The sequence below is a fragment of the Apium graveolens genome, chromosome 1 (genome assembly GCF_009905375.1).
Source record: "Apium graveolens cultivar Ventura chromosome 1, ASM990537v1, whole genome shotgun sequence".
NCBI classification, from domain to species: Eukaryota; Viridiplantae; Streptophyta; class Magnoliopsida; order Apiales; family Apiaceae; genus Apium; species Apium graveolens.
In genome coordinates, this window is record NC_133647.1 from 160,177,735 (window position 1) to 160,249,823 (window position 72,089).

The following is a 72,089-nucleotide window of genomic DNA, read 5'->3' on the forward strand; positions in this document are numbered from 1 at the left end:
TTAAAATAATTTGTGAAGGAACTGAGGAGGTTAGGTCAAATCAAAGAAGGATATTGATTTCTCAGTATGAGGGTTTTATGGCTAAACCAAATGAGGGTATTACTGATGTGTTCGAAAGGTTTAATAAACTGATAAATGACTTGCAGCTTCATGATAAATTTTATGATGTTGAAGAAGTGAATTTGAAGTTCTTTCTCACTCTCCCTGACCATTTGGAACAAAAGATCTCTGCAATCAGAGAAGGAAGGGATCTGAGTAGAATCACACTGGAAGTGCTCTATGGGGTTCTGAAAACTTATGAACTTGAAATGATTCAAAAGAAGTCATTAAGGTCTAGTCAAGGATATGTAATGATGGCTCAAATCCACTGATTGTGAATGATGGTCAGACTTCTAATGATGAGCAAAGATCCCCAACTCCGGAAATTTCTACAAATGAGAAAAGAGTCAATGACACTAAAGAGCAAGTCATACTGGAATTGGATGAAGAAGATGAGTTCTACACTCTTGATGAGCTTGATGAGCTAGACAAATCAATGGCTTACTTGGCTAGAAAATTCTCTAATATTAGAGTAAAGAAACCAAGATTTTTCAAGAGCAAAGGACAGTTCTTCAACAAAGATAACAGCTGGAAAGGAAAAGGGAAGTACACTCCTGATAGCAAAACTGGCTACAAAACTGGATCTGTTGATAGATCAAAAATAAGATGTTTTAACTGTGATGAGTTGGGCCATTTTGCTACAGAATGTAGGAAACCTAAGAAAGCAAAGAAAGACAAATCCTATCTTGAATTGGAAGCAAAGTATGATGCTCTTCTAAAGAAGCAACAAGGGCAAGCTTATATTGCTGAGGGCAAGTGCTGGGATGATTCAGATAATGATGAAGATGAAGAAGTTGGAAACTATGCACTCATGGCCTTGGAGTAAGGAGACTCTTCATCATCTAAATCACAAGTACCAACTCTCACCATAATTGATTTAAATGTAATTCAAAATAAGGAAACCGTTGAAAAGATGAGCACAGAAATGTTCCACATTCATACAAGCATGGTTGCTGCAAATGAGGAAGTTAGCAGATTGAAAAAGATCAATGAAAAACTTGAGAGTGAAAAACAAGATGTTGAATTGTTGCTGGTTGAGCTTGATGCTGCTAAACAAGAAATTGCATACTTAAAGAATAAATTAAAGTGTGCAATTGAAATTGAAGCAGTGTTGAGAGAAAGGCTGGAGAAGAATGAAGTGAAGCTGAAATCCTTCAAAAATGCTTCTGAGTTGATTGGACAATATCATGAAAAGAACAAGCCTTGTGCAAACATTGCCATTGGTCTTGACTATGAGGGTTTGAACAACAAAAAGAAGTCTGTCATTGATAAAGAAAAATCAACTGAAGCTGAGAATGTTCCAATAATGTTGAAGAAAGTTGAATCACCTTTGTTCAAGGCATGTGAGGTGAATTTCAGTGAAGAAGAGTTGATCATCAAACAAGAGATAGCTGATGAGGACAAGCAAAAGAAAAATAGTGAGACAACTCAGTCTTCCATCCCTGTTGAAACACCAAAAGTCAATCAAGAAACTAAGGAGCTTGTGAAGGAGATTAAAGCTGAAGAGGTCAAAAAGAAAAAGAAGAATAGAAATGGAAAGATTGGGATAAACAAAAGCAATAATTTTGCTTATGTTGCAGATGCTCCTAGAAAGAGGTGTGAGAAATGTGGATCAATGAATCACCTAACTCATCTTTGTAAAAAGGTTGTTAGCAATCCACCTGAAGGAGTCTGCAAGTACAATAAAGCTAATGTTAATGATCCCTATTCATTCTGTGACAAGTTTGTCTGCATTCCCTGCAACATGAAAGTGATGAAGAGTTGCCACAAATTGAGAATTGATCTCATGGAATCAAAAATTGATTCTGTATCTGAAAGGGAAAATGCTCAACAGTCTATGAATTCCATTTTATCTCAAAATTCTCATTCTACTTCTGCAAAATCAGTTAACAAGAAGAAAGTACCCAACACAGCTTGGGTAGCTAAACACACGTAATCCTCATTGTGTGCAGGGCAAAGGAAAGAAGGTCATATGGATCATTGATAGTGGATGCTCCAGGCATATGACAGGTGATAAGGCCCTGCTATCACAATTTGGGGAGATGGCTGGCCCTTTGGTAACCTTTGGAGACAACAGCAAAGGATTCACAATGGGATATGGCAAGATTGTTTCTAAAAATGTTGTCATTGAAGATGTAGCACTAGTTGCTGGATTAGAAGTAAATCTCCTAAGTGTTAGTCAATTTGCAGACAGAGGTTTTCAAGTTGTTTTCAACAAAGAAGATTGTGCTTTTATTAACAAAAAGACTGGTGAAATTGCTCTTAAGGGAGTAAGAAAGGGAAGCTTGTTTGTTGCAGACTTAGACTCAACAAATAAGGATGGAATGTGTTGTTTCTACACCAAGGCATCAGAAGAGCAAAGCAAATTATGGCATAAAAAAACTATCTCACTTGAATTTCAAAGCAATCAACACCCTAGTCAAGAAGGAACTTGTGAGAGACATGCCCAATCTGGAATTTGCTCAACTGGAAGTTTGTGGAGCTTGTCAGAAAGGAAAAATGAAAAGATCAAGTCACAAGTCAAAATCTGTGAATTCTATAAGTGCACCTCTACAACTTATTCACATGGACTTGTTTGGGCCAGTAAATGTCTTGTCCATTTCAAGGAACAAATATGCTCTTGTCATGGTTGATGATTTTTCAAGATACACTTGGGTTGAGTTCATGTACTCTAAAGATGAAACTCCAAACATCATAATTGAGCACATCAAGAAAATTGATAAGCAAGCTGAAGGAAAATTTAGTGTGAAAAGATTGAGAAGTGATAATGGAACAGAATTCAGAAACTCAACATTAAGTGAATTCTGCAAAAGCAAAGGCATTGTTCAAGAATTTTCAACAGCTAGAACACCTCAACAGAATGGAGTAGTTGAGAGGAAAAATAGAACATTGGTTGAAGCTGCTAGAACTTTGCTACAAGATGCTCAGTTTCCAACTAGTTTTTGGGAAGAGGCTGTTAATACTGCATGCTACACTCAAAACAGAGATCTCATCAACAAAGCTCATGGCAAATCACCCTACTCAATCATGTCTAACAAGAAGCCTACAGTGAAGCATCTACATGTGTTTGGAAGCAAGTGTTATATTCTAAAAGACAACTCTGAATATGTGGGAAAATTTGACTCTAAAGTTTTTGAAGCAATTTTTCTGGGATATTCATTGGAAAGAACAGCCTATAAAGTTTATGTGATTGATCAAAAGAAAATTATGGAAAGCACAGATGTAACTTTTGATGATGACAAGTGTCCAGGCTTGGAATGCCTTGATGTAAATGATGCTGAAGCCCTTGCATTTGGAAATCTAACCATTGATAGTGATTCTGATGAGGAAGATGAAGTTGTGACACAACAAGTAACAAATGAAGAGATCTCTGAACAAAATCATGGAAATGAAAGCTCTCTTTAGACACCTGAATTTGATGGCACAAACTCAGGGGAGAATGAGAGAATGGAAATGACAGTCATGGTAATACTGAAGAAAATGATGAAGGCACTAGTCAACAGACACACACCAGAAAATGGGATAGGAGTCATACAGTAGAAGCTATTATTGGTGATCCCTCAGCTGGTGTGAGAACTAGAAGTGCAACTGCTACTGAATGCCTACATGCATGATTTCTGTCTCAAGTAGAGCCCAAGAAAACTGAGGAAGCGCTATTGGATCCTGACTGGATATGTGCCATGCAGGAGGAGTTGGATCAGTTTGAGAGAAATAAATTTTGGAAATTAGTCCCTGCACCAAAGAACAGAAGCATAATTGGAACTAAGTGGGTGTACAGGAACAAAATGGATGAAAATGGAATTGTTACTAGAAACAAAGCAAGGTTGGTTGCTAAAGGCTACTCACAAGAAGAGGAAATTGACTATGATGAGACTTTTGCTCCTGTTGCAAGACTAGAAGCAATAAGAATTTTTCTGGCATTTGTTGCACACTCAAATTTTAAGGTGTATCAAATGGATGTCAATAGTGCTTTTCTTAATGGTGAACTAGAAGAAGAAGTTTATGTGCAACAACCACCTGGCTTTGAAGATCCGGATTTTCCTAACTTTGTTTACAAATTACTCAAGACTCTATATGGACTGAAACAGGCACCTAGAGCCTGGTATGACACATTGTCAGAATTTCTACTCAAATATGGTTTTACCAGAGGTACAATTGATAAGACTCTCTTCTATAAGAAGCATGATGAAGATATGATCCTAGTTCAAATCTATGTGGATGATATCATCTTTGGATCTACAAATGAAAAGCTTTGTCAAAGATTATCTAGGCTAATGCAGAGTGAGTATGAAATGAGCATGATGGGAGAATTAAGTTACTTCCTTGGCCTTCAAGTTAGTCAAATAAGTGATGGTATATTCATCAGCCAAACCAAATATGTGAATGACTTATTGAAGAAATTTGGTATGGTGGATAGCTCACCTGCATCTACACCAATGTCTACTGCAACCAAGTTGGATGAAGACAAGAAAGGAAAGAGTGTGGATATTTCAAGCTACAGAGGAATGATTGGATCATTGCTGAATTTGATTGCTATTAGACCAGACATCATGTTTGCTACTTGTCTATGTGCCAGATTTCAAGCCAATCCAAAGGAATCACACTTGATGGTTGTCAAAAGGATTTTCAGATACTTAAAGGGAACTCCAAACTTGGGACTATGGTATCCTAAGGAAACTGGTTTTGAAGCTGTTAGATACACAGATGCAGATTTTGTTGGATGCAAGGTTGATAGGAAAAGTACTAGTGGAAGCTGTCAATTTCTTGGTCAAAGACTTGTGTCCTGGTATAGTAAGAAACAACAATATGTGTCAACTTCCACAGCTGAGGCTGAATATATAGTTGCTGGAAGTTGTTGTGCTCAAGTGCTTTGGATTAGAAATCAGTTAATGGACTATGGTCTAGTGTTACATAAAATTCCTATTATGTGTGATAATACTAGTGCCATATCTATAGTAGCTAATCCAGTTAATCATTCTAGAACAAAGCACATTGATGTTAGGTACCATTTTATCAGGGAACATGCTGCAAATGGTACCATTGAGCTCATTTTTGTTCCAACAGAAAAACAATTAGCTGACATTTTTACTAAACCTTTGGATGAAGCAAACTTCACTAGACTTGTGAGTGAAATTGGAATGCTCAATTCTTCATCCTAAGGCAAGAAAGAACTCAGCTAATGTTTTGTAGCAGATTAATCTCTAATAAATCAACCTAGTTTGATTTAATTGGAAAGTAACTGAAATATAAATTATAAATATTTCAGAATCTCTGTATATCTATTTTTCTTTAAAAACTCAAAATTTTAATTAACTTAGAATATTTCAAATTCTAAGTAAACTGCTTAGTTAATTACATCTTTAATGTGTAAAATTAACACAAGGCAGAAAAACAGCACTCAAAAGTATAGAGAACTGAGTTCTCGATAAGTCAAAATGACTTATCGACAAGTCATTTTAGAGTACTCGAGTGAGTCCTCGATAAGTCTATTTACAGACTTCTCGAATGACTTCTCGATAAGCTCTATTATGACTTATCGATAAGACCATGTAGAGTTCTCTAATAGTGTTAACTCACAGAGTTCTCGACAAGAATATTTTGAGACTTATCAATAACTCAGAACTAAAATAATTTGATTCAATGAATTATTTTAGACAAATACTTTTGGAAAAGTTATTCTGATTTTAATTTGATTCAATTCAAATAAATTAGAATCACTTCAGTCCTTTTTGGACAAACTGGGCATTTATCAGAGTTTTCGATAAGTCACTTGACTTCTCGAATGTACTGTTTTCATATTCAAAATTACTTCTCGATAAGTTTAATATCAAATGTTTATTTGACTTCTCGATAAGTATTTTAATTTCTCTATAAATACCCAGATTTCTCCATTAATATTAACTTGGAATTTCTCAAAGCTCTAAGTAAACTGAATATTTATTACGTCATATCTTCATTATGTGAACTTAATAAATAACAGATCAAAAGAAGCAAAAAGTATGAAAAACTGAACAAATTTAATTCATAAATTATGTTCATAAAAATACTTTTGACATACTTAGTCTCTAATTTTCTCTGACTTATTGACACATTTACATGCTTATATGATTTCTTGCTTATGTGGAAATATGTTAGTCTAATGTTAGCAGACTAGTACTTTATTTGTGTTGTTTTGCGTATGCTGATAGTGATAATCATATCTGATTACTTGCTGATAGGGAGAGTTACTTTTTGTGTAGGAAGTACACGCTTATTTGCATGGGGAATAGTTATTTTTAAAATAAACTAATATTCTTGAGTACTTGCATGGGGAATAGTCACTAGTCATTTCTAGCTGTCTAGTAGGCTTATGTGATTATTACTCCTATTATCCGGGCAACTCAAGAGTCTCTTAGTTTCTATCTTTACTTCCTCTATAAATTAAAACGCTTCACTCTTTATCACTCATCACTCTCCTACTCTCAACAAAATCATCAAATTTCAAACTCGCCTTCTGTTCATCTCTCTTTCTCTCATTCAAATGGATGCCCCAGTCTTCTACATACTTGTTAATGGAGCTTATCTACCGGTTCATCATTTGGATGATGATTTGGTGTATTTTGATCCTTTCGGACTTCGTGTCCGCATCAAGGGGTAGTATTCAGCCCCTTTGATGTTCCACTTGCGGTCTTTTACAGACTCTCGTGGAATGATCAAATTGACATTCTTTTCTTTGAGATGGAAGCCTCATTCGAGCAGGAGAGGCGTGCAAGGGAGGCTGGGCAGCAACGCCTTGCTGCTTTGGAGTTACAGGAGAGGATCATCTCTCTTGCACACTCCATGTCCAGGGCAAGGAGGTTGGAGGCTGAGAAGAAGAAGTCTAAATTAGAGTAGTTAGGATTAGGATTTACTTTATGTAATCTACATCTTAATGTACTCTATGTTTAATATCATTGAAATTATCTTCTTCTTTATCAATTTGTTTTTGTTGCTTGATTGTTTATGTCATGATTGCCTTGTGTTTACAAATTAATTGATTATCAGTTTTCCTGTCATAATGCTTGCAACTGCATGTCTCAGTGGTTATGCCTAATCAATACAGATAAATATGTTCAATACATTACAGGTTCAACACAATCCACTCAGACAATAACAGGAGATTCAAGTTTCAATCAACAGGTATTTGTGTTAAACTGCAGCTAAAATATTTCAAAACCAAACTGCGGTTTACCCAGACACAGCAACACAAACACAAACTAGAACTTTCAGACAAGAATCAGAACTTTCATTAAATATGGAACAACAACAGCAACACAAACACAAACTCAAACACAATCCCACTCAGGTGACTCTCAAAAGCCACCTGTTTTATAAAAGGACAACAATGTCTTGATGACCTTCAGATTGATTCAGTTGTTTGAGAAAAGATTCCATCAAACATGAAAGTTTATCAGTTTACAGCATATTTCATGAATGTTTCTCATGCACCTTCATGTGCAAAACAGTCTTAACAGACTGATAGGTTTGAGGGTAGTACTCCTGAGGGGGAGCTATCTAAATCCTCTCCAATTCAATTGGAGGTTCCTTAAGAAGGAACAACTCCCCTCATAACTCTAGCAGAAGTTGTCTCAGCATTCAAAGCTAGAAGAACAATTGCCTATGACAATGTCATAAAAAGGGCAATCTTATCACATTTATGTGACAGTGTTCTGCAAGGTGCACAAAGGTTTGAGGTTGGTGTACATGACAGTAACCCAGTCAAATCCTCTCCAATTCCAATGGAGGTTCTCACTACAAGTGGAGGACAACACACTGTCACAACCACAGAGCAATCTGTGAGTCAAACTGTGACCTCGGTTATAGAGGCTTATGCACTCATTTTTCTGGAGAAATGAGTATGATTAGCCCTATATGGTTTTCCTCTAATCATATGATCACAGATTACCTCCTCTCAACCACCTCTTATTTCTGTAAGTCAAACAATATTTGAGCCTTTCATGTGAGAATAAGAGAAAAGATTGAATGTAAAACAAAGAATAAGAGAGGCAGGATCCTTCCTGGCAAAAGGAGAGGTAGATGAATGTATGGATTTAGTAATCCTTGTGAGGGAACTCTGACTCTCAAAAGTCATGAGTCTAGTGCAGTGAGATTTGGTGAGACCACTTATTCAAAAGAACAGAGAGCTTATGACTTTTATCACTAACTGATTTTTTCTGCAGATCTAAGTGAAACTTCTATTGTTTAAAACTTATCACCATGAATCTTAATGAAGCTCGAAGCTGCAGACAGTGTTCCAAATGGACAATAACAACAGCTTGAACAATGTGCATTTAGCTGGATTTTACTTCCTGGAGATAATGTCAAAAAGGGGGAGAATATATCTAAATACCAAAATAGCTAATGGATGTTGAATAAATCTAAATGCAACTAAAAAAAAAAAGACCTGATGGGAAGACTGGTTTTGGTTTCTGCATTTAGTTAAAGTTTTGACATCATCAATTAGAACTTGTGCATAATTTCATAATGAACAAGTTGGGGGAGATTGTAATATATAACAGATGATGTCAAAGAATTATGCCTCAGAAGAATGTCAAAGATTACTGGAGGTAATAATATCATCAACAGCAGGCAAGAGCAGAATATCAAAGGATGGAAGATTTCTGAATATAAAAGCGGGTTCTTTGTCAAGTTACAGGATAGGGATGTTAGCTAGATATCCTAAGCCAGATTTGCTGAAACTAATAGAGGCTCTAGTCGACACCCCCATCCTAGAAGAATTGGAAATACTTGTGCAAATTAAGAACATAATTGAGAAAGAATCAGACAACTCAGTCTTTACTTAATTATTGTAAACTGTCCAATGTACAAGTGTTGTATCAACTTTTGTATCATTTTATTTTCATTCTTTAACTTGGGGTTAGTCTTGTTAACATGCATGAATTTGTGATAAGCAATCTTCTCACAAATTGGGGGAGATTGTTGTGCAAGACATGCCTGTATCATAACAAGACTAAGTCATACTGACAACCCTAAGATTAGTTGTATTGTAACCTTAATCTGTAATTCATACTTGTAACACTTAATGTCTGTAAAATGTAAATGGAGCAGACTGAAGCATTTTTCTCTAAACAGTGTCAAGCCTAAGAATTCTATCTGGAAGAAGATCAAGAAGATCATGCCTCAGAAGAATTATGAAGAAGCTTGGAGTTGAATAAATCTGTTTGGTGTAAAACATTCTAAGTCAAGATCTCTACAAGTCACAGAATTAGTGTTATAGAGAAATCATTCGAGAACTCCGGAATGACTTATCGAGAAGTCATTTAAACTCCAGAGAGTACCGACGGATGAATAACATCTACCCGACGGATGAGCAATATCTACTCGACGGATGAGGAATGTCTACTCGACGGATAAACCATCATTACTCGACGGATAAGCAACATCCACCGGGTGTAGAGAACTCAGGAATTGTCTATCGAGAACTCAGAGATATCGACAAGTATACATTCATTAGAGAACTCTGAGTTATCGATAAGCCAAAGTCCATTAGAGAACTCTGAGTTATCGATAAACCAAAATTCACTAGAGAACTCAGAGTTGTCAATAAGTCTAGGCAACAATGAAGTTTCAGAGATATCGACAAGCCAACATGCCTATCGAGATGTCGAGTTCTCTACAACTTAACTGGAGATCTCGAAGTGAAGAAATTTCTCTAAGTACAGAATTACAGAACAGTTCAATATCCAAGGTTGCAAATCAACAAACAATTCACACAGCTGGATTGACAAGTCTACAAAAAGCAGATTGAGAGATGTGCAAGATCAACGACAAAGATTAACTGACAGAGAAGATTAAAGTAATCACGAAATGCTAAAGATATGCTAAGCCAGAAATGGAAGATTTGCTTTTCTATAAATAGAAATGACAAGTGACAGTTTAGAAAAGCTAATAGCATATTTATTATCCACTGTGTAAACCAGCAGTTAACTGAGTTATAAAGTTAACACTGGTCATCTAGTTAAGTTAAGAAGAACAATCAGATTAGAAAAATTATGTGTTCTCTCTCAAAAAAGAAGCTAAGTTCTAAAACAAGAACTTAGCTTCTTTCTTGAGAGGGAACACATAATTTTTCTAATGCTAAGTTCTAAAACAAGAACTTAGAGATTTTGTAGCAAAACACTGCTTGATTTTTAATATAAAATTAAGTGAGTTTTGAAGATCTTTGTTTTACATATTTGCACAGCTATTTATGTTTAACATCTATTCTACTAAATCATTAACATCAACCAACTGCTATAGCCTAAGTCGATCGAAAATCAAATATTTAAGCCAAAACACATTCACCCCCCCTCTGTGTTGTATTCACACCTAACAAATGACATATCGATATGTATTTAGTTTCTCAATATGACTTCTCGATTAGAAAATTCCAAACATTTATCGTGAGTTCTCGATTACCCGGACATCTTGACATACACCTCTTCACGCTTTTGAGATCTCTAAGTGACCTAAGTTTTCTAATTCTTCATCATTCTCTCTCGTTTCAAACTTTTTCTCTCTACTTTTTCTTACCCACTCAAATTCAGACTATTTCAATGGCCTCAAACACAGTTATACCTTTCATTCCAAAGGAGGGCACCAATTACCTGGCTTTTACTGATGCAAACTAGGCTTCTGATACTTTCAAGAGTTTTGTGAAGTTTCTCTCTGAAACTTATTTTCCAGGTGCTTTAACAGCTAATCCAGTCTTGTACTTGGATGTTCTAGGGGATTTATGGAATATAGTTGTGATAAGGACGGTAGGGCATGAGAACCATTATACTTCCATGGTGGTTAACTGCTCTATCAAGGGTCAACAAGTGGAATTTTCTGAAATGAATATTAACATGGCCTTGGGGATTTCTACTGAAAATCTGATGGAGGTTCCAACTCAAGATGAATTAGCTGAATTCATGGACTTCATCAACTATAGTAAAAGGATCAACTTGGCCAGTCTCAACAAGAAGAATCCGAGGAAGGAGTTGTCATTCTTGTTTGACTCCATTGTGAGAGCATTCACATGTAGGAAGACAGGGTATGATAACATTTCTAGTATAGTTCAGAAGCTGGTATTCTCCATGGCTCACAACAGACAAATCAATGTGGGGATACTAATTCTGCAGGAGCTCAACACAAGGCTAATTATGTCTTTTCCTTCAGGAGGTAAGGAAAATTTCTTTCCTAGGTTTGTAATGTCTACTTTAATTCATAAAGTTGCAGACATTCATTTACTTAATGGTATAGATAGGACAAAAATAGGAAATTGTAAGCAAGTGTCCAAAATTTTAGTTGGTTCACTTACTACAAAGAACAAGGTAAATGTGAGTCTTAAAATCACTCCATTTATGTTGGAGAGATTTAAGACTTACCCTTACCCTATGCTGACATGATATCCAATATTGAACCTAGTACATCTATGGCTTCTGTCTCTGTGGAAACACAAATACAGGATAACCAACATGGGCCTTCCCAAGCTGAGACCAACCACTTTATGCTCTCAAAAGGGTGAAGTGAGTAAAAAGAAGAGAAAGCAGGCAAACTTGTCAATCATAAATGAGAGTGGTGAGGAACAAACCTGAGTCACCCTTGGTCAAAAAGACAAAGAAGGCTATACAAACTGAGTTGACCACTCAAACCACCTTTGCATCCTCTCAAAAGGGTGTAGTTGAAAAAGAGGGACAAAAACAGACTCTAGGGGCATCTTCTCAACAGGGTGTCTCTATTGAAAAGAGTACTCTCCCTAGTTCATCCTGTACAGAGTCTGCACAAATACTTGAACAAGTTCAAGTGTATGGAAGGAGAAATAAAGATGGCACGCACAAGGAGAGCACATATTTTGAAGCTCCCTCATTCACACAGGGGGGCTGCCAAAACTCAATTCTGACATCCAAAATCTTATTTCTAAAATTTCTTTTTACTACAATGAAACTCTTGAATCTGGTTCTCAAGAGTTGCCAATATCAAGTGACATGGTTCAAGAAATTATGTTCACCACCCAAGAACCACATTTAGTTGGTGAGAGGCTACATGCTGGGGTAGACCTTGATGACACCAACACAAAACTAAAGACCCCGTGATAGATACAAATGCACCTTCATGTGCAAATCAACCTTCATAGGTTGTTAGGTTTGAGGGTAGTACTCCTGAGGATGAGCTATCTACATCCTCTCCAATTCAATTGGAGGTTCCTCTTGTGGGAACAATTCCCCTCACAACCCTAGCTGATATTGCTCTCATAATTGAAGCTAGGAGTTCAATTGCCAATGATCCTGCTATAGGGGAGGCAAGTTTAGCACATTCAAGTGCAAGCTCACTATAAAATGAGCAAGGGTCTGAGGCTAGAGTACATGACAGTAACCTAGCTAAGTCCCCTCCAATCCCAATGGAGGTTCCCACCACAAGTGAGGAACAACAAAATGTCAAAACTACTGAGCAATCTGTGAGTCAAACTGTGACTTCAGTCACAGGTAGTTCCAACCCAACATACCAACCCTCTACTTCTCAACCACAAAAACCACACCTCATCTCCCAATGGTTAATCTGAAACCCAACCAAGTACTGTAGATGATCTTCTAGTTGATCAGCTGTCTGGACTTGCTCAAATCTCTCAACAACTGCTAACTTCAGATATATCCAACCAGGATTATCAGGCCATAATGCTCACATATCAGACAGAGGTCCAAGAACAACAAGCTAAAATTGTTAATGAAGCTGAACAAGATGGCAACTGTGATGTTTGGCTGAACAAAGACTACAGTCTTGAGATGTGTGTTGTTTTGGCCAAATTCAGGGAATAATATTTGACCATACTGGGAAGCAATTCAAAAGCCTTAACTCCTGAGGAAGTCTATGGTGCAGTTAATGAGGTTCACACGGCTCAACTCAAAAACTTTTCACCTATTTGGTAAAGCTCTAGAATTAACATTGACCGATCATCAAGATAAGATCAGAAAGCATGTAAGAGAGAAGATGGATGAGATTATTCCTTCTCAAATCAAGATCACTTCTAAATTCCAACATTTTGTTGGCCAAATGGAAAGATTTGATCTGAATTCTGTGTAAAAAGATGTTAAAAATCTCAGAAAATCTTTTATAGCTTTGCATGAGGTGGTTCAACAGCATATTGCAAGTTCCAATGATACAAAACTCAAGTTGAATCAGCTCCACCAAAGCAGATATGAGCCTTCAGCACTTCTCATGTAAGGTATCAAACAGGCTGTACAAGACACCTTTGGTACCTCTCTTCCTTCAAGTTCTCAACAACCCATCTCTATATCAACAAACTTACAGATTCAAGCTCTCCAAAGTCAAGTTTCTACTCTTCAGTCAGCAAATGAGTCTTTAACATCTCAAGTCTCCCAACTCACATAAATGATAGCAAGTCAACAAGCTGATATCCAGACCTTGATGGACTCTCACAAGCACTTACAAATACAGAATTTGTGGCTTTGGGAGCCATCATGGGAAAACTCTACATTCTATTGCATGCACATCCTGAGGCTGTGAGGCCAGAAATACCAACTCCCCTACTCATGCATGTCAACAAGACTAAGGGGGAGATAGAAGTTAGGATTCAACAATCCAATGACGCTGGTAAATCAAAGGAGCCTAGCAAATTGACATCAACTCACACTTACACTGGTCAAAGCTTTTCAAAAGCTCAATTATCTAAAGATGTTGGGAAAGACAGACTTCTAAAAGCTGCACAAGGACCTTGTCAAGATCAAGAATTTAATGAACTTCTGTTAGTCTTAAGAGTATCTCTTCACAATAACTATGTAATCTACAAAAGAGCATTGGCCAACAACATCAACTTTATCAGAGTGGTGATCGTCAAAGTTGATAATTCTCTTGAGAAAAGGATTGTTGCAAATATGAATGAGTGGACTGGACAGATGTCTACATGTGACTCTCTCCAATTTTCAAAAATTGAGAGCATCTGAGCTGGATGTAATGATTGATAAAGTACATGTAGTGATTCCAGAGGACACCCAACTGCTAAAGGAACTAAAAATTACTCAGATAACTGCTTTTCCTGAAGCCTATCTTTATCCAAGTAAGGGGATTGCCTACATCTATTCACAATCCAGAAAATGCAGATTCTTCACAGTTCCAAAGAATTGTGTAAGAAACAATAAGAGATTGATAATGACCCTTGAATCTGATCTCAAGACCAAGATAAACAGGAAACTTGAAGATGAGGAAATGATCAGAATCTTGGGGAGATATCTTCAAAATGTAGAGACCATGTTTCCAACTTCAGGTTTCAACCTAAAGGATGACAAGATGATGATGAGCAGAAGCAAGATGATCAACCACCTTCTGGCTCAAATCCAAGTCAAACTTCTAGAGCAACTGGTAGCAAAGAGAAGAAAGAAGATGGGAAGAAGGGAGATGATAAGAAGAAGAGTGAAGAGAGAAGAAGGAAGAAAAAGGAAGATGGTTCAGAACCGCAAAAGAAAACCCTACAAATCCAAATCAATCAAACTCAATCCTCCAAGCCAACAAATTCAAACATTATACCACCTCAAACCTCTAAGCCCAAATCTCTGTACAAACAAACTGCTAACACCTTACTAAAAATACCAATCACCTCAAGCCAAACCTTTCTAAAGAAAATCTCAAACCTACCTTCTTTTAAGCCACCAACCAAAACTCATTACAAATCCGTTGGAAGAAAATCAAAGAAAATGCAAGTTACTGAGAGGGCCGTCTGGAACTGCTTTAATCAAAAAGATTCTATACCCTTGAACTGGTGCATCACAGATGAAGAACACTTTCAACAATTAGCTAAAGAAATGGTTAAAGTTTGGGTTGTGTCATTAAGGAAAGTAAGAATCTACTATCAAGATGGATCCTACACATTACCTGGCAGAGGTTTAATGGATATATTTTCAACCATAGAGATAAAGAGGGTGATAAACTTACTGAATGATACGGATATCGGTACACAGGCATGAAGGTCTGTATTGGCTGTATGGTTGGTAGTAAGGGAAAAAAGAAGATCAAGAGAAAAGGCTGAAAGAGAGGAGAGGAAAATAAAGTATATTAAGGAGATAAAAAGGTTTATACAAAGATATGAAGAATTCAAGGCAAAGGGGATGAGCAGAATTATCAAGGATGGACAATTCCTAAACATCAAGGTTGGAAGATTCTCAAGATATAGGGGTTTATTGAATGGTTATCCATTAGATGATAAGCTCAACCTTGTAGAAGCTCTAAGAGGGAAACCAATCATAGAAGAACCAGAAGTACTTGTAAAATTAAAGGACCTCATTAGAGAAGAAACATGAGATGAGAAATTTGTCTAATGAATGTACCTATCTAACTCTTGTAATCATTCAATGTATAAAATATGTACTTCTGTCAATTTTTTTTAATGTTTTATTGTTCATTGTAACTTGGGGTTAGTCTTGTTACTAGACATGAATTTGTGATAAGCAATCTTCTTACAAATTGGGGGAGATTGTTGTATAAGACATGCATGTACTATAACAAAACTAAGTCAAATTGACAGCCCTAAGAATTAGTTGTATGGTAATCTAAATTTGTATTTTGTACTGTATTACTTAAGTCTGTAAGAATGTCAAAGATTAGACTGGAGTATTTTTCTGTAAACAGTCTCAAGCTTAAGAATAAACTCTGAAAGAAGATCAAGAAGATCATGCCTCAGAGAAATTGTGAAGAAGCTTGGAGTTGAATAAATCTGTTTTGAGAAAAATATTCTAAGTCAAGATATCTACAAGTCACAGATCAAGTCATATAAAGAAGTCATTCGAGAACTCCAGAATAACTTATCGAGAAGTCCAAAATAGCTTATTGAGAAGTCTTGGAGATATCAACAAGCCAAATGAAGACATGAAGATTGGAGATATCGACAAGTCATTTTTGCATTAGAGAACTCAGAGATATCGACAAACAAAATGAAGACATGAAGATTGAAGATATCAACAAGTCAAATTCTCATTAGAGATCTCATAGATATCAACAAGTCAAAATGCTCATAGAGATCTCAGAGATATCGAAAAGTCATTTCCACATGTAGAAATTTGGAGATCTCGACAAGCCAAGTTCACTTATAGAGAACTCAGAGACCTCGACAAGCCAAAACACTTATAGAGAACTAAGAGATCTCGATAAACCTTTATACTTATCGAGATGTCAGTTCTCTATAGTTCAAACTAGAGATCTCGATATAAACCTCAAGTACAAAATGCAGACCAGTTAAAGATCCAAGATTATCAATCAACAAACAAATCAATCATTGATTTGAAAAGTCTACAAAAGCAGCTTGAAGATTACAAGATCAAAGGCCAAGATTAACTGACAAAGGAAAGTCACAAACATGCACGATTTGCAAAGATACACTAAGCCATAAATGAAAAGCTTTATTGCATGCTGTGTAAAACCTGTATTTACTGATCTATAAAGTAAACACTAGTTCTTTGTTTTTGAAAGTAACAAACAGATCTAGCATTATTCTTGTAACTCTCTCAAGAAAGAAGTTGAGTTCTTTATCAACAAAGAAACCATAAATTTGTAGCAAAACATACTTGATTTTAATATAAAATTAAGTGAGTTTTGAAGATACTGTGTTTATGTGCATGTTTATTAATTATGTTTTAAACACTATATCTTTAAAACTTAAACTGCTTCGTTCACCATATCCAAAATAGTTTAAAAAACTTAAAAATATCCAAAAACACATTCACCCCCTCTGTGTTATATTCATTACCTAACATGTTTTTATATATTCCGAAACATAATCAATACTCTTGTACAAAGGAAGAAGACATAGTGTGTAGTTGGTTCCCCCATCTCGATAAATTTTCTAGTTATCTTGAGGTTTTGAATTAATAAATATTAAAAATCACAATTATAATATATTCTTCCTAAAATTTATTTTCAACTCAAATTAGCATATTAATATTTTCAATTAACAAATTGCATTTACAATAATTTTTTCTATTATTTTTAACCTAAACTGCCATCTTAATGTTCTTCTATTTTTTTTACTAGTCAAATTACCACATTAAATTTATCTTAAACTTCAAAAATACTTTAATTACATTTTGTGATATTATAAAATTGATTATTGTTAATTGGTGATATAATTTTTTGAAAATAGTAAGAAACAACTCATTTAAAGTAAACATGTTAATTTTTTGATAAAAGGGCGGTTATTTAGGATATGTTTATTATACGAAAGAAAGTTTTAAAATCTCAATTTTAAAAATCCCTCTCATATTTTATATATTTGTTTTTCAATTATATATATATAATATGAAATTTTGAAGTATTTAAATAAAATCAACAAAACTTTATTTACTCCATATGATTTCATATTTAAAATTTCAAATTCTACCTATAATTAAAATCAACAATAATTTTTAAAAATCAGTCAATAATTATACGTTTGTTAATATATATTTTAAAGGATTAGAATACACTCGCTAAATAAAATTTCTGACTATCGCTATTCATTAATCCGAAAATAAATAAGTTTAAATTTTAGTGTGGTAAAATATTTTATCATTACTTCTGTTTTATCCATTTTTTGCACTTTGCTTTTGTGGACATCTTTCTCAATTTTTTATATTTTTTAAATAACAAACTTTTATTATATAAAATCAACCACATCTAAAAAAACTCTAAGGGGCCGCTCTCTTATTCTTTCCGCTCTTATTCTCTCCAAACCCCCTCCTCCATTCTTAATATAGCCGACGGGTCTTTTGAACCGGTAAAAAATCTCAAATATTTTTTTTTGTTTATTCAATAATCTTACTTTTTGGGGAAGGAATTATACCCATTTAATTTATTTTGATTTATTTTTTAAAGATCTAAATCATTGGAGTTACATAAATTTTTGTCTTCGATTCAAGAGAACCTTATTATATTCGAGAGGTCGATTATCTCTTAATATGATTCACTTTTTATATCTAAGAATTTTATTTAAATTTTCAATTTTGAATGGCTCTCCTTGATGAAAGGTTGTTTGTTCTTTTATTGTGAGAGTTGGTTTTGATTTAATGATAAATATTTACATGAGATTGTAGTTATAGTCGATAGTCCAAATGGGTTCTAACGAAGCGACTCGATCATTTTTGTGGATGATGTACGGTTGAACCTCGGGGAAATAATAATCAATAAAATAATAACTTTACTAAAATAATATTTTTCTTCGATCCCAACATAATGCACACAATGTATATTTACTCCCGATAAAATAATAAACTCGCTGAAATAATATTTTTTCTTGGTTCCAACCATATTACTTTAAAAATGTTTAACCGTATAATTTTTTGTTATTGAATTATCTTCATTTTTCTTATAAAAACTACATTCACTACTTTTCAATAATACCCTTACTTCATATATCAATAAATATTAATTTATCTAGCCACTTTACTTACTATTTTCCTACTTTTCTCCTCTAACATATACTATTTTTTTTATTAATCTCCGTTATAAACTCGATATAACAATTCAGTTAAACGAAAGTAATAAATATAATTGAAGCACAATAAAAATAAAAATGAAAAAAAAGGCGGACACAGAAGTAGATAACTCGTAGTTAAAGACTGAAGTTGCCTGATCACGAGAGCGCTCCTAGTCAAAAAATGTCAACGATATCATCAGAACCGTACATTGACTTTAATCCAACGGCCCAAAATTAATGATTCAACAGATAATAGTACAACTACAACTGCTCTTCTTGGCTTGCCTTAAATTCTTTACTTTAAAAAATCCTAAATTTTAATTCATCTCTCTCTCTCTCTCTCTCTCTCTCTCTCTCTCTCTCTCTCTCTCCAGACCTAAATTTACTATACATATTTATGTGTTTGTATGTATTTATTTTACTGTGATTTCACTTGCTAGTAAGCTGAATTTCAAGATTTAGCAGTGAATTTACTTGTTTCAAGTTACTGTGTGAAGCTAGGGTTTCTTTGCTTGATTTGACTTTTTGGTGCTTAATTTGTGTAAATTTAGGGTTCTTGATCTGAGGAGTTGCAATTAGGGCTATAAAGTTTTGATTTTTAGTTGTTTGAAGTTGTTAAGTTTTGATTTTTATGATTTGGGTGTTTAAATATGTGTTGTTTAAGTTCATATAGTTGTCCTGATTGAATAAAGTTTGAATCTTGATAAACATGGAGTAATTTGGGGAAGTTTATGTTTGTGGGGTTTGATTTTGTTTGTTAAAGATTGGTGAAAGTTGGGGTATTTTAGGTGAAATTTAGTGTATTTTAGGTGAAAAGATTTGGGGGTTTAGTTGGTAGAGGAAAGATTGTGAAGAAATGTTTTATTCCCAGTTTATTTTGGCCAAGAAGGGGCCTTTGGGTACTATTTGGATTGCTGCACATTTGGAGCGAAAACTTCGAAAGAATCAGGTGGCTGATACAGATATTGGTGTCTCTGTAGGTAAGTTATCGAATTTCTCTATATATTTGAAGTATAATTTAGAATTAGGGAACTTGAGTGAAAGTTATTTCTTTTGTTATGGTAATTTGTATGTTAAGAATTACTATTTGTGGCTTTTTAGGAAGTTGAAGTAAATTTTACTAGATTCTTGTGATTAAAACGGTGATAAGAAAGGAGTAACATAAATTATGTAATTAGTCACTGAGCTTAATGAAGGAATTTCAACATACTTGCATTTATTGTCTAAAAAGGAGTGAAGCTTGTTTATTTTCTGTTAGTGCTAGTAGGTAGAGATCAAATTGTCTTATATTTTATTTCCACTTATTGTAAATTTCAGTGTTTATCATAGTGATAGAGGTCTATGATGATTTTAGTTGCACTGAAGTTACTCTATCAGCAAAATATTTGTAACTTTTTTTGGTAAATGGTCAATTAAGGTTGTCATGTAACTATGCAAAAAATCAAACTAGAAAAATGAAATGTCCCATCTCAACATGGCAGTCTGATAGTGAGTTTTTTGAAGACAAGAACTGCAATCAGAATGACTGATATATGGTATGCATGCAAGTGGGCAGATATAATATAAGCCTATTAGGTTGGTCAGTGGTTGGAGGTAATCATGGCACCAAAAGAGGCTTAACATTCTAATTTTAGAAGCCTGAGATTAATTTCACCAATAATGCTTGATGAAATTTGGTCATCCAAACCTAACGTAAGATACTGATTTGACCTGAGCTGAAGAAGACATGTTGGTGTATATAGCTAAATTTCTGTACCAGTTCTAATGTGCTTGATAGCATAAATAACTAAACTCATTAAAAAAGTTTTGAGTCCCTTGATATATTGTAGGCACTGTTAATTTGTAAGTTCGTCTGGTGGGATTGTTATGAGTGCTAATGTGTCAATATTTTGGTTTCTCCCCTATGTATCTACACCCATAGACAAAGGACTTGCATCGTTGTTGGGGTAGAGCCAGCCTAAAGATATACTATGTAAAGGGATTGGAAGAAACCCAAATTACGTGTTATTATATTTTTGAAGGATGAATATACATGTACAAGTTTGCTAGTTTTCTTCTAAAATGTGTGATATGGCGTCTTTGCAATATTTGGTTTCTTTTCCATTTTCAGACTCGATCCTCTCTCCTGATGTACCAATTGCCCTCCGTCTGTCAAGCCATCTTTTGGTTGGTGTGGTGAGGATATATTCAAGAAAAGTGAATTACCTATTCGATGATTGCAGTGAAGCACTGCTAAAGATAAAACAAGCATTCAGATCGACTGCAGTGGATTTGCCACCTGAGGAATCAACTGCACCATACCATTCTATTACCTTGCCAGAAACATTTGATCTTGATGATTTTGAGCTGCCTGATAATGATATATTACAAGGGTACTTCAGACATAACTTGGTCTTGGTTATTTATTTATTTGTTTATATTCAGTTTTCCCCGTTTCGATCACCTTATCATTATTTTAGTGCTTACTGCTTATAGCATGTTTATTCTAAGAAATTTAATGATGTAATTAATAGTAATTGACCTAACCTGTGATGAGATTATCTTGTTGAAAGGTTCATATAATAGTGATTCTATTAGTTGTTTATATCAGTTTTTATTTTTAATATGATTTGAGTGAAAATAACATGGTCGTAATTTCGTATAGACTATGTATATTATCCACAAGTTTGAAAGCATTTGTTAAGTAGTCCTATAGGGTCCATTAGGACAAATAATCAAGTAAAACCATCACTTATTTTTCTTGTAAATTTATTTTCACTTCGTTTAAGTTCTCCTGTCTTCATTTGTACTCATTTTCTTACTACATGCTCTTGCAGTAATTATGTTGATCATCACATTAGTTCAAAGGAGCAAATTACACTCCAAGATACCATGGACGGTGTGGCTTACTCTACATCACAGTTTGGTTTAGACGGTTAGTCCTACTTTTAGCAGGAAATTATATTCGGTGACATTTTGTATGTGATATGCATGATATGCTAAAACCCTTTTTTTTCTTCTTTTAGAAAGGTTTGGTGATGGTGACACTTCTGGACTAGACCTTGATGAGGTAATATGCTGTTTATTGCATCAATTCACATAATCTTTTAATAGTTACTTTGAGAAAAATAATATACCAACAGAGATAACTTTGAGTTGGTAATATTACATTGAACATAATATGTGATTGAGTTTAAAATATCTTTGCAATTTGTTTGTTAGACTACAATAGCAAGACACTACATGCTATAATAACCGAATTGTGTATAATACGTTACACGGATCTTAAATGGGGTTTCTAGATACTGCCAAAGGTCCCCACAACTGCTCTAAAAGCTACAGCTGACGTAAATTTTGAAAACCGTTTAGTCATCCCTTATGACATTATTCATTAGAGCAGAATTGTTAAGTGGGGTTTCAGAAATGATTCTTTGGGAATTGAGGTAGTTTAATATTTAAACAGAAAAACTCACCTTTTATGCTCTTTTTAAAGATAATGTGGTGCACACTTCTTTGTTTATCATAGATTTTCAAATATATATATAGATGGTCAGACAGCATGTATTCTTTGGCAGACTTAGTACTGAAATGTAGCTAGTAAAACATCTTCCAGTAGTAATATCATGTTACTGTTGGTAGTCAATATATTTTTTTACCACCTGATGCTATAGTGTGGGCTGCTACCTTTTGCTTAATTGTTGTGATGAAGCTTTAGTTGGTAAATTGGACATAAAAGATGACAAGTGTGATCTCTTTTCAGGAGATGTTACCCTGTTAGATTCTAGGTATTGTTTCTCTATTTAGTGGAAGAGATAATAGTTTCGTGGTTTTGGTAGTGCAAATGTGTTCTAGACTTCCAGTACTGGACTTGCATGAGCTGTGGTCTTCCCAAACAGTTAAGTAGTGATTTTACTAAAGGTTCGGAAAAAATCCCGGGATTATGACATCAATTAAGCATAATCAGTTTTTCTCTGTTTCTCTTTACAGTCCTATATCTCTTTTTAAGATAAACAATTTCTATGTAATACCTCTTCTCTCTGTACTTGATGTCTAGATCCACCGAGTAGTAGGTGTCATGGTGATTCGTAAACTGTATATGGCCGTAGCCACACTGACAATTGGTCCATTAAAACTGACATATACTTGATGCAAATTTTAGCATTGGATTACTTTTTTAAGAGACTGTAGTATAAGAATCTTTTTGGTCCACACAAACAGTATACCCCTTTCTATAGACATTAAGAAGCTGTTTGGATGATAAGATTTAAAGTTTGAACCCATTTTAGTTGTAATGGGAATGAGATTTTTACTGCAAAATTGTGTTAGGAAGTTGCATGATACATATAGATGTTAGCCTAATTTTGGAGTCCTGTTAATCTTTGGTTGGTTTGCAACAGGAATTGTTTCTGAGCAAGGTTGCTGCTGCCGGACATGATGATCTCATGTTCAATTCTGGGTATGTGTTCTGGCTTCAATGTTTTCTACAGTATATATTTTTATGCACAATTTTGTGTTGAACTGCTCATGATTATCTGTAACAATTGTTCGCAATGGTTTCACAGAATATGTATATATGGGACACAATTTTTTTATATATATGTTTAAGGCTAAATGAAGTTTTTGGCTTGGAAGTTCACAATTTTGAAGGAAAAAACTTTTAGTTTGAAGTCGTGCGATTAGGACCCCAGTAGCTCTGAAGGCACATGTTAACTAGTTATTTTTTAAGTTCTAAAATAAAATGTATAATATTTAATGATTAAGATTTCATGTGTACAAACATGAACATGTTATGGTACGAAATGTCATCAAGTCTACTTTGAGTTTGTTGTTTGTAATCTCAGCTTTCGTCCTCTCTGTTACTGATATGCAAAATGTTAGCACTTTGCAGAATGAAAGCGAATTTATTTATTTGATTAAATTTTAAAGCTGCATTGTAAAAATTATATTTTTCTCAGCAATCTGTACACTGCTATCCAGCTGAATGAAGGCGAAATTGAAACACATGCACAGTAACTAGACAATATGATTTTTTTTGTAATTTGATATATTTTCTGTTCTATCAGAAAAATTGAAATTAAGATTCATGTGTACCGTCGAGTTAGATTCTCAGCCACATCAGCTTGTTTACATATCAATGTCGCAGTTATTATGTTTGTAGAGACACCTTTTGTATTTATAGCAGCATATTTAGGAATTTCACTATATAAGAGGGACTTCAATTTGATATTCAGATTCTTGTTAAATTCTATAAGTATGACTTCAGAGCACTAGATACAACTGTGGATTATTTAATAATAAAAATAAAGAATGATTCACTTCTAAAAAGTGCTCTTTCTGATATGGGTTTGTACATGCAAACATGTATAACTCGCAGACTTTCGTCTTCAACCATTCGTCTACAAGATAAGCCTCTGGGTTACTAGTAAATTACACCTGATAATGCAGATGATGTCAGTCTGCTCCTTGCTTCTCGGTGTAGCTACCTCATTTAGAAGCCGTTATGTGATCGTCTGCTGTAAAAAAACTATGAAATTCTAAACAGTTATCCTCTTATTACAGCACTGATCCTCAGTCATCTGTCCAGCCAATGACATCTTTCAATCATGAGGAAGCTAATGAGATGACTAACTCAGATATCTTGATAAGTTCCGCCAATGTAAGTTGCATAGTGCTAAATGTTAATATCAGTATTGAATGGTTAAGTTATTTCATTTTAATTAATTAATTATTGATTTTCTTCTCTCATTTACATTTTTTCAAAAGGAACTTGAAGAAATTGATGATGGTAGCAATCACATGGAGTATGATCAGGCTCCATGCACTCCTGGATTGCTGGAAGAGCCAAATTTGTCCAACATTCAAGAGACCTCTGCATGCGATGATCATCTGGAATTTGAACATCAAAATTCAACTGAATTTGCAGTGAAGGAGAACATGAAGAATGCTTCTAGTAATTCTAATCTATATCTTGTGAATGGTTCATTGTGCAGTGGAGTGGGTCCTGTTCCAGTTCATCCCAATTCGGACAAGGATAATAGCTTCCTCGCCAATGGCCTAGAATCCGGTCAAATAACCAGAGAGTTATCAACTGTGGAATCCGTACTTTTAGCTAAACCTGATTCAATATCTATAATATCACCTGCTTCAGCTAATCAAGTTGGAGAGATATCTATGAATAATGATTCATTTGATAAAATATGCATGGCTCCTAGTATTCCAAATGGGGATAAAGATATGCAGAATGGAACCATCAGCAACAATAAACCCCACATTAGCTTTGATGATAAAACATCTGAAGATCGTCTAGATATCCAAGGAGTTGGGCCGGGTGAAATTAATACGAGTACATGTGATTTAAATAACACCAGCCAATCAGTCTCAGAAGATGCTTTGAAGAGTAATGGAACATCTTATCATACGGAGTTATCTAATAATGTGGATATTGCTGGAGATCTTGTGCAATCATCTCTCCATGACAATACATTCAAATCAAATGCAGGATCCACCACCACATCTGAGCTTGAGAAATCAGAAACTCAGGGTACTGAAGCATTAAAAACAATGTTGGAACCAGACAATTCTGTTCATGAAAATGTGGCGCGCACTGAGGATAAAAAACAAATTGTGGCATCTGTTTCTCCCAATCTACTGGAAAGAGAGGATGATCCTGTATCTGCTAAATGCCCTGTAGTCCAAGGTTAGTCAAAACAGTTTTAAGTTTTTTTTTTAATTTCATTACAAGTCTTAACATATTTATATTCCAGGTGAAGAACTTCATAAAGATAATGGTTCCAACCAAGTCGTAGAGTTGGTTTCATGTGGCAATTTAAATGGTCAAGCGGAGAATGTTAATGCAGTAGACAGTCATGTAGAAATCATAAATAGTTCCGTTTCCGAGTTCCCAGCCCCTGAAAAGTTGCTGTCTGCACCAGAGATGGAAACACATAACAGCTTGTCAATAGGGGCTACTCCAGGCCAATTAGCTCAGACTGAGGGGGGTAATGACACCGATGCAACTGTTACAGGGAAGAAACGAAGTTTTGCTGAAAGTCAATTAACAATGCAGAGCCTGAATTCAGTTAATTCTTCAGCCATAGTACATCGCAGAACAACTCCAGAGTCTGTGCCTGATGATGATGATCTGTTGTCTTCCATCTTAGGTACAATAAAAGTCTATTTATTACACTTGATTTGAAGCATTATTGCTGAAAAATGAGGGTAGTTTGCCTTGGTTTTTCTAGAAATCATGACATCATTTTAATAGGCTGTTCAAAAATTGCCCTTTGCTTTCGGTTCTTTAATAGGTCGTTGTTTTCTGTTTTTGTAGTTGGAAGAAAATCTTTAGCTTTGAAAGTAAAGGAAACTCCACAACAGAGCCTTCCGTATCTAAAACGTCACAAAACGGCGCCTCGGGCTAGTGCTTCCAAGAGAAAGGTGCTAATGGATGAACAGATGGTTTTGCACGGCGAGTATGTTTCTTTCTTACTTTTTTGAAATCATGATTAAATACATGTTTGCCAGAAGACATTAGGTTAAAAGGAGAAAGTGGGTAAGATCATATACATGATACCTGGTGCGCCATTTGTCAACATTTCTACATTTGGTGGTTCATAATGTTTCACTTGTTAAGTTTCTTTCTTATCTTATGCAGGGCAAGAATCTTATGTTTCTCTGGCAGTTGGACATTCTATTGTGTTGTCATAAATCATAATGTCATGTAGCTACAACTGTTTCATATTACATTGACTCTTGATTGTAGCCAACCATGTTTAGAATTACAACTTGTTGTAATACATTAAATTATTATATGATTCTAATAACTCTCTCTCCCCCCCCCCCCCTCTCTCAGCATGATACGACAACAATTGACATATACAGAAGATATACGCCGATTACGAAAGAAAGCTCCTTGTACTAGGCCTGAAATATCCATGATTCAGAAACAGTCCTTGGAGGATGATATGTTCAGTGAACCTATTTTTACGGGTGAGCTTTTGTTCTTAAATTTTATACTTCGAAACATCCATTTTTAGTGAATGTTATGCAATTTATTAAATGGTAATGTACAAGTCTGCAGCGGAGCACTCAAGGCATCACCATGACTCCTACTTTAGTATCATTTCTGTCCTGGAAACGTATGTTTGTAATATAGGAACAACGAATGTCATAAATGTGCAAAATTCTCCTAAAAACGGTGTTTCCACGGGTTTAAATTTAAAATCCTACTGTAAGGTTTTAACTTATTAAGCATAGTTTGTGTGACATCTTTACGCAGAACTCCATGATACCAGATGCGCTAGTAATAAATAACTGCTGTTCCTATTTTTTTTAGAAGGTGGTGTCATCAACCTACGAGTTGATGTTGCACTTCTCTTAGAACGTTTGAGAACTAGAAAAGTCATCCGTACCCTATATTTGTTAATTCATGGTTCATGTAATACGTATTTCTGCATGGGTTTACACCATTAAGAAGTAACATTAATTTTAATGGTTTGTTATATCAGGTGGGTCCTTATATTTGGCCTCACTGCACAATAAAGCATATGATCTCAGTGAAACCAGAATCTGCTTAGATGATGTAACTATAAATAATGCTTCTTCCTTAGAAGAAAAAGCTGGTACTGTTTTCGAAGCAACCAAGGGTATGGATCTATACGAAGAGTTCGATTCCAGAGTAGCTGGAATAGGTGGGGGAAGTGACATTTTGGATGGTAGAGTCAACCATAAAGCTCATCCTTCTGAGGCTCCTGTGCTTGTGGAGAGCCACCAGCATGATGGGCAATCAGTAAGGCTGGATCCAACTTTTGATGTATCAGAGGTCCACATTTTACAGGATTTGCGTCCAGAAACAATTGAAATGGATTTAGATGCAGTAAATCCTGATGCAACTGGCCTAGTTTATTCATCATCCACGGTTGATGGTATGAGAAATGGTACGGACGACCAAACAGCCAGTGTCCTCCAGTTGGCTGCTGGATTTACCAATGAGGTGGATGTTACGCCGCAGACTGAGGCATTAGTTAAGATGACAGATCAACAGCCTGATGTGCTTTCTGTTGAGATTGATATTAATGCAGTTGATGAGAAGGATCATAATCTTGACATAGACATTGTACATGATGTTTATGCAACAGACATTGCACATGCTGATATCCACGCAACGGAGGAGATTTTATCGAGGCAAATGGAAACTTGTGATTCAGTTCAAGTTGAAAAAGATTTTCATACAGAAGGTGTTCCCTATGCAGAGAGTGTATATCCAAGTACCATGTCTGTCGATATGGGTGCATGTGTCTCCTATAATTTAAGTGACGGGCATGCTGTGGATGAAGCAAAGCAAAATGAGCAAGCGCTATTAGAAGAAGATATGTTCTTATATGCAGCAGCCGAGTACAATGTCAATAATTTGGAAACAAGGGGCGTCTATAACCTGGAAGATGTTACAAATTCTTTAGATCCAGTAACGGTTGATGTGGATCTCAGAAACTCTATACATAATGAGAACACAAAGGAATTTGATACTGACCAAGTTGACTACAATGTAAGTTTTTACTTGATTTTTTACCATACGAGCAGTATAGTAGTGGTTATATGTTTTACCAGGTTCTAGCCTTTGTCTTAATTCTTATTAGTTTCTCCAGTCTACACTTTGTCCAGCATAAAAATCTCACCACAAAAACAATACAACTCACCACAAAAACAATACAACACTTGCATTAACTGGAGAAAGATATAGACTGTTTATAGAAAGAGCTAGCACTGCAAGTTTGCCTTTTTTACATGGTGGAAATTGAAACCAGAGATAAAGTCTTCTAATTGGAAAGTTAGGCTTGAACAAGGAGTTATTAATGTGGAAACAAGGATTTATAAATATGAATTTTGAGGTGAAGAGTGTAATGAATTAGTTTTCTTTGAGCCTCGCATCTATACCTTTGTGATGAGCATGTAAATATTTTATGTGGGCCATATCTATATTGTCTTCTCTTTTCAACATTAAGGTCTATGTCTGTGTAATCATCTGACAATTTTAGATAACCTATATAGGGCTATTTAAAGGACGAAAGATAAATCTTCGTCAGGACTGGTATAGACTCGTGTAATTTGATGGAGCTTATGTTGGAAAGCACAGTAACACACACAAGTGATATCTATCTATATATTAGTGTCTTCGAACTTGTAATATATATTGTGCACTTAGGCTTAGTTACCCAGACTCTTCATTTTGCTTCGAGTACCCGTGTCGGACACTCGACACTCGGACATGGGTATGGACACTTATTTTAGGTCAAAAACATGTAAAATTTTCAGAATATTGCCGAGTCCGACACTTGGATACGAACCCGTGTCCGACATCCATACCCGAGTCCGGGTAACATAGCACTTAGGTATATTGTACTTAAAAGCAATAAAGTTCTTGAAGAGTTTGAGGCGAAGGGTTGGTTTCCCTTGATTGGCACAAAAATTATTGGGGCCACCCACCAGTGAGACGTGAACCCGACGATAGAATATTGTATACTAACATATTCCCTGTCTTCATATTATTAAACATATTTAAGCGAACTGCAGGAAAATTTTCGTCGTTAAAATCTTGATATTGTTTTCCGATATCTACAACTAATTTGGCCGTGATAAATATTTACTCATAATCCTTCCATATATGTTCTTCTTATTCATGTCTGCCTTTTTAACGGCATGAGTAATATATATAACAAAAACCAAAATATGTTTAAATTCCTTGACCACACCAGAGATTTGAGTATAATAAAATGAAAAATATGGTGAGTTTCTTGCGTTTATGTTTGTATAATGTATATATGCTTGAGATTTGCTACGTCTCTCTTGATGTTGAGAAAACCTTAATTTTTTCTAGCTTTGAAGGCTAATTTTGGGTGGCAGGACCTCTATCCAATGTCATTTTTACTAAAAAAAATTAATCTAGAAAGCTCTTCGAAATGTTGTGCCTTACTCCACATTTTTGTTGAATGTGCAGGATTATCCAGCTGCTGGGAATGATACAGGTTTGTGTTTTTGTTTATTTATTTAAATTTATACTATTTGCTCCGTGATTAGATGTCTTTACTTTGTTAAATGGATGAGTGAGCTGTTACTCAAATTTTAAATTGTCATCTATAAAATTTTGTGATGGTCATTCATCTTCAAGGAGTTAAATGCGCTTCTGTGCTAATTTATATTGAACTCGTGGACCAGTAAGTCCACTGTTACAGGTAAATTTGGCCACCTTAGTTTGGCACTTGCAAATTTTAAGTACGAAATGTACTGGTTATCGGTCAATGTTTTTGAGAAAACATATTTAATGCAAAAAAAAATTCCATGCATTATGCTTTGTAAGTTTGTTTGTGAAATGTTATTTGTTTCTCCATACGTCTCTATGAATTTGGTATCCTTTGAGTTCTTTCCACGCTAGTTGCAACTGATGCTCTCTGGGTTAGTTTCTACAGTTTTAGTATAAGAATACTTGTTAAGGTTTATAGTTAAACATGCTATGATGAATTGCTTGACCACTTTTAGGCTCACATCTTTTTTTATTTGAAACATTTGCATTTGTGTGTTATATTTTGTCTTTAGAGTTTCTGAATTATGATGAAGACGAGGTAGCTGAAGCAGATGAGGAAGATGCGCCTAATGCTGAAGAAACACGCTTTATTGACAACAGTGGATGGTCATCCCGTACGAGGTAGGGTAACTGATGATTTGCTTTCATAAACCTGATGGTTTTTAGCATCTCGAAATTAATGAGTTGTCATAATATCTTCTTCCACGAGTTGCAAAGAAGTGAAAGTTTAAGTCGTATGTTTGGTTGGGGCTACTTTATCTTCAGAGATGTCTCTTGGGCAGGGGATACCTTTTTGAAAACATCACCCAGCATATAGTCAACATCCAAAATGTAGCCTCCACTCTTAAAATACTCTTAAAATAAGGTTATTTGAATGTTGCTAATGAGTTTCCTCAATATAAGTGCTTGACAAAAAGGAGTATACCTGTATGTTTGCAGTTAATTTTGTTAACCAAATCTTTTGTAGCTCTTATTTCTTTATTTGATATTTGTACTTCCTTGAAGTGCCTCATAAATTTTCTCATTACATGGACCAAGAACATTAGGGAACCCAGAATTCTCCAAAAATGTATAGTTTGGAATATGTGCTTACTTCTTATCAGCCCCATTGTCTCAGTTGGTTGCTTCCTCTTCACAAACTTTTTATTTTGCGTTTTATATCCTAGATTAATTTTTATATTACTCTAGCCCATGTGCATTAGTCCCGAACATCTCCTTCACTCTACCGTAATTAGTCTAGTATATTGTATTGAAGGTCTTTCTTTATTATGTGTATTGTCAAACTGATATGGCACAAGTTTCTATATCCTTTTTTTTTTCACAGAGCTGTCGCCAAGTACCTCCAGATCATGTTTGACAAAGAAGCAGAGCGCAATCAAAATGTTCTACCTATTGACAACTTACTGGTAGGTAAAAGTCGCAAGGAGGCTTCAAGAATGTTTTTTGAAACATTGGTAAGTCATGGTATTTCTGAACTTGAAAATATATACCTCTGATAGAATCTGTATAGAATATTTACCAACATGCAGACTGCTTGTGGTAGATGTTATTTCTTGAATGAATTTTACTCTCTAATTGTGTGCGGGTGTAGACCTTCCCATAGTTTATGATCACTGTGCTTGGTGTTGTGGTGTATGTGTCGCTGTCCATTCTTACCTCCCTCGTTGGATACCCTTTAGACCAGGAACAACTAGTTTACTTGTCACATATCTGAATTTGTGTGGTTACATTGGCAGTTCGGAAGGGTTCAGATGGTCTTTGGCCGGCTCTTCACCCTTCCTAAACTGTGGTTAGCACTGATTACCCATCTGATTGTGCAATCAAATAGTCTGGTTCGAATTTTTAATAGTTACTACGTCAGGAGAAAAGGGGAAAAAAGGAAGAGCAATGGCTGACCCATCTCACCGTAACTTGTAAACTCCTTGCAGGCACCTTAGTCCTGGTCCTGGATCTGATTAAGTAACAGGCCACGAATATTGCCCTCTTTAGCTGTTCAATAATTTTTGTTTAGTTTTTATAGCAGCAATAGCTAGTTTTTGTGTGTTTATTCAAATCAGCGGTTTGACAGTTTCCTCTACCTGATTTAACTTTTTATCTCGATCATTAAGTAACAATTGCTTGCAGTCCTGCTGTATTGCCCCCTTTAATTATTCATGTAACCCGTAGTTTTAACCATTTGTTTATCTCTCATGTGGTTGGTTATCAGGTTCTGAAAACAAAGGATTACATCCATGTAGAACAAGCAGCTCCTTTTAACAACATTAATATATTACCCCGGGCAAAACTCACTAAAGTAGACTTTTGAGTTAAGTCGTCCTCAGTTGCACAGAAGCAGAATTTCTCGACATTGCAGATATTGGCTGAAAATGAGGGATAGTTTAAATCCATTCTTTGTCTAACTTTAAGCAGTATATCTTTGTATTTTCATAGTTTTCGTGGTAGCTAATTGGACGCTTCACCAATATAATGTAGATTCAGTGGTGTAATGTTATATACTTCTATGTTTATTTGTATAGATGTAATACTAGTAAGAATTAGCTCTCCTATTGTTACATGAATCTTGTTCGATGTATTCAGGTTCGTAGGAAAATGTGTGGTTATCTACTATTTAGCTGTTTGAAGAATGTGTTTTCAACCCAACTTCCAGGTAGACCGTTGTGTATGACCTGTTATCTTCAATTATATCAAAATATTACTTAACCAGAAACATTGGATATTGATACAATCTTATTGATCAAGTAATCTGGGCTGTTGGCATGCATCGTCTTGATCCTTTTAATTTTCTTGTGGAGGAGTGTATCTGTGTTGCTTTATTTTGAAATGTTGATTTTTTGAAGTTAATTCTAGGGCTATTCCCTTGCATTTGAAAGTTTTCTTTATTTTGAGAATTTGCATATATTGTACATTTTCACTTGGGGAAAAGAGAATCTAGACGTCACAATAGAAAACAGTTTTTTGTCAGTGCAACTCAAATTCACAACGTTTAAATATTATATATCAAGTAGAAATAAAAAGTATGCAAATTTTCGAAAGAAAATTAGTATTTTGGTTAATCACTTTATAACAAAAAAAAAATTCGTTCAATATCTACCATTGAGAAAATAGAATCATTACAAAATAAATATACTTAGGGGTCGAGTTCAGGTATTAATATCGAACACATACAAGGATGGACTTCATGATTTGAAATAGTATGCTGTTTTGAAGCAGATTCTGGCAAGGACATTCCCTGGACTTTGAAAGTTTTCTTTATTTAGAGAATTTGCATATTTCATAGTAATAGCAAATCTTCACAAATCAAATGTAATCAGAAAAAGGAATGTAAGTTGGCAAAAGAAAAAAAAAAATCAACGCAAGATAGCTTTCAGAAGCATAGAATGTAATGTTGCCAAATCATTTGATATCAGAAAATGAATACAAATCTCTTCCAAAAACATACACATTCACTTTCACATCTGAACATAAGATTAGACTGGGCCTGCTTATTTGCTTAAGCATCAAGTTCAGATAGTAATATTAAACATAAACAACCATTTCGAAACATTACCACAGGATATAATATATATGCTGTTTCTACGCTCAAAAATCTACTAACATCTACTAACATGTCACACATTACAAGGTACTTCCATAGAGAAGAGAACAATAATTATTTCATAGTGTATGGACCACAAACAAAACACCAGCATCCTACAATTTCCATCTTTTTACAAGCAAATCTCATATAGCCGCCCGTAGAAGTACAATATCCAGCTTCAGTTGGAACTCCAATCCAGATGCTGATACAAGAACTAAAACAAGCTCAGATTCATGTAACAGCTTTAACTAATAATTATACCTTGAATAACAACAGACTTACATTCTGTTCCCATTAGAGCTGAACTTCTTTACCAAAAATCCAGCTGAAAGGAGCAGTGCCCTTCTTCTTGGCCCGACCTGCTGCTCTCTCCTCCAACCTCCTTATTCTTGGAGCTAGTCCGCATACATAATCTTGTGCTTTATTCGCCTCGCTAGAAAGGCCCGTTAATTTTTCTATATTCCATCTTCCCACCAAAAATTCAAGAATATCGGCATAGTCCTTGGCAGTGTAAACTCCAAGACGTTGAGCAATAGATGAGAAGTTATCGAAAAGATTATCATCTTGCCCATCATACATCAGGTGAGCTGGCATTGAGATCTTCTTTCTCATCATGTCAGCAAGAGCCAAAACAGTGTCATTGGGGTCAATCTCCAACAGCTTATCCACAATCTTGGTGTAGGCAGTTTCATGGCGCTTCTCATCTGCAGCAATGATACCACATACCTGAGCCAATTTTAAATCTCCATAGTCCTTGGCATGCCTGGCTGTGTTCCCATGGGAAATGAAGGTTGCCCTCTCTTGAAATGATGTGTAGATGAAACCAAGGTAAGGATTGTTTTCTGTTCGAGGATCCTAAAAATTACAAGATTGGTACAAGATAAAGGGTTAAAAGGGGTATCAAGAAACACACTAGATAAAACATACATTAAACAAGTGTAATGCATCCATAATATTCATAAACGACACATTCATGTACATCTGTACAAGCAGAAGTAACAATATTGTTCATAAAGAGACCCGTCACAGACAGAAGTAAATAGAAATACCCTCATGATGCAAGATAAACTATCACAACGCACCACATGCAGCATCTTTAACTATGAATTAAGGATGACTTGGTGTACAATTATTAAAGACTTGGTGTACATTATTAAAGATCACTATAAAATGTTGACATGAAACTATATTTTTGATAAAGAACAAAAAATAGCATAAACAAGTGCAGCATAGAAATGATTAATTTTATGCTTAATTATAATCTCGCAAATTAATGTACTGAACATCTACCATGTTAAAGTTGTTATTTTGCTTACCATTGAGCAGTGTAGTCAGTAGTATGTTCTCTAATTTGGATGCAAAATATAGAAATTTTATAGCCTCAATCTTATAGTCCTACCCCCCTTATAAAAAACATGTTAATTTCAATACTTGAATGATATCAATTCCAGAAATATAGTTGAGGGCTTTGGCTAACTGCCAAACAATACCTAAATGGAGTTTAGGATCTCACCATTCCTGATCCTATCAAGTACTGAATTGTCTTCTCAATTTGCCTCATATCAACCCGACCTGAAAGGTAAAGATACTTGTTGAGAAGGTCTCCATGCCTATTTTCTTCAGCTGTCCATGCTCTGGTCCAGACAGCCCAGGGACTCGGGCTTGCACCAGTCTCATCTCTAACACCATCAAGTGTGTTAAGCATTGTCTGGTATGTTGGAAGAGCTTCTTCTGTGATCATGTCGCCTACCAATACAACATAGTATTCATCAGGAATTTCCTTTGATCTTTCCCTCAGCTCTTTGACTTGATCCATGAAACCTTCTGAGGCTGGGTCTGGCAGAAAATCGTTGGGCTGCCAACATTTCTCAACAGGCTTTAGGTGCACCAAGAGGTCCTCCTCAGCCCATTTATGTAAAGATTTGAAGATCTCGATCTTCTCTTCCGGCATAGAGTGGGTCACTTGAACATGCACCTCTCGTGGTGGAGTGAAAGGCTTCTTCTTATTTTCAACCTCCCTAAAATACACAAGAGGGTTAAGAATTAAGAAGCACACATAAAGAAAAGATGTATGACGGGTGACAAAGTCAGAGAGACGGGGTGGATTTGTAACCAAAGCAGGGTGAGTTTCACTAATCATTCAGCTACAAGTGTTATAAAAAATATTGCAAAAAAGAGGTAGAAAAAATATTTAATACTTTCAAACCTGGAGATAAAAAACTGAAAGTATCCAGTAAAATCCAAATGAAACTTTCTTAAGGCCTCTGCTGGGTCATTAAAAGTTAAAGCATCTTGATTGTAACCGGTCTAGATGCAATTGTCAAGGTGATGGACCTTTCTTAGTTATAATATTTTTAGAGTACATCTATATTCATTATCTTAATTTCCAAGCTATGTTAGAATTTATTTTGTAATCCAATTCCCCACATTGAATAAGCTCATGGAATTGATTATTCAATTTGATTATTGAGACTTTCTCTCTTTAATGAGTTGCAGGTTGAATTCCATTTCAATTTCTCTTACAATAATTACTTCCTACTGGTCCATCTAACCATAAGGTCTCAGCATTGTGACTAAGAATCATCATCTACAAAAGCTCGTTACTTAAATTATTAAACATGAAGAAACTAAAGTACCGGTTGCTTTAACATCATCTTTGGTATCTATAACATGCATATACATACACACGTATGCAATCAGTAGTTGTAACTTTGTAGTTATATTTAAGAAATTTTTCATATGACAAGAAGAAAAAGTTCTGTGTGGACAAAGACAAAGGGCATACGAAGCATAATAGGCATAATAGGACAATCTTTCTTTAAGTCATTAAAGACCTAACCAGAAACCCAAGATGCATAAGAAAGCATCAACAAGTATATACTTGTAAGAAACTACTATTGTCTAACCATTAAATATACTACCAACCAAATCTATGGAAGAGAAGACAAGACATTTAAGTCAGTGATAAAAGTAGATGCTAAAACAAACAAACAAATACAAAAATTCACTAAACAATGATATTATACAACCAAATTATCAAAACCATCATTTTCCTCGTAATCTAAGCAAAACAGGTACAACAAACACTCAATAAACAATCAACTACCAAAACAACCAAAAAACTCCCCGAAAATCAAAACTGAATTCGATTAACAGCTTACGAATTGGGGGGGGGTGAGGATTGTAAGATTCCCTAGCAACAAAAGCTCATCACTCATCATTTAACATCCCTTCCCCCTTAAAACATCATATTACACTGTACACAACCAATACACACAGACAAACACATTCATTAGGCATAAATATACATGAACATGCATTACTTAAAACAAAAACCATAACTAAAACCCAAATAAAAAGCAAACATTTTTAGTAGGAAACATCACAAACAAAGCAACCAAGAATCACAAAATCAACAAAGCAATACAAAAAACGGCCAAGAGGCTAAAAAGCACACATTTTTAGTACCAAACATCACAAACAAAGCAACCAAGAATCACAAAATCAACAAAGCAATACAAAAAACGGCCAAGAGGCTAAAAAGCACACATTTTTAGTACCAAACATCACAAACAAAGCAACCAAGAATCACAAAATCAACAAAGCAATACAAAAAGGGCCAAAAGGCTAAAAGCACACATTTTTATTACCAAATATCACAAACAAAGCAACCAAGAATCACAAAAACAACAAAACAATACAAAAAAATGAGAGGCCAAGAGGCAAAAAAGGCAAGAATGAAGAACTCACAAAGGGGGGACGTTAAGAGTGGAAGCCTTGAGAAGAGTGTGAGATCTGAAAAGGGCAGGTTGATTTCTCCCAAAAGATGAAATCTTTGGGCACTGGAAGGTGGATAAACTCAATTTCAGAGCCATTGATATGATTAAATGATGATAAAAATAGGGGTTTTATATTTTGTTGAAATGGGGGTAGTGAAGAAAGCAGAGGCGGAGGAAACGAGGGGAGAGAGAGAGAGAGAGAGAGGAGTGATGGGGAAGTGGATTTTAAGAAGAGGGGTGTAAGTGTAAGCAAAATATACAATGGGGACACACGGATTTAAGAGGAGAGGGTTGTGTAAGCAAATACATACTATACATACCCCTCTAATATACTACTTACAAAACCCAAACTACTACTGCCAGTAGTCTACTACTCAAAATATCTTTATGTGCCTGCGCTTATGTTTGGGGAAAATATTCCTTAAGTCTTTCAAAATCGTTGCTAAATGTTTTATACGGAACATATATTGTTGATCATTTTCTTAATGAGATTATTCCTCAATTATTGTTGAATATATGTATATATAATATATATTTACACATCAATTAAAATACGTTATATATCGTAACACATTATTTCTAACGCACAAAGGGCTATTAGTTAGCTTTTTAAGAGCATATTAAAAGGTGTTGGTTAAAATGATATAAAATAGTGATTATGTAAAGTTTGTCGAAACTATATTTATTTCGGTGAATTTGGTTATAATGATTGACTATATTTTAAAAAATAATATATTTTTATCATTTTAAGTTATTATAAATAAAATGTATAATTTTGTACGATTTCAATATGATAAATAAATTATGTGTAATTTAATTACCATGTTCGACAAATATGCCAATATAGGAGGTTCACTAAAATTTTAGTTAACATGAATGGATCATTGTAGTGAATTAATTTTTACACAATCTCTATAATATTTATTTATAATATCTTTGACATATTTTTAGTTAAAATTTTTTATTCATTGGAGATACTCTAATGTTTGATTAAGTTAATAATATTTGTGATTTTTTTAAGAGATTATGAAATATTTAAAATAAACTTATATCAATTTTTATGAGAAAGAAAAATGGCTTTTATTGAATAATATTAAAAAGGGCTGTCTTTAGTAAAAGCATATCATGCTCATTTTAAAATACGACATCAAAGACTAAGAAATAAAATATTTGTGTAGTGAATTACAAGTTAGTCTAATTTTCTAATAATTAACGATAAAACTTTTATATTATTATATAGTATCTCCGTCCTGTTCGATTTTACACGTTTACTATTTATATGTATTTCGAGTATTTTATAAAGTATAGTTTGATAATATTTTTTTCGAATTTTTTTTTTAATAAAAGTTTAAACACAAAATTTTTATTCAGAAAAAAAATTAAAAAATATTTTACAGTTATATTTTAAATGAGCCTTCAAAAACGTGCCGAAAAGTATAGAAATGAGGGAGGGAGTATAGGATAGGATAGGGCTGAAATGAGAAACTACTTATATATACCAGCTGATCCGAAGTCACGAACGCCGAGTTGGATAAGTTTGTGCCAATTTGAAACGAACACCATTTTTATTGTATGTTTGTGCTTATTCTATGTTGTGTCACGTGACTGGCTGCTTGAATATATGTTAATATTGTAAGTATCGAAAATATATGTACAAAGTTACCCTACAATGGAACTGTCACAGTGTGGCAAGGAACTGAAATTTGAACAATAAAATAAATGTCGTAAAAAGTGGGATTCAAATTTAGTGATGAATGCATAGTTATTGTATTTTTTGGATAATTAGGAATTAATTTAAATGATTAATCGGGTTATTAGTCAAAATAATTTAATATTATTATATATATATAAATCTTACTCCCCGAGTGCCACTGAATTATTTACGTTAATTTTCGGCACGCTTTTCAATTCTCGTTTAAATTATATTTTCATAATATTTTTTTTAAAAAAAAAATTGAAAAAAAGTTTTATGTTTAAACTTGTATTCAGATTTTTTTTTAAAAAAACATTATGAAACTATACTTTATTGAAACCTCGAAATACGTGCAAATAGTGTAATTAAACTATTTACCGGGACGGAGGGAGTAATATATATCATTATTTTATTATTTTAATTATACATATACCGTTATAATATATATTTATATAAATAAATTAAATATATATATAATATTATTAAAATAAATATAATTTTTAAGATCTGACGTATGAATTAAAGTCAATTTGATATGAAAAATTAAGAAAGTTCATTAATTAACCATCTAAAATAGTAGTAATTATGTATATGAAAATATACTTTCTAAATTTTTTTACAAATTTATACTTATATATATATATATTGCCAAGGCCGATTTTTTATTGATTAATCCGATTTTTTTTGGATTTTTAACCGATTTTCGTAAAAATGTATTTTAACCCGATTTTTGATTATTCAATTTTCTTTTTCTACCAAATCGACGAGTAATTCCAATTAATTGCGGACTTTTAGGACAATGTATGTTATTGTTAATATTTTTTGTTCTCATTTTATTGTTAACATTTTATAGCTTATACTAAGCATTAAGGCTTTGTTTGGCTAGCTATAACCCAGTAACTCGAACTTTTCTAAAAGAAGTTTATGGATTTTTGTGTTTGATTAGATTGAATAAACGTAAAATTTTGAAATAAATAACTTATAACTTAAAATAAGTAAGTGATTTATAAATGATAAATAAATAAATACTTATAAGTGATATACGTGTTTGAATAATTTCATTTATAAATCATTTTCTTTTACTTAAATAAAAAAAAAATTTAAATATAATTATATTAATTTGTGAATTTTAGATTAGATTGATATTTAGAAACATATATTTTAAAAATTAAGTAAATAAAAAAAGAAAAATTAAAATAAGTTGGGAAAAATTACGTCGATACTAACATTTAACTTATCAACTAATGAATTATAAATTTAACTTATAAATTGAATCGACAAACACTTGTCAATAAGTTTTTGCCGACTTATAAGTCATATAAGGTCCGCCAAACAGACATTAAGTGTCCGTTTGAGAAATCTTAAAATAAGTAAATAATCAATTTTTTTTGAAAACAAGTAAATAATCACTTAAAATGCATAAGTGACTTATAAGTGATAAATATATAAAAATTTATAAGTTATATAGTGTTTGGATAATTTACTTATATTTCAGATTTTTTTACTTAAATAAACTAAAATAAATAATTTTTAAATACAACTATTTTAATTCATGATTTTTAAATTTAAATAACATTTACAAATATATATTTTAAAATTAAAATTAATAAAAAGCGAAAAATCAAAATAAGTTGAAAAAAATTACCTCATTACTAACATTTAACTTATCAACTTTTAAGTTGTAAATTCAATTTAGAAATTGAGTCGACAAACACTCATCGATAAATACTTACGTAATTATAGTCAATAAACTTATTTGCTAGTACCCGAACATGCCCTAACTAACACATTAAGTTGATTAGAACAATTCCATAAAGAAGTCCTTAGTTAAAAATTGAATTGCCATATCAAAAATAAAAAATATAATCATTCTATTCAAAAATTCACCATCCAACTATCCATCTCTTTTCTATAATTACAACCAACCTCACTATACTTATCAATCCACTACATATCATTTATTACCATATTAAAGTGATATATTCTATTTATAATAATCAAAAATATTAATAACATACTATTTTTAAATTATAGTCCAACCAATAGTTAATATCATCGAAGTAAAATATCTTACAAATTTAACAAATTTTACATAATATTTTACATGTATAATTTAACTAACCATTATAGGCTTTTTAGCAGTAAAATTAAGTAACTTAGTTTCACTATGTTCTAGTTACTACGATAATCTAATTAGATTGTACATGATTTTTATGAGTTATTGAACGATAATCTAGTTATTTAGATCGTACGTAATGCTTATGAGTTATTATATCAGCTGTATTTTCTTTTATCAGACACTACAAATTGTTTATTTATCAAATATAGAATTTATAATATGTTAATATTTTAATAAAAATAATTTTAAATTGATACTTTTATTTCTAAAAAATAAAAAATTAAATGAAATGCTAATTTATGTTTATACATTATTACTGTTATTATATATATATTATATATATGTGTGTATTAAATTATAATAATTTGAATATATTATAAGATATATATATATATAATTTTATTAAATGTATTTTTAAATTTATTTATATTTTATTTTTTTTATTTATGATCGAGTAACATTAAGTAATAACATTAATCATCTTAATTTTTTAAATCTTAAATATTTTTAGTTTAAATTTAAATTCTACATAATAACTTACCTTCTCTGTATGTTTTATAATTTCATATTATTTATTTATTTGTGTAACTGAATTTTTTTCAATGTTTTTTTCTATATAAAAACCCAAACATCATTGTGTTGTATATATTTGACTCAATTTATTAAATATAATGAAGAATAAATTCATTAATTATACGAAAGTTACAAATTCATATTTAATTGAGTGATTTATTGCAATTGTAATTTACACTTTATTGGTGACTAAATGGGTAGTTACACTAGGGAGTGGTGAAGAATTGTATTAGCATGCCCGTGACCAGAGTCAAAAAATGAAAATGTGCAAAATGCTATCTTGTACACAAATTCTAGTAACCCTTATTATTTTGTCTATACCTGGTTTAAAAAGAGATTTATTTTGTTTAAAATTATATGTTCATTGTATTTAAATTTATAATTTGTTATTCCCTAACAATCTAACAACGGAATTACAAACTAACAACGGAATTACAAAATGAGCGTTGAATGAAATTTTGGTTTCTTTTGAAAATTTAAATCTCTTTTTGAATATATGCATATAGCTATGAATGAATATGCAGTAGTGCGGATTAAAAGATTTCAAGTATTCAAATACAAAGTAATTAAACAAGACAATTTAAACACTTGTTGGATATATATATATAGGGCTACTCCAATAGAAATTAATTTAGAATAGAAACTAGAAACCAAATATTTTTTTAAAAAAACTAATTCAAAATATAACACATATGGTATGCAAATCGATCGTTGAGAGATGTAGAAAAATATAGTGAAATCGGATTTTAAAAAAAAACTTACGGTTTGACAAGAAAAATCAAATTAAAAACGGAGGGAAAAAGCTGAAATTGAGTGTGAGAGGGTGCAGAGTAGTTTGGTGGCGTGATTTAGGGGGACCATTAGATTAGGTAGATCTAATGACTTAGATTGGTTCCTAGTTTCTATTTTAATTTTAGTTTGTATTTGATCATTCCCCTATATATATATATATATATATATATAGGGGTTACTCCAATAAAAACCAATTTAGAATAGAAACTAGAAACCAAATAATTTTTTTTTAAAATTAATTCGAAATATAACACATATGGTATGCAAATCGATCGTTGAGAGATGTAGAAAAATACAGTGAAATCGGATTTTAAAAAAAAAATTATGATTTGACGGGAAATATCAAATTAAAAACGGAGGGGAAAAGCTGAAATTGGGTGTGGGAGGGTGCAGGGTAGTTGGGTAGTGTGATTCAGGGGGGGCCATTAGATTGGGTAAATCTGATGGCTTAGATTAGTTCTAAGTTTTTATTTTAATTTTAGTTTGTATTTGATCATTCCCATATATATATATAGGGGGCTACCCCAATAGAAACTAATTTAAAATAAAAACTAGAAACCAAACCTAACCCATTAAAATCAAAGCAGCCCACGACCAAGCCTGCTAAACATACATGCTGATACAAATATTTTCACTCATATTACCAACAAACACAGATATGTTTTCATATCTGATAACCACCATCTCCTCTGACTACCACCAATTTTACATCCATAAATATCTAGTCATCAACACTCAATAATGTGTTCTGATAAATATCTAGTCATCAACACTCAATCTCTTATTGCGTTGATTAATATTTGCGGCGACCTTCATCTTCTTCGGCCATAAAAAAAAACTCACCTTCACTGCCTTCTTTTTCACCCAGCATTATCTACTTTTGATTCACAATATACTCACTATCAATACCAGCCTAACTTCAAAAAATCACTACCAATATATCAAGTATCAATTTGAATACAATAAATCAGTATAATCAAGTCAGATTTAAACTCCGATCACTGATTTGTATTCTATAAATCACTAATTTGAATCATAAAAATCACTAACTTGTTTTACTAAAATCACAAAATTCTTCAGCAGAATCTACCAACGTTTTTAGTCTCAGAATGACTAATTTCTTTGCTTTTTTGATAAATTAAATTATTACTTGAGTTGTATTCCATTTACTGCAAATACAGGGGCATTTTATTTATTAGAAGGAAGTGGAAAAGAAAGTACATGGAAGAAAGACATCTATTCTATTTTAGAAATAGAGATGAGGGAGATGATGAGATACTTTGCATAAAAGGTTGAATTGCCGGAATAAAATCAGCATTATAAATATCATTATTTGTTGGAAGTGGTGATTTAGACATAGATAGTTGTATGTATATGTATTTGGGTATACATGTATGGGGTGAAAGGGGGCGGTGGGTAGGTGATGAGAGTGAAGTGTGTCCTGGGTGAAAAAAGAGGAAGATGAGAGAGATCACAAAAGTAAAGTCCGGGTAACAATCGCGGGCTTCGTTTTGATTATAAATTGAAATTTCAATGTATATGGAAAGTTTCTAGTTTCTATTATAATATTGGTTTCTATTTGATCATCTCCCTATATATATATATAGGGAGTTGCTCAAATGAGAACCCCACTATTATTATGAGATATGAGATCCAATCTTATCCACACATTTTATATATATATTGATTAAATCTTATCCACACATTAACATTTTAAGTTCTATTTTTTATTTTTAATCTCTATCATCTAACCACCTCATTCTCTACCACCTGACCTCCTTCCTCCGCTATCGACCACCGGCCGCCGTCGTTGCCGAAAAAACCGGCTGCCACCGTTGTCGGAAAAGTACCAGACCTCTCTCTCTCTCTCTCTCTCTCTCTCTCTCCCCTCTTCTCCCACACCCTCCCTTCTCCTGCCTCCACCATCTCCTTCAACTCCAACGCCATCCTTCACCACTACGCCACCAGAAACTTTGGCGACACATCTCCGTCATCATCAACATCTCTAATCAGCCTCGAATTTCAAATGTCTCGCAAGCCAAAATTCAGATTTGGTGCTTCAGTTAAATTGTCGACTACTTGCGGACGAAGAGATTGACTTGCAAGGATCCTGTAGGTGATGGAGACGTTATTAAAGCTCTGTTCGAGTTTCAACGAAGGCGATTTGGTGATTTTCAATTCAGATCTGAGAATTCTTAGTGAACCAGTTTAATATCCGGTGATTTTCTAGTTGAAAGTAATGATTAGCCGAAGACGGAGATATATGATTGTGATTTGATGGTCATGATACTTTGGTTTACTGGATTATGTGTTTGATTTTAGTAATTTTTCTTCGACGGTGGTGATTTTTTTGATTCTGGTGGTAGGTGCATGGCCGGACAGAGTTGTAGTATGGTGGTTATGGTGGTGATTTTGGTCGTAGTTGGTGATCGTGGCCGGATCTGACAGGAAGAAAGTGGATTAATGTGGTGATTTCTAGTTTCCGGCAGTGATTTATCATTATCCGGCGGTGATTTTTCATTATCCGGTGGTGATTTTTGATTTAACGGTGGTGATTTTATATTTGACGGTGGTGATTTTCTGATGGTCGCCGGAGGTGATGGTGGCCGGAAATGGTTGTCACCGGAGGTGGTGGTTGATGGGTGGTTGAATTAGATAGAAGACGGAGCAATATTAAAATTTATAAATATTAAATCAATGGTGAGAGATGAATATGTTGAATTTGAACGAGTGGATAGGATTAAATCTCATATCTCACAATAGTAGGGTTCTCATTGGAGTAAGACCCTATATATATATATATAAACTCTGTGATGCAAGAATGCACACAGCTGCTTATAAGTGTTTTACGAAGATGGATAGAGAGAATTCCTAACAGATGAAGCTTTATCAATTTCTCTGTTCAACTTCTATTGTTCACTCTTTCGATCGATAGATGATTAACACTTGCTACACTTGGTTTATATACTACCAAGTTACACATGAATAAGACAAATAGTAAGAACAAGAATCTAGGTCTATTCACGTGTTGTTTCATTTCTCTATCCAACATCTTTGAATGTCTTCAGTTAAGCATGAAAATTGAAATGTTTCTTTGTTATCTAAAACCTGCAAACAAGCTGCCACATTCCTTTTGTATACAATCAACCCATGTGAATTTCAAGTCGCTTTCAACTGTTTTTTGATTCTGTTATCCGTTGAGACCTCAACATTATCCGTTGATACTCTATTTGAGTTATCCGTTAAATCTCTAATGGATTATCAGTTGAAAGAGTTGTTAGATATATTTGATAATGTCATGGCTAATATAATTTATGTTTAGATTTCAGATCTTACTTAACAGGACAAATCAGTACTTAACTGTTGATCAGTAATTATACTGGAAGTCAGGACTTAAGGATATCAGTACTTATATTATCAGGAGATAATTATCAGAAGTTAGATATCCGAACTTAAGTGCTGAAGGACGATCAGATAAGGACAGTAGCTGATTAAAGGAAAGAAGATCAAGATAAACATAAGAAGAGATATGCATGAAGAAGGAGTTCCGTGAAGAATGGAATACTTGGAAGAAAAAATATCTGATTGATATGTTTTAGGAAGCAGAATTATATTCCATATCAATTAGTGATTATCTTGTAACTGTGTAGTATATAAACACAGACATAGGGTTTACACTATAAGTGTTATCATATTTGAGAAGATTATTCATTGTAACCCTAGCAGCTCTCGTGATATTTGTTCATCACTGAGAGGTAACAGTTCCATACTGTAACAGAGTTTATTGTTTCAATAAAGTTTGTTTTCTGTTACTTAATATATTAAAGTTCGATTTGATTGTATTATACACTGTATTCACCCCCCTCTACAATGTGTGTGACCTAACAAGTGGTATCAGAGCTAATATGTTAACACACATACAGTTAAAGATCCAAACACAATCATGTCTGACACAGAAACTCCAACTAAGCCTACCAAAACTGAAGAACCTCCAAAGACACAAATTCAAAGTCGGTATGAGACTATCAGAGTTCCCATACTGAGACCATCTGAATATCCCATATGGAAGGTAAGGATGACCATGTTCCTGGAAGCAACAGATCCAGAATACCTTGATAGAATCAAGGAAGGGCCTCACAAACCAACCAAGCTCGCAGTTGCAGTTGCAGGTGAAGCAGCAAAGACCGTACCAAAGAAGAAGAGTGATTATACTGCTGAAGATATAGCATCAATTGCTAAGGATGCTAAGGTACGACACTTACTACATAGTGCCATTGATAATGTAATGTCAAACAGGGTAATCAACTGCAAGACTGCTAAGGAGGTATGGGATGCTCTGGAAACAAGGTGTCAGGGAACTGACACAATTAAGAAGAACAGGAAGACAATACTCACTCAAGAGTATGAACATTTTGACTCAAAGACTAATGAGTCATTGAATGATTTATATGATAGATTTGTCAAACTTTTGAATGATTTGTCATTGGTTGATAAAGAGTATGATCTTGAAGATTCAAACCTTAAATTCCTGTTAGCTCTTCCTGAATGCTGGGATTTGAAGGCAACGACAATAAGAGACAACTACAATCTTGATGAAACAACTCTTGATGAAATCTATGGAATGCTCAAGACTCATGAACTTGAGATGGAACAAAGAAGCAAGAGGAAAGGAGGAAAGTCAAGGACAGTTGCTCTTAAGGCTGAAGAAGAATCCCCCAAAGCAGCTTCCTCAAGGAAAGACAAGGGTAAAGCTCTTTTCATAAAGTCTGAAACTGAGTCATCAAGTTCTGAAAGTGATGATGACTCAGATTCTGAAAGCTTGCCTGAGACTGATGCTGATGAGGAGATGATGAAGCTGTGTGCTCTTATGGTGAATAGAATCACAAAGATTGCATACAGGAAGTTCAGGAAGGGAAAGAAGTTTTCCAGGAAAGGCATAAGTTCTGATAAGAAGAATTTCAGAAGATCTGAAGGCAGAGGAGGAAAGTATGACAGAGGAGATTATACCAATGTTAAATGCTATAACTGTGGTGAGAAAGGCCACATATCTCCTGATTGCAAGAAGGCAAATGGTGACAAAGGCAAGGCTCTTGTCACAAAGCAGAAAAGCTGGACAGACACCTCAGACTCTGAAAGTGAGGAGAACTATGCATTGATGGCAAAGGCTGATAAAGAAACTGCTGAGAGCAGTTCTGAAGCTGCTGAAAGAAAGGTACCTCAGACTACTTATGCTTTTCATAGTGATGATATTAATGAGTTGAGAAGATATCTTAAAACCATGTTTGTTAGTTATAGAGATCAAACTTTAACATGTGAAAGATTAACTTCTGAAAATCTTGCTTTTAAGAAAAGAAATGATTTCTTAGAAAAAGAGTTAGTCATGTTCCATCAAACTCAGAAGGATAGAGATGATGCTTTTTATGTTAGGGATGAAGTGCTAAAAATGAATGAATCTCTAAAAACTGAGTTAGAAAAAGAAAGAGAGATTATCAGGACTTGGACTAACTCTGGCAAAACAACTCAAAATTTGCTAAGTAGTGGAAACTGGAAAGAGGGCTTAGGTTATGGAGAAGATAAGAATGATAAAGGAACTGAAGAAATTAAGCCTGTTGTTAAACAAAAGCCAAAGTTAAAACCTGTTAAGTTTGTAACTGTAAAGTCTGAAAATGAGAAATCAGAAGTTAAAGAGGAATTAACTTCTGACAAACTAAAACAGGAAAAGACAGCCGAAGTGAACATAGGCTTAATGACAAAGAAACAGCTTAAGCATAAGCTGAAAGATGTTAAGAATGCAAACAAGGTAAAATCACCTAAGAAAAATAGGAATGGAAAGGAAGGTGTGAATAAAAGCAATGATTATAAACCTATTCCTGATGCTCCTAGGAAAACATGTCATAACTGTGGAAGTTCTAACCATCTGGCTTCTTTTTGCAGGAAGAATATGAATATTAACTCCTTACCTTCAAAATCAGGAGTTAAGAGTCAGTCTGTTAGATACAAACCACAAAATCCTTGTTTTCATTGTGGTAGTTTATGGCATTCCATTTATACTTGTAAGGAATATCATAGTTTGTACTATGATTATTATCAAATAAAACCTTCTTTGAAGAAAGTTTCCATTGTTCCTTCTAGTGTAAATTCTGATTCAAAGTCTGATAGTGTAAGTTCTGATAAGAAAAATGTTAACATAAACTCTGATGCTAAATCCGCTGCAAATGTTAACAAACTTAATAAGGCCAAAGGATCCAAGCAAGTCTGGGTCCTTAAAACTAATAATTAGTGGTCTTTGTGATTGCAGGGCAACAGGAAAAATATTCTAGTTCTGGACAGTGGATGTTCAGGACATATGACTGGAAATAAGGCCCTGCTATCAGACTTTATGGAGAAAGATGGCCCAAGTGTTTCTTATGGAGATGGAAACATTGGAAAAATATTGGGATATGGCAATATCAATCTTGGAAATGTCATAATTAAAGAAGTAGCTCTGGTCTCAGGACTTAAACACAATCTGCTGAGTATAAGTCAAATCCGTGACAGAGGTTATCATGTTGATTTCTTTGAAGAACACTGTAAAATTGTGAGTAAATCTAAAGGCAAAGTTTTTCTGAAAGGATACATGCGTGGTAACATTTATGAAGCTAAGCTTTCAACAAGTACTGATGGTTCTACAATTTGTCTGATGAGTAGAGCATCAATTGAAGAAAGATGGAATTGACACAAGAAATTCTCTCATTTAAATTTCAACAATATAAATGAACTGGTCAAGAAAAATCTTGTGAGAGGACTGCCAAAGTCAGTATTTGCTCCTGATGGCCTTTGTGATTCCTGTCAGAAAGCCAAACAAAGAAAATCTTCTTTTAAGAGTAAGACTGAATCATCAATTCTTGATCCTAATCATCTACTACATGTTGATCTATTTGGTCCAGTGAATGTCATGTCTATTGCAAAGAAATATGCGTTGGTCATAGTGGATGAGTTCACCAGATACACATGGGTGTATTTCTTGCACACAAAAAGTGAAACTGCATCTATCTTGATTGATCATGTCAAACATCTGGATAAATTGGTCAAAGATTCTGTGAAAATTTTAAGGAGTGATAATGGCACTGAGTTCAAGAATTTGATAATGGAAGAGTTCTGCAAAAACCATGGAATAAAGTAGGAATTTTCTGCTCCTGGAACTCCACAGCAAAATGGAGTTGTTGAAAGGAAGAATAGAACTCTCATTGAAGCTGCACGTACAATGCTTGAAGAAGCAAAGCTTCCAACCTATTTCTGGGCTGAAGCTGTGCAGACTGCTTGTTTTACTCAAAATGCAACACTTATTAACAAGCATGGAAAAACACCATATGAGATGGTGAAGAAAAAGAAGCCAAATCTAAAATACTTTCATGTATTTGGATGCAAGTGTTTTGTTCTCAAGACTCATCCTGAACAGCTATCCAAGTTTGATCTAAAAGCTGATGAAGGAATCTTTGTTGGATATCCACTTTCCACAAAAGCCTTCAGAGTCTATAATTTGAGAACAAAAATGGTCATAGAATCTATCAATGTCTCTTTTGATGACAAGAAGATTACTGGTCTTGAAGATTTCATTGACCATGATCAGCTGAGATTTGAAAATGAAGACTCAAATTCTGATACTGAAAATCCTGACAGTCTATGTCCTGATACTGTAAACTCTGATGGATTAAACTCTGATGTTATTAAAACTATGGTGACTACGTCAAAGGAAGATGCACCTATGCAGGGGGAGCATACTCAAGATCTTACCACATCTCAAGAAACATCAGAACATACATCTGGCTCTTCAAGTTCTGATTCGTCAAGTTCTGCCAGTGCTGAAAATCTAAATTCTGAAGAATCCAACTCAGAGAGCATAGTTTCAGGGGGAGCATCAGAAAATGAAAATGAAGACAACATGGATCATGGGGGAGCATCCAATTCTAGAGAAAACCTTCGATCTGCAAGGAAGTGGACAAAATCACATACACCTGATTTGATAATTGGAAATCCTGATGCAGGTGTCAGAACTAGAACAGGTACTTCAAATGAATGTCTTTACAATTCTTTTCTCTCTCAGACTGAGCCAAAGAAAGTGGAAGAAGCTCTTCAAGATGCTGATTGGGTGCAAGCAATGCAGGAAGAGTTGAATGAATTTGAAAGAAACAAAGTCTGGACCCTAGTGCCAAGACCAAAGAATAGATCTGTTGTTGGTACAAAGTGGGTATTCAGAAACAAAACTGACAGTGATGGCATAATTACAAGGAATAAGGCAAGGCTGGTTGCAAAAGGATATTATCAACAGGAGGGAATTGATTATGATGAAACATTTGCACCAGTTGCTAGGTTAGAAGCCATAAGGATATTTTTGGCTTATGCTGCTCACAAAAAGTTTACTGTCTTTCAAATGGATGTGAAAAGTGCTTTTCTCAATGGAGAATTGGAGGAGGAGGTATATGTTGAACAACCTTCAGGCTTTGTAGATTCCAAACATCCAGATTATGTCTACAGGCTTGATAAAGCACTTTATGGACTTAAGCAAGCTCCTAGGGCATGGTATGAGACTTTAGCTCAGTTTCTTCTGGAAAGTGGATTCAACAGAGGAACAATAGAAAAAACACTGTTCTACCTCAACCATGGAAAAGACTTACTTCTGGTCCAGATTTATGTTGATGATATCATTTTTGGGTCTACAAATGACAGACTTTGCAAGAAGTTTGCCAAACTAATGCAGTCAAAATATCAGATGAGTATGATGGAGGAACTTAGCTATTTTCTGGGCCTTCAAATCAAGCAGAATGAAGAAGGCACTTTTATTTGTCAAACTAAGTACACCAGAAACTTGCTGAAAATATTTGGAATGCAAGATTGTTCAAGTGCATCCACTCCCATGGCCACTGCAACAAAACTGGATAAGGATACTGGTAAATCAATAGATATTGCTGATTACAGAGGTATGATTGGCTCTCTACTCTATCTAACTGCTAGTAGACCTGATATCATGTATGCTACCTGTCTTTGTGCAAGATTTCAAGCAGATCCAAGAGAACCTCACTTAACAGTTGTGAAAAGAATTTTTAAGTATCTTAAAGGAACAACTGATCTGGGATTGTGGTATCCTAGAGAATCAGATTTTAAACTAATAGGTTACTCAGAGGCAGATTTTGCAGGTTGCAAAATTGACAGGAAAAGCACAAGTGGAAGCTGCCAATTCCTTGGAGGCAGATTGGTTTCTTGGTTCAGCAAGAAACAAAAGTCAATTTCCACATCAACTGCAGAAGCAGAGTATATTGCTGCAGGAAGCTGTTGTGCACAGATTCTTTGGATGAAGAATCAGTTACTGGATTATGGGTTAACATATTTCAAAATCCCTATTTACTGTGATAATCAAAGTGCTATTGCTATGACAGGTAATCCAGTTCAACACTCTATGACAAAGCACATCAGCATCAGGTACCACTTCATAAGGGAACATGTGGATGAAGGTACAGTGGAATTGCACTTTGTTCTAACAGATCAACAACTAGCAGATATCTTCACAAAACCACTGTGTGAAGCCACTTTTAGAAGATTGGTAAATGAACTTGGAATGATTTCAGGTACTTTCTCTAAATCTGCTTAGTCTTGTTCTGTATTATCAGACTTTATGATCAGTATTTACAGAATTTAATCTCTTTGTGTATTCTGTGATTAATTGATAAATGTTTTTCAGTACTGACTATTTTCTGATATATGTTTCTAAACTCTGATAAGTGATATGTCTGTCTAAGTAACCATTCAATCCTATGAGGATAATTATGTTAGATAATGACCTAGTAGTCTTCAATAAACAAATGATCCCATGTAAGAAGTAATTATTTCTGTGGAAATTTTATGACACAAGCAAATTCTGATAATTGAGCTTAGTTGAGTTTACTTTATTTATCTTATTACTAAGTCACAAATTAGAATAATGCTACTCATCTGTTAAGTTCTGATACTAGTAAAACTGCTGAATGTACTAAGTGCTGATAAACCTCACTTATAAAAAGAAAAATCAAAAGGATCAAAGAATAAAATCAGGTACTCCTTTGAGATCTAGAGTAAAAATGTGGAAGGGAAGACCCAAGTGCATTGCTGGTATTAAGTAAATATGCATTAGAAAAGCAAAATATTTTCTTGGTGACTTTTCACACTCTATGATTACTGGAGAAATACTCTGATAATAGCATAAATTCTGATAAGCAGTCGTGACTCACTTACACTGAGGAGCCACTGTAAATTAGAATTTAAAAAGATGCATAAAATTAGCACAAATCAGTTGAGGTGGACTCAAGCATGAACTCATTCATCAGTAGGTTTCAGGATAATGACAACTCTTTATCAAAATTTTAGTTATGCCTTATTTCTAAGATGTACTGAAGTGAATCAGACTTTACTCTTTGTCTGCTATTTAGCTTGATGCACACACTAATCACTCCATCTGAATGATGAAAATTACTGTGGTGGTCTATGTTGTTTTAGATAAACAATCATTGTGTCACCTTGCACTAATTCTGAGGACAAGTTCTGGTTGCATATTCTGAAGACTAAGTTCTGAAGAGTATAACTCAGAACTTGTATGAGGATTTACTCAGATAAGCATTTTTTTTCGAGTTAAGAAATTATGTTCTGATGACTGTTAAGTTCTGAAATAAGTCTAAGTTCTGTTATTACAGTCTAAATTCTTTACTTGACTTATCTGTGGATAAAATTTGATAACAGTCTCGGTTCAAACTAGAATATGTTGAAGTGGAAGATTAATAGTCACTATGGTTAGGGTTAATGGTATTCGTACTTGAACAGTCTACTTTTACTTGTTACTTGTGCGCATTAAACCATGTTTTCTCCTTCCAATGAATGTTATTCTTTTTCCAAGTCTGGGGAAACGAGGTAGAATTAATTCTACCTGTCAGCATTAAATACTTTTACGTCTCCTGGCATTCTCTTGCCTATATAAGCAGCCACTTCACATCAGCCTTCCCATCAAACTCTTTCTCACAAACTTACCTTCATACTTTTTCTTTCAAAAACACAATGGTCAGATACAACATGTTTTTGAACTACCAAAACTTCAATATGGAGCTAAGCTGTGCCGACTGACAGCAGGAATGGCACGTCACGGCCATTCCTGAGGAGATATGGGACTCTGTCCCACAGGAGGTACTGACCCACCTCCTGTTCTTCTATATGGACTACCATCGCCATCTGGAGCGATTGGAGGAGGAAAGGCTGGAAGCTCTCCGCCAGCAAGAGCGAATCATCCGACTCACCATTCTGTTTGTCGAGAGTAGGAAGAAGAAATGATTTAATCTCGTCTTCTTCCTGTTTTTCTTCATCATCAGCTTTGTCAGGCTTCTTAGCTAGGACTAAGGCTGTTGATGTTAGGTTTAGTAGTTTAGGGAAATCTTGTATAAGTACTGATGTAATTTCCATTTCATGAATGTATTCTCTTGATATATTAATGAAATTTATTTTTATTTCAAGATTTTGTCTCTAAGTTATTTTGTAATGCATTGATAAATCCTGATAATTATTCATATTCTGATGACCATATAAATTCTGTTTTAATTTAAGTTCTGATTTTCCTTTATCAGTACTTACTCATATAATTTATCTTGGTCACTTTCACTTGATTTCTTTTCAGAATATTAATGTTACAGTGAAAATTAATTAAATCAGTGGGAACGGTTTCAATTTTGAATTAAAACTGTTTCACCTTGATTAATGGAATATCTGGGTAAGTGGAACGATTTTTCCTTGAAAACAGGCAAGTGGGCAAGTAATGATTACTGTTTTCTCGCGCCCAGTAACTATCCGTTATTACTGCATGTCTGACAGGTGTCCAACGGTAACATTTTTTTCAGAGTATAAGTACGACAGAGAGAGGATTTCTTTAATCTTTTATTTCCTTCATATTTTTTTTCTCTCTACTTGCTTTTACACTCACTTTCTCTTATCTTCTCACGTTGGTTTTTCATACAGACATTTTATCAAACACCTAACAGGCACTTTTGAATCTCAATTTTTCACATGGCACCTAAGGATTTAATCATTGATGGAGCTAAGTTTGTTCCAAACAACTATGCTACAATTCTTGATCATGCTGAAGCTCCATCTGAATTGCATTTTGTGCAAGATCTTCTTGCACACAGTGAGATTGGGTATGCATTAACCCAGCCTTCAGTCTTTTCGAGCCAACAAGTTCTGACATTTTGGCGGACTGGGCACTTTGATGATGGTGGTAAACATGGCACTCCCAGTATTGTTTTCGAAGTGGGTGATTCATCTTATGCAGTTACTCCTGGTATAATACGCAGGGCTCTACATCTCCCAGAAGAGTGTACTTTTTCAATTCCAGAAGAATTAGCTCTTCAGGAGTTAATGGAAAATTTGGGATATGAACAGAGTTTGGTAAAACTTGGGCAGTTGAAACGGGCTCATATCAGAAGAGAATGGAGCTTCTTCTTCGACTGCATCACCAAAGCTTTTGGGAACAAATGTTCGAATTTTGATGCTATCCCAATTCTGAGTCAGCACATCGGGTATGCTATTATCAATCAAACTCATTTTGATTTTGCAACTGGTATAATTGGTTTTATTGGGGATAGGATGACAGAGGATAGGAATGTTGTCTATTTTGCTAGATTTTGTCAACTTATTTATACTTTTTGTACTGATGAACCTCAATTAGTCAGTTCCTCAACCCCACCTTTTAAAGTGGCAAAACGCTACTTTAATGACCTGGTAAATGCTGACACTAAGAAATTAGTGGTTAGACCATTACAGATTCCTCAGTCTGTAAAACAGATCCTAGTAAATGCTGATCCTAATACTTATAGATCTGTTTACTCTGATGTCCAACCAACAACAAACACCCAAAAACCATCATCCTCAGCACCTACCACTCATTCTACTCAACCTACCCTCAGGACATATCTCAAATCCTATCTCTCCACTTCACAGACTGATCAACCCTCATCCTCAGCACCTACTGTGAAGCCTTCATCCTCCAAGCCAAAGAGGACAAAGACTGTTCCTCAAACACCTCAAAAGAGAAGGAGGATTGCCTTGAGAGATGAATCTGATACTGAGGACCAGGTTCTTTCTTCAGAACCTGTTGTAAGTGAAGCTGAGAAAAAGACTTCTCAGAAGGATTCTGGAATTGGGGGATCTAGGCTTCTCAAAAGGCTTAGAAGAATGATAGTTCCTGAAACTCCCAAGAAATCCAAATCAACAAAGAGATACAAGAAACAGAGGGCAAAAAGGCCAGTTTCAGATGATGAAGAGGAAGCAGCTAAGGAAGGGGATCAGGAATATCTGATCTCACAAGACAAGGAATTTGCTCCAGTCACTTCTTCTCCATCAACTCCATCTAAGGAAGCTGTTTCTGAAAAGGCTACCATACCATCTGTGTCTCCTGTTGATCCAGGCACAAGTGCTGATATTGATGTTCAAAACTTGGTTGTGCCTGAAGTAATTCTCTTAGAAGCTCCAACAGCAACTAATCCTTCTACAACACCTGTTACTGATGCTGTTCAAACTCCAGAGTTATCAACAACACCTTCTCTGCATCATGATGCTGATGATCAGAATTTAGGTGAGCATCAGGATTTGGCTGTTGATCAGAACTTAGAACCAGATCAGCAATTAGAGGATGCTAAAACCTCCATTGCTACTCACACTGTTGTCTTATCAGAAGATACTGATTCTTTAAGTTCTGATGCTGCAAATGCTGGAGATACTGGTGATGCTGCTCCAACTGCAGATGCTGATGCAGCAGGTCCTTCAGGACATGCTCCTCAACAGACTATTCTAAAGTCTGAACTGGTTAAGAAGTTTGTTACCAGAGAAGCACCAGTACCTTGGAGTGAAACTCCTGCAGGACAGGAGTGGACTAAGGAATGGAACTCAGTTTCATGTGTTCCAACTGAAAAGCATCTTGCTGAGCACTTGACTAAAGCTGATGAAATGTTAAATTCTGATGATTTCAAAACCCAGCTTAGAGTCACTGCATTGAGTACTAAACATCTACAAGGTCTTCACTCAACTACTCATGCAGAGCTACACAAGATTCAGGAAGAATTTATCAAACAGGAATAAGTTTGGAAAATTGATAAGAAAAAGTTCTTTCAACCTACCATTGACAGGATTGCTTATATTGAGAAGACTCAAGATAATCAACAAGCTCAGATTGATGATATTCTGATAAATCAAGCTTCTCAGCAATCACAACTTAATGAAATCCAATCTTCAGTGGAATTGCTTGTCTCTCTTCTATTACCTGCTGATGCCAAAAAGGGGGAGAAAGTAATTAAGTCTAAATGCAAGACTGACAAGACACTGAAAGGTAAGGATGATGGAAAAGATGATCGAGGAAGCTCTGGAATGAGTAGAGGTCATAGTCAAGGTAGAGGATTCACATCAAGACAAGCTAGTCACAGGACAAGTTTTGATACTGGGAAAAGAATAAGTTCTGCTACTGGTAAAAGAATAAGTTCTGATGAACTTTTAGATCTTGATGAGAAAATGTCAAGACAGTTATTTCTTCAGGAAAATCCAGGAATGGACTTGGAGAGTTTAATGAAAGAAGAAGCCAGGCTTAAATCAGAGAAAGTCACATCTAAATCTGAAGCTTCTGGTAAAAAGCCACTTCTAAAACTCAAAGGCATTGTGATCAAAGAAAGGACACATACTGAAGCAACATTGGCTAGATCACAACCGCAGATATATCCAAGATCCAAGGGTAAAGAAAAAGTTGGTGAACCTATCAAGGTTTATGTGCCTCCTGAGGATGAAGAAATTACTGATGAAAAGGATAATCTTGCTCTGACTTCAAGAAAAGTTCTTAAAACAACCTCTGACATGGCTCAAGTTGTTCAGAGTCAAGAAATTGTAAGTTCTGATATTCAGAAGAAGCAAGTAACCTCTGACATAGCTCAAGTTAACTTGATATCAGAAGATAGACCAAAGACACTCCTACCAGGATTCACTAAAGCAAAACAGACTCAACCTTTGAAGACTACTGCAAGTGGTTTTGAAGCAAGAGTAGTTACTGGAAAGGAAGCAAGAGATAAAACTGGATTGGGAAGTGCTGATGAAAGAAGAATACATAACACTACCAATGATCCAACTTCCTTGAGTGAACCAGGTATTGGAGCAACTCCTGAGAGATTGAATCAACTAGAATCTGTACAGATGGTTTACCATACCTACTTGAAAGAATACATCATGTTGTATTTCATAACAGATGGTAGGGTTTATCATATAAGATAAAATGCCATTCCATTGAAGTATTTTGAAGAATTGGAGCATGTACTTTTCTTACTTCAAGTGGATGACAGAATAACAGGAACTGCTGCAAACTATTTAAAAGAACAGATTCAGAGACAAAAAAGGCTTTATTCTGTTAAGTCTGACAGCACATACGTTCCAAAGTACAGAGATCACAATGGTGATATAGTTGAAATGAAGCCCAACACTGCTAAGATTATAACTACCTTTCTGGGGTACAGGGCTGTTGAATTCAATCTTGAGTCTGATAAAGCTTATTTGCTCAGACTGGATCAGGATATAAGAAAAGCAAAGATCAATGATCTCAGAGCTGCAATCTTTCAAATTGGTGAAGATACTGCAGAGCTTAAAGATGCCAAAAGGAGAATGATTGATGAACTCATATATGCTGAGAAATGTTTGTTGAAGAACTATCTCAGAACAACTCCTGACATCAGAGAGATCAGATGATGAAGCCAAGTCGAAGATCTACAACTGCTTAAATTCTGATATTTGTACAGACTGAAGTTGTTATCAGAAGTTGAATATTGGTAAAGCTTTAAGGACTGTAAGTTGTAGTTATCTAGTCTAATTCTCATGCATTTATACTTAATGTTTTTGACATCATCAAATATCTGTTAAACTTGTATATTATGCTAATTTATAAGTTGGGGGAGATTGTGAGATATATTTGATAATGTCATGGCTAATATAATTTATGTTTAGATTTCAGATCTTACTTAACAGGACAAATCAGCACTTAACTGTTGATCAGTACTTATACTGGAAGTCAGGACTTAAGGATATCAGTACTTATATTATCAGGAGATAATTATCAGAAGTTAGATATCAGAACTTAAGTGCTGAAGGACGATCAGATAAGGACAGTAGCTGATTAAAGGAAAGAAGATCAAGATAAACATAAGAAGAGATATGCATGAAGAAGGAGTTCCGTGAAGAATGGAATACTTGGAAAAAAAAGATATCTGATTGATATGTTTTAGGAAGCAGAATTATATTCCATATCAATTAGTGATTATCTTGTAACTGTGTAGTATATAAATACAGACATAGGGTTTACATTATAAGTGTTATCATATTCGAGAAGATTATTCATTGTAACCTTAGCAGCTCTCGTGATATTTGTTCATCACTGAGAGGTAACAGTTCCATACTGTAACAGAGTTTATTGTTTCAATAAAGTTTGTTTTCTGTTACTTAATATATTAAAGTTCGATTTGATTGTATTATACACTGTATTCACCCCCTCTACAGTGTGTGTGACCTAACAAGAGTCTTCAGTCATCCGTTGAAACTTTAAGTTTATCCGTTGATGATGAATTCCTTAGCAGTTGATGTTGGGTATAATTCTAACTACACAGCAATAATGGGCAGTTATATATAATAAAAAGAATAAGGCAAATAACCAAATAACCAACTAGAAATAAAACAAGAAGGCAATAACAAACTATAAAGATTGTAATTGACAAAGAAAGTAAAGATAACTTATCTCTTATCGCTTTTCAAATTCTGATAAAAAGAAGAACACAACAGCTGAGTCGCCAAACCCTTCAAGAGGACTTGACTGTTCTTGAAGAGATTATTGCCACCCACTTAAGCTGTGATGGAATGCATCAAGATCGCTTTCAGGATAAAACAACAATAGATCAATCTGGCCACGAAACCAGCAATGATCAACGGCGACTCGCACCTCAGTTTGCCCATAAAAAACCTATGCAACTCATATATGTTTGCGAGGTAGGCACCAAGACTTGTGTTATTTTAATCTCAAGTATACCTCTCAATATATAGGCATCTCAAGTTGCTCTTCTTCTATTTTACTCGATGTGGTATCTCAAGTAACAAAACAAAAAGGTAACAAAATGGGTTTTCCTTATTATTTATATTATATCCTGATTAATTAATATTAATATTACAAAATATATTCAGAGTATGATTAAAATAATCCTTACTTAAATAATCCTTACTTAATATATTAACATTAATAATTAAATAATCAAAATAAATAATTAAACTTGTAATAAAAAAGAAAAATATAAGAGTTCCCACTAATACTAGGCCACACAAGCATTCCACTTATGCTAGTAGTTGTAAACAACACTAACACAAGATGCTATATAAACTCAATATCTTTCTTTTACAATATCAATGTGGGACAAAATCCCCATAACCTATTTCAAACAAGCAACTTTGTCTCAATATATTCATGGATTCCACTAAGAAAATGCCTTAGATCCAAATATGAAAGTTTAAGTCCTCATGTCGAGGAACAACCTCCAAGTGTTAGCGTCCGGAAATCATATCAAGAACATAAATAAAATATGCTCAAACTTTCCATTTTCTAACAATCCCCCACAAATACATAATTAAGTTGCATACTAGATTTTATACATGACATATTTTTCAGAGTCGGTACCCTTCCGGGTTTGAACCCTCCTAAGTCCTCTACTTCGATGGCTACCGGATACAGATGAAATGTTTCACCTTGAATCTTTATCCGTTGGGTGTAATTACACTCCATAAACGACGACAAGTCAAAGGCTATGGTGCCAATCTACGGATTTGAGATGTTAATGGTTATGTCTCGATCCTGTTCATCGAATATTTCGAGGAATAACCCTTTCGTCTAATTGCGACCACACAATTGCATTCGCTTAGCTGGGCATCTCCAAAGATGTACTACTAACATTTCGTCTTTTGACTTGACCCCATTCAGAGTTTACAAATTCAGACACAATATTTGGTCCATCAGAATTTATCAAATCCTGATCCAAAACTGTTACAATCAGAGTTATTAAAACTCTTGATAACTAGCAGTTCAAGCACCTCTTAAGATTTACAGGGGTAGACTCAGATACATTGTTTCGCCCTCCAAACCCGGGTCAGAAGTTTGAGGTCTACACACACACACATCTTATTTATAACCTGCTTATAACAATAATAAAGATAACAATAATATGCAGTGACCCTATTTACCAACTACCACGGATCGCAACAGGTTAAAGTATGCACACAAGCCACACATCTACTTATATTACATATCGTTCAAATCCCAACCATTCAAACTCAAATTGAGTATTAAACTTTATTACAAACTTTTACAGACTTAAATTATTCCAAAAGAAGCCTACTAGCTCAGCTTTCTCAACCTGAACCCCTAGCTCTCGCGCTGGACTGGGGATCCTCGTTACTAACCGGTTCTTTTTTAGCTGGAAAGAATATAAACAACATCGCACAAATGAGCTAACTGGCTCAGCAAGTCAAAATGACAAAACTGAGAATAATGATCATCAGGTGAACATGATTATGATATCAAGTAAACAATGGATTATGATTTAGAATTGGATATTATACTTTTAATTTAAAAACCAAGGTTAGGCTGCTGATCAGTCATGCACTAACCCCGAGCAAGGCACACAGCATTGCTCTAACTACTGGATCCAAGACACACATTGGCCTAACTTGACCATTATATAGTCTGACCACGAATCTGGTCCACAATTTTATAAAAACAATCCAATTCTAACATAATAATAGAATAAGCAATAATAAACAATAATCAGAATCATTAACAACAATGAGTGTTTAACAATGAAAGGGTTTCAATCCTTGTAAGGATCAATAAGATAATTTAAAAGCTTGGATGCTGGTATTGAAAGAATTGGATAACAAAGGAATCTACACTTCAGGGTTTCAAAGATTTGCGCTTTCAAAGCATAGGATACAATGTTTGAGTATATAATTAATTCAGTTTAGTGTTTGGGATTTTGTTTGCATGTATTTGTGGAGTAGTATCGTATACTTGAGGTTCGTGTTTGGGTATACAACAATCAATGGTCTAGAAAGAATAAGGTTCATGGCTCAAGATCAATAACCGGAATCTGGGTTTAGGTTTCTGTGCTTCAAAGCACTTGCAATATCACAGGATTATCAAGTACTACAATATCTCGAGAAAGTTCAGAACACTTGCCTGGTACTAGCTTACTACTCTGCACTCGCTTCCAATCACAATCATCTTACTTCTCAACTACCTGTTTTCCTTTCCTACGCCTTGCCTCTTCTGCTCACATATCATAAACATCTATTAATAATCGACTCATAGAGTTCTATTCAACACATACTTCTATCTACCCTTCGTTTTACCCAAATCCGATTAACAGATTGAAAGTTATCCAATAATCAAGTAAACACCGAATATATAGACTGATAGTCAATCAACAAGTCACATATAACACATAATACATCATGTAATCAATGATATATTATTTATAAAAAAGTCTCGGGTCATAAATAGGCTTTCGGGTATTTAAAATGATTTTTAAAACATTTTTCGGAATTAAAACGGGTCGTTGGATCAATTTCGGGTTAATAAACATGGTTCGATTGGCCAATTCTGGCTCCGAAACAATTTTATAATAATTATCGAGCCTTGGAAATAATTTAGAATAATATTTTAAAGCTCGAAACTATTTTTCGAAATTTTTAAATCATTTTTAAATAATTAAATCTAATTAAATAATTAACTAAAATCAATTAATAATTAATTAAATCAATTAATCAATTAATTTTCGAATTAATTGACCAATTAATCAATTAAAAATTAACTGAAATTAATTAACTAATTAATTCAGATTTATTTTTGAATTAAAAATAATTTTCAGAATTAAAATACTAATTTTTAGAATTTTCAGAAATTAAAAATGAATTTTTATAATAAAAATAAATAGGAAATATGATTTTTAAATATTTCTAAAACATGAATCCTAAATTTGCAAAGTCTGGAAACTTCAGGGACCAAACTGCATCGTTTTCAAAATTATAGGTACTAAACTGTAATTTTCCAGCCCCGTCGCCGGAAAATACAGGGGTGGCCGGAGAACACGTTCCCGGCGTCCTCACCCCACCAACACCTCCAGATCACATCTATAATTCACCAGGAACTTAACCATACCAACAAATCATTCTAATCATCCCTGAGTTGGCCGTGAAGTTTTCCAGTTTCCGGCGAACTTCGGAAAATTTCAAAAGACAACTCCCTTCTCTACAGACCTCGGTGATTCATGAAACTTATACGACTAGATTGCAAATTTCACAGAGAACACAATCCACTATATCACAACATCAATCTATTCCAGAATAAGAAACCCCCAAATTTCAATTAAGAACATTCATACGGGTTATAAACCCTAATTTTAAAATTTGAAAATCAAACTCAAATTTGAACATGTTATTGAATTCCAAATCAGACGTATAATATATCAAAATCTTCAGGAAAACAAGCTCTACAACATGCAGTCATCAAATCATACAAACAATCATCCGAACAAAAATTCATATTTTTAATAAATTTAATTCGAAAATAAATAAATTTCCAGAAAATAAACCTTTGATTCTGCAGTGAAACAAAGCTCAGAATCTGATAGAACACTTCAAATCCTTCGTTTTGGTTACTCAAGCTTTGAAAACAGAGATTGGTAACGCCTTCATTTTGCTGTTTGATTCTTAGAACAGTTTATGTAATTAGGGTTTTTCTCTGAAAATTATAAAATTAACTATCTGCAAATGATTTTGATACGAAATAAAAATACGGTAAAAGGCTATTTATAATTACGGAAAATTAGTATCTCGTTGGATCATTTCGGATATAAAACGGTACGTTTATTTATAAAAACTGATCCAAACGGTATCGGTTTTCGGGATAATTATCCAAATCAGTACAATTTGTACTGCGGTCTTGGTCTCAGCGCCTGGTTACACGTACTACGAAGTGATAATTGGGATAGTTTAATAAAAAGCTCCCATTTATCGAAAATACGAGTTTTATTGATTTACCGAAACAAATATTGTATCGAAAATGTTGCGCCGGGGCTCGTGCAGAACAAACCGTACGCCGGATCGAAAAAGTCGAAAAATGGAATATGCTCGGAATATTACAATTAGGTTAGGAAGGTGTTCTCGGAAGAGTTTCGGGTTCCAAAAACGTAGCAACGGCTGACGTCAGTTGGTTCCCGTTTTTATAAAATAGCTTTTAAATACTCGGAAAAAGATTTTATAAATTTCATATGATCCTTATAAATCCATAAATCAACATAAAAATAATTAGGAAGATATGACAATTATCTACGTTTTATTTTGGACATATAAAAATTAAAATACTCAATTAATATTATTTTTGAATATCCAAGTACAGATAACATTTAACAATTAACTCACAGAATAGATACCGAACACACATAATAATTATTTAATAGCAAAATAATTACACGATATATCCCGGATATTACATACATAAGTATCTAAATATATATGGTAGATGTACTACCAATTCATCCTCACAACTTGTTATTACCACATTAAATACACTTTGAGGGATCTCCTCTCAGATGTATTGGGTTCCCGCTGTTGATGAATCATGATGGGTTATCAGCCCCATCCCCAACTTCGACTTAAGGACTACAGCATGCTCAAGCCCTTTAGTCAGCGGATCAGCTATATTATCCCGAGTTCCTATGAACTCTATAGCAATAATCCTATCAGACACAAGACCCCTTATAGACTTTAGTCTAACTTGGATGTGCCTCTTTGTTTTAGCATTATACTTTAAACTTCTGACTTTGTCGATAGTTGTACGGCTATCATAATGAACAAAAATGGTAGGAAGCGGCTTGCTTACTACGAGTAACATACTCATGAGTCCATGTAACCATTCAGCCTCCGTCCCCGTGGCATCAAGTGCACACAACTCAGCCTTAAAAGTAGACCGAGTAGTCAAAGTCTGTCTAGAAGATTTCCAGGACACTGCTCTACCCGCAAGGGTAAACACATATCCAGTCACTCCATTGGAACCAAATTTCTTATCTATCCAACTTGCATCACTGTACCCCTCGAGTACCCCCAGAAATCTCCGGTGATGCAAGCCAATGAAAATAGTTCCCTTCAGATATCTAAGAACTCTTTCCGATGCCTCCCAATGAGTCTTATTTGGATAACTTGTATATCTAGCTAAATTAGAAACATAATTAGAAATATTTGGTCTAGTCACATTAGCAAGATATTGCAAACTCCCAATAATCTGAGAATACCTTAACTAAGACACGTGAACTCCTGAACTATTCTTGACTAAGGCAACTTTTGAACATATGGTATACTAGTGATTCTACAATTTGAATAACTGTACTTCTCATGTATAGATCTTTCTATATAATGAGACTGTGACAAAGTTATTCCATCAATTGACTGAGTCAACTTGATCCCAAGAATCACACTAGCCTCACCCATATCCTTCATCTCAAAGTGCCTCTTCAAGAAACACTTTGTCTCATTAATAATCTCAATATTGGTTCCAAACAACAAGATATCATCTACATATAAGCACACGATCACACAATCATTACCTCTAACCTTATAGTAGATACACTTGTCACTTTCATTAACTAAAAACTCGAAGTCTAGAACAGTTTTATCAAACTTTTTATGCCAGTCTATAGGTGCTTTTTTAAGGCCATAGATGGACTTGACTAGTCTACATACTTTCCTCTCATTACCGGAAGCAACAAATCCTTCAGGCTGATCAATATAAATCTCTTCTTCAAGGTCACCATGAAGAAAATCTGTCTTTACATCCATTTGATGGATGATAAGACCATGTACAGAAGCCAATACAATAAGCATTCTGATTGTTGTCATTCGGGCAACTAGAGAATATGTATCAAAATAATCAATGCCTTCCATTTGCCTAAAGCCCTTAGAAACTAGCCTAGCCTTGTACTTATCTATTGAGCCATCAAGGTTTAGCTTCCTCTTGAAGATCCATTTACATCAAATAGTAGAACACCCATGAGGGAGATCAACTAACTCCCATATTCGATTTGAAACAATTGAGTCAATTTCACTCTTTACATTGCCTTTCCAATGCCTTGACTCCGAAGAATCCATGGCTTGTCGGAAAGTTAAAGGCTCATCCTCGACATTATAAGTGATAAAGTCACTTCCAAAGTCCTTGACTACCTTTGCACGCTTACTCCTTGTAGGTTCCTCTACTTCATTGGGATTAGAGCTACTATCAGGATCCACCCCCACATTTGTCATCTTTTCCACATAATCAGGAATAGAACTCGATGTGTGAGCGGGATCATCCTCAGAACTACTCAAAGGTATACCAGTCTTCATAGGGAATACTTCCTCAAATAAAGTTGCATCACAAAACTCAACTATCGTATTCGCCACAATACCATCTATGTCAGATTTTAATACTAAAAATCTCATAGCAGTTGTGGTTTCAAGATAGCCCAGAAAGATACAATCAACAGTTTTTGGACCCAGTTTCTTTCTCTTATGTTCAGGGACAAACACCTTAGCAATGCACCCCCACACACGAAGATAACTCAAACTTGTCCTACACTTTCTCCATTATTCATATGGTGTCTTGTCCATATGTTTTAGAGGGACTCTATTCAGAATATGGCAAGCAGTATTCAGAGCCTCTCCCCACATGTACTTAGGAAACCCAGAATTAATCAACATACTATTAATCATGTCTTTAAAAGTTCTGTTCTTTCGCTCTGCCACCCCATTAGACTCAGGTATGTATGGTAGAGTAACCTCATGAACTATTCTATTGCTTGCGCAAAATTCATTAAACAAAGTACTCGTATACTCACCACCTCTATCAGATCTCAAACGTTAAGTACTTTGCCAGTTTGTGTTTCAGCTTCATTTTTATACATAACGAATTTATCTAGTGCTTCATCCTTATGTTTAAGCAAATAAACATAACAATATCTACTACAATCATCTATAAAGGTAATGAAATATCTACAGTGATCCTTAGTCAACACACCACCAAATTCACATATATCTGAGTGCATTAAATCTAACAAGTCTGAATCCCTAACAATATTATGAAAAGGTTTCCTTGTTTGTTTAGCAGTTACACACACTTGACACTTAGATTTCTTATCAATGGCATGTTTTGGAATCAAATCTAAATACATCATATTCTTTAGAGCACCAAATTAGTATGACCAAGTCGTAAGTGCCACAAATCAGATGATTCTACACAATTAACAGAAGGTGCAACACTATCATTAATAAAATCACCCAAAAGGGGTTCAACATTTATTAAAAGAAAACCATCAGACAAGTAACCCTTGCCAAAAAATGTACTAGTATGAGTAATAACTACTTTATTACATCTCAAAGAAAGTTCAAAGCTGTTCTTAACTAAACAACTTCCACTTATTATATTTCTACGAATGGAGGGAACATGATGCACTCTAGTCAGAGATAGGATACGCCCAAAAGCAAACTTCAGGTCCACGTTTCCTATTCCAAGCACTTGTGCAGCACTAGCATTTCTCATCGTCACTGTCACTCCATGACTCTGTTGATAAGATACAAACAAGCTAATATCAACACAAATATGTACATTAGCTCTAGTATCAATCAACCACTCATGTGACAGATAAGTGGAAAGTAGTACATGGTTGTAAGTAACATACCCGTCATCGGTTCCAGAGGCAACAACCTCACCAATGACCATGTTAGCTACAGGCCCACTCGTGGTTCCAAGTCCAAGCACAGTATTTGCTTGAGCTACCACTCCAGCTTTCTTGGCTTTCTTACTTGGAAAGTCCTTGCTCCAATGACCAACCTGTCCACAAGACCAACATGGTTTGTTCGCCTTTGGTTTCTTAGCCTTGTTCTTGTCAGGTTTCGTGTTAGCCTTCTTAGTGACTACCTTTCTTTTCTGTCCTACAGACACTACATTCACCTTCGTGTTTCCTGTCGTGCTTCCATGTTCCACAGGAAACACATGTCCGTGTTTGGACTTGTGCTGCTCTTGTACAAAGATGTCCAACATCAAGTTAGTCCAAGTGATCTCTCCTTTCTATCTTTTCAAGGAGAGAGCAAACTCTTCCCAAGACTTAGGGGGCTTTTCAATCATAGACATGACTCGAACCTTCTCAGCTCATAAAGCATAAGCCTTAACAGATTCAGCCTTCTCTTGATCCAACACATGAGGATCATATTGCACCACTGGCCAAAGACCCTTAATCTGTTAAGCAGAGCTTCATCTTTTTCTGCCAATGAGAAAAAGATGCTCCACCATTAAATTTATCAGGCATACCCGATAAATCAATTGGCTGGGGAAAATGATACGTGGTCCAATCAATGGTACCAGTTCCACCAGAACCAGAACCAGTCTCAACAGTCTTAGGAACATTACCAGTTTCGTTAACCATCTTGCTAATTAACTATATATAACAATAATCTCTTCAAGATTGTTAGGTATAATTCTAACTACACAGCAATAATGGGCAGTTATATATATAATAACAAGAACAAGGCAAATAACCAACTAGCGAAATAAAACACGAAGGCAATAACAAACTATAAAGACTATAATTGAAGAAGAAAGTAAAGAAAACTTATCGCTTATCACTTTCCAAATTCTGATAAGAAGAAGAACACAACAGCTGAGTCACCAAACCCTTTAAGAGGACTTGACTGTTCTTAAAGAGATTATTGCCCCCCCACTTAAGCTGTGATGGAATGCAGCAATATTGCTTTCAGGATAAAACAACAACAAATCAATCTGGCCACAAAACCAGCAATGATCAACGACGACTCGCACCTCAGTTTGCCCATAAAAAACCTTTGCAACTCATATATATTTGCGAGGTAGGCACCGAGACTTGTGTCATTTTAATCTCAAGTATACCTCTCAATATATAGGCATCTCAAGTTTCTCTTCTATTTTACTCGATGTAGTATCTCAAGTAACAAAACAGAAAAAGTAAACAAAATGGATTTTCCTTATTATTTATATTACATCCTGAATAATTAATATTAATATTATAAAATATATTCAGAGTATGATTAAAATAATCCTTACTCAATATATTTAATATTAATAATTAAATAATCAATATAAATAATTAAACTTGTAATAGAAAGAAAAAATATAAGAATTCCCACTAGCACTAGGCCACACAAGCATTCCACTTATGCTAGTAGTTGTAAACAACATTAACACAAGATGCTATATAAACTCAATATCTTTCTTTTACAATATCAAAGTGGGACAAAATCCCCATAACTCATTTCAAACAAGCAACTTTGTCTCAATATATATTTATGGATTCAACTAAGAAAATGTCTTAGATCCAAATATGAAAGTTTAAGTCCTCATGTCAAGGAACAACCTCCAAGTGTTAGCTTCCGGAAATCATATCAAGAACATATATAAAATCTGCTCAAAGTTTCCATTTTCTAACAGTTGACACTCTTTCACTTATACAAAATTACAAGGCATCTTTTATTTACAATTAGCCAACCTATTTTGTATATTTTTCTAGTAGTCAACATGACTCTTGTTTCACTATCACTTCTGAACTTTTAAGTTGTTTGTTGCATACAGAAATATGCTACAAACTTGTTTAATACAAGCTACTTCATCAAATAATGGTTACAAAATTATTTAACTTATCTACTTAGAGTGTTTTATTAAGTTATCATCAAGCCTACAATATATTCATAACAATCTCCCCCAATTTATGTCTAATAGAATTATAGGCATAAATTCAGGTTAACTTGATGATAACAAAATACCCTAATAAAACTAAGACTGTAAGCAGTAGATAAATTACAAAATGATTCAAATAAAATTTGAACAAAAGAAGTTGAGTATAGTTACATGTCATTTCAAGGTGCTCCTCTAGTCTGAGATGATTATTTCTTTTTCCTTGAATCCCCAATCCTCTTTCCCAGCCTCTTTTCATTCTCCTCAATTTGGTGTTAGAGTTGTCTAAAGAATTCAACTTCATTATCTTCATTGAGATCCAGCATCACCTGCATTTCTTTGAGTGTATCATTGCTTGATATTTATAGCTGGTCTTCAAGTCTGAAAAATCTTCTGACACCCTTTTCATCTCTGAACTCCATCATCCAATAAAGTCTCAAGTGCACCGTATCACCATTTTATGGGATAGTTAAAACTCTAGGCAGTGTATTTGGATCCCTCCAGCTTTATCTGATTTGGCTGATCTTGCTAAGTACTTCAGATTTGGCAACTTTGGTGAAGCCAAAATCCTTCCTCATTGCAGTGAACACCTTCACTAGGATATTGTAGCCTTCATTGAGAATTATGTGTAAAGGTCAAGTGATCTCCTTGCCTCCCTTGTATTTAAACACCAATATTTTTCGTAGCTTGTTGTAAGCATCAATTCCCCTTACTTCATCTAGATCATCCAAGAAAAGATTGATATTTGAAAATTCTTTGATGTCACAAATGAATAGTTGATCATCTTTGTTGACTTTGGTCTTAGGCTTAGAAACCACTTTGAGTTGATGTGGGTTTGACTTGACTCCTACACTTCTGTTAGGTCCAGAAGTATCATAAAAAGGGGGTTGAATACGATACTCACTAAATTAAAAAATTCTTTCGAATCTTTTACGGATAAATAATTTAGTGTTCGGTTAGTGGTTCTGTGTTCTTGACGTGAATAATGTTTGGAACAATAAAACGAGGAACACAAGATATTCGGGGAAATATATATTCATATATAAATCCGCGAGGGTGTTGCTACACTCCGATAAATAAATTAACCGGCTACAATCTAAGAACAACAAAGTTTCTAGCTACTACAAAGATCAAAAAATTAAATCCTTTACAATGATCTAGCTTTTGTTTTTCTAAGGATTTAATTACCGGATAAAGTTTATAATAGCCCCTATGAATATACAAGAGTTAAACTGGGTGAAAATTAACGGATATAGATTTGAGAGTGTATCTCCCCTATCTCTTTTTGCTTCAAATCTTCAGCTCTTTGAGAGAGAAGATGAACATCACAACTCATCTGATTCTACTGCTTGAGTGTAACCTTATATCAATTCCCAATTTGTGGCTAAAAATCAACTACACAAAATAATTGATTGTACAATAAAATTGTGGCTGAGGAGAGACTTGCGACCATGGGTTTCTTTTCTTTACTTGCGACCAGAGGGAGGAGTTTGTAGCACTTAGAATTAATCAAGTCCTAACTTGCGAATACTAGGAAACCAAATAAATAGTACTTGAATTCTTTTACCTAGTACATGACTTGCGACCACAAGGTTGCCTAAGAAGTTGCTTTAGAAACTTTTTAAACTCATGTAACTTGTGACCACTACTACATTAGTACTAGTTCACTTAGTTTTATTTGACCATCTTTATTTTCCTCTTATTTTTTCTTTTCTTTTCTTTTCTTTTCTTTTCTTTATTTAAGATTAAACTATAACTTAATTAATTTATAAAATAAACTTAAATATAATTTATATAAATAAACCAATTTAGATTTATAAAAAAAACTTATATAAAGATTATGAAATAAAACAATTTAAGTTTACTAAATAAACTAAATTAAAGTCCATTGAATAAATTATTTAAGTTAATAATTAAACTTGAACTTGGCCAATTCCTCGAATTGTTTAGCTGTATACCCTGCGCACCTCTTCTCGTACTTTAACAGATAAATGTTTAGTCTAAGTACGTTCCTCAACTTAATAATTCTTCTATCCCAGATTCCTTTCTCGAGCTGTTGATGCCTAGTGCAACTGGTCTGGTTCACAGACGACTAACTTCGATTCAGGTCTTCATATTATAGCCTTGATTACATTGTTAAGCTTGCAATAACTTTATCGTTTCGGACACTGACTGTCAATAAACAAATGTACTTTCACTGGAATCCTTTCTGGTACTATAGACAACATCTTCATTGCTAGTAAAATCTTGAATACTTCATTCACCGTTCTTCACTGGCGTTTGAACATATAAGTGAACTCCTACCAGTGAGTATAACTTCAAGACTACAACTGTCTTCTTTAACCTCTGTCTTTTACCCTATCTTCAATTCTCCAGATTCTTATGCTTCGAACACTATCTATCTTCAATCAATGCCAATACACTAAAATCTTCTAGTAGCACTTATAAATTGAATCTTCATCATTTCTGAAACCCTGAAAGTCTTTAACCTTTAGTCTTCACTGATGCATGAACATATTAATGAACTTGTTTCAGTGAACTGTAAATAGACTTCGAGCCTTCTTCTAATCTTTTGATTCTTTGTATTTGCCTTGTATTCATTTCTTCTGATTTCTTGTGTAGACGTAGTATTATTTACCTGTCCTGTTCTAATGTTGTTCTCGTATTGAGTTATCACGTAACTGTTCATACAGCTACGCAGTCTCACGAACAATCTCCCCCTATTTGATTGTTAAACCTAACAAAAAAATTAAATAGAGAGGATAACTCAACTAACAACTAGAAAAAGTTAAGTACCAGGACTTGTAAATAATGCTACTGGTTTTCTAGATCAAATACTACATTTCCAGATTTCTTGATTAACTGAAATGAAAGATGCTTGTTCTTCTAGCACTGAACTGATCTTCAAGTAGTCTCATCTTAATTTCCTTGGTTCTTCAGATCTCTGCCAGATAACGCTTCTCAGTCTTGAAGTAATCATCAGCAGTTTCCTTTGTACAACCACATTTCCTAATGAGAAGCACATATCTCTCTTGCTTCTCCCCCTATGAGAATCAACTGCTTAAAGGAGATCACCTTCATTTACCACCTCCCATACAATAGGATCCG

The 72,089-nt window shown here is 34.4% G+C and overlaps 2 protein-coding genes across 3 annotated transcripts; one reads left to right on the top strand and one right to left on the bottom strand.

The window, feature by feature from the left end:
- Positions 1-18,871: 18,871 nt before the first annotated feature.
- Positions 18,872-32,216, top strand: LOC141668975 (sister chromatid cohesion 1 protein 4-like). Its single transcript, XM_074476042.1, has 15 exons — positions 18,872-19,536; positions 20,667-20,928; positions 21,373-21,470; positions 21,562-21,605; positions 22,933-22,991; positions 24,095-24,191; positions 24,299-25,232; positions 25,300-25,695; positions 25,863-26,004; positions 26,385-26,521; positions 27,040-28,076; positions 29,526-29,553; positions 30,122-30,230; positions 30,934-31,063; positions 31,816-32,216. The coding sequence occupies exons 1-15, from the start codon at positions 19,413-19,415 to the stop codon at positions 31,912-31,914; spliced, it is 3,696 nt and encodes a 1,231-aa protein (XP_074332143.1). The 5' UTR covers positions 18,872-19,412; the 3' UTR covers positions 31,915-32,216.
- Positions 32,217-32,989: 773 nt separating this feature from the next.
- On the bottom strand, positions 32,990-37,271 carry LOC141668985 (stearoyl-[acyl-carrier-protein] 9-desaturase, chloroplastic-like). Of its 2 annotated transcripts, none has more exons than XM_074476060.1 (4): positions 36,937-37,271; positions 34,700-35,204; positions 33,469-34,041; positions 32,990-33,400 (listed from the first exon to the last, which is right to left on the bottom strand). In XM_074476060.1, exons 1-3 carry the CDS (start codon positions 37,059-37,061, stop codon positions 33,481-33,483), a joined length of 1,191 nt encoding a protein of 396 aa, XP_074332161.1. In that variant the 5' UTR covers positions 37,062-37,271; the 3' UTR covers positions 32,990-33,400; positions 33,469-33,480. The 2 variants fall into 2 exon arrangements, with proteins under 2 accessions (XP_074332161.1, XP_074332152.1); XM_074476051.1 differs by having other exon boundaries at positions 32,990-33,388; positions 36,937-37,269.
- Positions 37,272-72,089: the final 34,818 nt, after the last annotated feature.

Excerpts from the sequence above, each read along its gene's own strand:
- LOC141668985 (XM_074476060.1), bottom strand. The coding sequence starts at position 37,061 with ATGGCTCTGAAATTGAGTTTATCCACCTTCCAGTGCCCAAAGATTTCA. Across the intron at positions 35,205-36,936 it reads ACTCTTAACGTCCCCCCTTT|GGAGGTTGAAAATAAGAAGA; the intron begins GTGAGTTCTTCA and ends TGTGTATTTTAG. Across the intron at positions 34,042-34,699 it reads ACTTGATAGGATCAGGAATG|GATCCTCGAACAGAAAACAA; the intron begins GTGAGATCCTAA and ends TGTAATTTTTAG.
- LOC141668975 (XM_074476042.1), top strand. The coding sequence starts at position 19,413 with ATGTTTTATTCCCAGTTTATTTTGGCCAAGAAGGGGCCTTTGGGTACT. Across the intron at positions 21,606-22,932 it reads CTGGACTAGACCTTGATGAG|GAATTGTTTCTGAGCAAGGT; the intron begins GTAATATGCTGT and ends GGTTTGCAACAG. Across the intron at positions 29,554-30,121 it reads AGCTGCTGGGAATGATACAG|AGTTTCTGAATTATGATGAA; the intron begins GTTTGTGTTTTT and ends TTTTGTCTTTAG.